Source organism: Haliotis rubra, unplaced genomic scaffold (assembly GCF_003918875.1).
Source record: "Haliotis rubra isolate DU_JTF1 unplaced genomic scaffold, ASM391887v1 Scf1125, whole genome shotgun sequence".
Taxonomy (NCBI): domain Eukaryota; kingdom Metazoa; phylum Mollusca; class Gastropoda; order Lepetellida; family Haliotidae; genus Haliotis; species Haliotis rubra.
Genome location: NW_025765032.1, coordinates 144,062 through 216,150, shown reverse-complemented (window position 1 = coordinate 216,150; position 72,089 = coordinate 144,062). Strand labels below are relative to the sequence as shown.

General features: G+C 41.7%; 1 long non-coding RNA gene across 1 annotated transcript in view; it reads right to left on the bottom strand.

Annotated features, from left to right (window-relative positions):
* LOC124290601 overlaps positions 1 to 1,523 on the bottom strand; it is a 3,292-nt gene extending 1,769 nt beyond the window's left edge. Inside the window, exon 1 of the long non-coding RNA XR_006901983.1 lies at positions 1 to 1,523. This exon is cut by the window's left edge and continues 141 nt beyond it. This is a non-coding gene — a long non-coding RNA (uncharacterized LOC124290601).
* Positions 1,524 to 72,089: the final 70,566 nt, after the last annotated feature.

Sequence of the window (72,089 nt, the reverse complement as noted above, 5' to 3'; positions counted from 1 at the left end):
ATGTTATGACCAAGGTGTATAAAACTCCAATGTTTAAAGCAGCTTGCAAACAAAATACTATACGTATAAACTTTAGAATAATTACGACAACACATGACAATGAAGATATAAAATAACACTTACTTCTAGTTGCGGGAATTTTTTTACGTCAATTTTGAGACGGTCTGTGATGCCATGAAGATGAATTGTAGTGATGTAAGCATATGTCGCTCCTCTCGTATGTTCTAATACACGACCACCCACAGGTCTGCACCTCAGCAAATGTGCGACTGGTTCGCACATTTTGCTAAATAGCGAAATACTGCTTGCCCCCGTAGTGAGAAGACTGAGGAGTAGCGCTAAGGCGATCATGGTTGGTAAACTGTGGTGATTACGAATTCACTACGCTTTTTTATATATTATTCCTAAATGAGTGTTGACCAATGACAATTAATGCACGTTTCGTAAACATCATTTCACCCAATAGTAATTCATACACATTCGCACAAATGATTTCAACCAATAACAATTAAGACACGTTCACATTATCGTGCGAAGCACGTACCTAACGTGACCTAAGATCGGAAATGTCAGGTGCTCATGACATCTGAGTGACTTTTTTGCTGAGACAGGCACCAACCGGGGGCAGTAGACAGTATCACTGCTGTCACTCTTGTAGCGTCAGGGAGGCGGCGGGAAATGTAGACTTGCTTCAATTGAAAGGCTTTAGCATTCTAGTAAAGACTTGGTAGTTGGGAAAAAATACTATGGTTTGGGAGGGTGTGGTGGATGTGAGACTGGTTAAAGGGCTCGCGCGACGGTAGTGAGATAGACTAAATAATACTTAAAGGGGTCACACGACTGGTGTGAGGCAGACCGCCTACTGTTTAAATGGGGCCCACTGGTCAATTGGTGTGAGACATCCTTAAAGGGTACGCTAGCCGACCGAACCCTGCGACAGCTGGGTTCCGAATCAGATACCTAGCTGAAGTTAAAGGGCACGCCCGTCAACTGGTGCGAAACAACCTTAAAAGACCCGCTAGCCAACCTAACCCTGTGACTGCTGGATTCAGCATCGGGTAGCAAGCTGTAGGTGTATGACACACAATCCAAACTAAAATATGAATGTTACACAAAGTTGGTTTTTTTTCATGATGATTAAATAAGAGTATCTAGTTCATACAACAGTAACTTAAGCTTAATTTCAGACACAAATAACTAGCGATACAGTGAGTTCAATATATCTATGTAATGTACACTTCAGCAACCTAGTTCATGCGATAAACGCAAATAACTAGCGATACAGTGAGTTCAATATATCTATGACATATAGTTCACCAACATCGGACATAGATAACTTACTTTCGCAGATAACATATTTACGTGACAAGAGGAACATTTGCTAAAAGTGTACTTACCTCTAAGCATTCAAAATGTATTGAACGCTTTGGTCGAATTGAAATTGTAGCAAACCTAAGTAGATACCTTTAAATTCATTCGGTGTCAAATAAATTCTAGTAAAATTTTCATCTGAAATTTCGATTTCCCAGTTTAATATATTTACATTTAGAGTCACAGAACAATTTTGTAAAGGGCAGAATTGAATTGTCTCGTACAACGAAAAAGGATAATTATAATTTTGATGTGACACAAGTTTTGAGAAAATAAATCCAAACGTATCTCTCAAATTTTCAAACGAAAGATGCGTAGAACAAAAAGATATACTATGACTTGCTTTAACAACGGTGAAATCATGTCCCGAAACAGAAGGTGAAATACCCAGATAAGCCATACCGTTTGATCAATCTGATGTTATAACATCTTATATATATATCGTACCGTCTCATCTTTGAAAAACGAGAATCGTGAGATAGATTTCAACAGAAACCACAAGTCATGGAGGGGCGTATTCTCGCAAGACAAAAGGAAAATGACTACGTTTTCAAAACGTTATGTACATTCACATAAGCAATATCAAATGTTGCTGACATGACAGATATCAAAGCCTTCGTGATGGACAGAGGTCACACTTTGTTAACATAGGTAACATTCTTTTTTGCGAAGACGTGCCCTCTCCACCCATGAACCACAAATTAGATTGAGATATTTTCAATAGAACGCTGGTTTTTGGTAAATACCGTATCGAAGGTGATGCGAGTGTGTGTTAATATTCTGTACATTTGGATAGAGTTTACTGGTTGTGCTATGGAGAATTTCCTGAAAGCCCTGTGCTTAATGAAAGTAAATCAGTCATTTTCCCCAACTGTTGTTCCAATTTTAACGGACAAACAAATAAATATTTTAGAAAACCAAACCATCATAAAGGACTACTGTGACAATTTCAGGACACAACAAAAGGCAATAAGACAAAAAGCAATAAGACAAAGAAGAAGAGCGATAAAGAAATCGAAGAAGGGAAACAAAGAGAAAAGGTGCAAGAAAGTGATTCAATCAAGTGGAGTGCGACAGAGTCAGAAAACTAATTGTGTGGTGCAAGTGGAAGTGCTAACACTTGCAATTCTGAAAAAAATGAACATCGCCTCACTGAAGACAATAGCACGCTGCATATGCAAACCTTGTTATGTTCGACTTTAGGTAAGTTCATTCATTTATTGTGTTCCTTTGAGTAACATGTCTTACGTGCGTGGACAGAGTTTGTGAGCGCACTTAAAGGTGATGACACTTGCTATGGTGCTATGTTATTGATACATTACAATGTCATGACATAGAGCATAAAACCGGAAATATTCGCTCAAAAGCAACTGCGAAGTCAATGTGACAGCAAACCAAATGTGTAACCTCGTCTCTGTCTGCGTTTTTGCCGTTCACTTTTGAGAGCGTGTAGGAACATGTTTCATAATGTTAACCTTTAGCTTCTATCTGAATATTGACAGAAGATTACAAACAGATTTACTTATAAGCTAACAAACTTGTTGGCGTGTTTTTGTTACTAGTGAGAGCTGTGAAACACACGTGTATATAGAACGCTTACGATACTACCGGATCGCTGTTCAAAGGTTAATGTATAACTTGGTTGTTCACCGCATATCGTTTGAACGGTTTCAGTTGATTCAGGATGTATCTGTGTAATGCTATCGTTAAATAGTTGACATACTTTGCGTTAATGAGCTTTGTGGAATGTTGTGGTTAAATAGTTTGTCTAGTTTCAAGAGCGTTAAGAGTCATTCTTGTGGAATGCTATTGTATTCGTTGGAGAAACTTGTGGAATGCTATTGTATGACTGAAATTCTTGAAGGTTAAATAGTTTGAATACTTTCTGGATGAATCCTCTGGAATGTCTGTTATATAAGGTTGAATCCTCAACATATGGAGGATTTTTGAGGATTGCACCTCTGGAATGTCTATTGTATTCGTCAGGAATGCTATTGTATTCGTCTGGAATGTCTTTGTTCTCTTAGGAATGCTATTGTCTGTGCTGAACGGATTACTTTTATACTACTGAGGTACTAAACCAAGGGCACCGAGAACAATGGGGAGCCTGGCGACAGTGTACTTGGGATGCAAGCGAGACATTTCAAAGGCGAGGTCCGCATATTTATCATGCTTATTATTATTATTATCATTATATTATACTATATAATTATTATTATATATTATTATTCCACCGTATTTGTACCATTCCTACAAAAGAGTCTTGTTGTTTCTGCAAAGATCTCAAGGTTCTAGTCGCTATTTATTGTTATCGCGCAGAGATAAACTTGTAATCATCTGATATACAGTCCACGAAACTAATTTTGCTGAATGCGACTTCTAATAATATTGTATCGTATTCCAGTGAACGAGATATCCTCATTGACATGAGACAGTGCATTGACGAAGAGTCTCGCAGGGAGGAGCATTTCGCGGAGACTAGGTGGATTTTTGGTGAGTAAGAAACTAAATATTGTTGTAAAGTGCATAGCATCTGTCTAAATGTGTTGAAGAAAAATACTACGATATTGTTACACGTTAATGATCTCCATTGTGTGTGTGTGTGTTTGTGTGTGTGTGCGTGCGTATGAACACATCGATTACTTATCGTAACATAACATAAACATAACGAGCTAAACACCACTTTCTTCTTCCTCATTACAGAAGAAGAAGAAGAAGAAAATTATTTTATTATAGTGTCACACACATAATTATGTGTCCGGCCAGACTGGCCTATGAGACACTTAGAGCATAAAATACATCATACATAAAATAATATTTTAAAATGTAACATGACATACTGTAGTAAAATAATGGCCCATTATGCTATGTATGTCTAAGGTTTTGTCTAAATAAAAACATTTTCGACACTGTTGCGGCTATGGATTTTATATGATGTTCATTTGACATTAGATATGCAGCTTTATCCACTTGTGATAAGTTACTGAAAGTGTTATCATGTATATATATCTTATCAAAGAGCTCAGTTCTGATCTCATTATAAATGCTGCACTCAACAAGAAAATGCACCTCATCTTCCACGGAGCTACTGCTGCACAGTTTGCATATGCGATCTTTCAGTGGTGTTACAGGTCGTGTGAAGCGTCCGACTTCTACTTCCAGTGGTAAGGAGCCACATCGTAGTTTGCTGAGAATACTTCGTTGTGAACGATTAAGAGTAGATTTGACATAGAGTTCAGGTGATAAGGTATACTTGAATAGCCTGTAAAATCGTAATTTGTTGCCATTTGGATTATTATGATCATTCCATAAGCCGTTGATCCAGTCATTGTGATCTTTCAATAAAAGCCATTCCTTAATGCACATATATTCATTATCTGTAATAGTAAATATGTCTCTTATATCAACTTTAAGGCTAAGTAGAAGTAGCATTACAGATTGCTGAATTTACTAATGGGAGTGCCGTGTCGTGGCCCGCTGCACCCATTCCACCTAGGTCCAAGCGTTATATACCGCTTCTACCGCCCAAACCACCGGACGCGGTTATCATTTAAATATATGGAGGAAGAACAGATCACGCCTCATTTCTTTTATCGAAACCGACGCACCCTGACCGCCGTAGTAATGGCTTATCCTCAAATTCGAATTGCTGTGGAAGGAATAATTTCGTGCGGGAAATCTACGCTGCTTCAGCGCTTGGACGAAACTACAATGTACAACGAAAGCGCATTGTCTGTGTCCGAACCGTTGGAATATTTTACAGAATTTACTGATTTTGCCGCACACCAATTGAACCCTTTAGACGAATTTTATTCGGGAAACGGTGCAGTATCCTTTCAATTCCACGTTATTGACCCTTATATAAAACATTACAAAACCTTCAACAGTTCCCTCTCGACATATTCTCTTGTCATCATGGAGAGGGGGATTACATTCCCGTATCCCGTTTATAAAAACTCTGCAGTCAACGGGAAAACTATCGAACTGGAGCACTGCGTTTCTTATTACCAAAGTTAAGGAAAGTATCCAACAATATCCAGAATGGGTGTGTACCCATGTCTTTTTCATCGATACTCCCGTGGAAGTGTGCTCAGAGAGGAAGACGGAAGAACGTGCTATTCAAGAATTCGAAACTTATCAACGTCTTCTGAGAAGTGAATATTTCGAATTAATTCAGGACTTTAAACGCGACAAGGGTGAAGAACGGGTATACACATCGTCTCAAACCTCGTTGGAAGAACTTGTGGAAGAGTTCTTATTGTGGAGCACTAATCTTCGTTAGAAAACTCAAATGAGGGACTCGCTGCGCGCTCTACGCATATTAGGGACTCGACAGACGACATGGCTGACACTAAATAATATCCGCGTTGTACATGTTCAACCTCGGAATGGTTCATAGCGACATCATATAGGAATAAATAACTATATTACACTCCATCAATTATATAATGGACAGCATGTATCCATATAATATGTAGATATATGATCTCTGTGTGTGTGTGTGTGTGTGTGTTCTGTTCGAATATGTATAACACCTTCACGGTCTTCAACGAGTGTGACTGAACCAATTGAATTTTACAAGTTACTGACTGTGAAGAATGCGAATGCAGTGAACAAAATGGGTTTATAGCGCTTTTAGCAATATTCCAGCTTTATCGCGCACGGAAGTCCCTTTAAGGACCTTACCTCGTGAATACACAACGCCTCAAATCTCGCCGGATAACTTGTGTGAGGAGTTCACAACATGGACGACCCCAAATTTCGGTTAGAGCTCAGGTGCTCCGACCTTATATAATACGACATAATCACCAAAGAGTAGAGTTGGTCTTTACGCCGCAACAGCATTCCAGAGGGACCCGTGACAATAAACATCAGGGCGGACGCCATGTTGTGTAGTTTCATTGCAAATTAACAATGAGGTGGCCTGTTATGTATTCATTCTTTCTACACGATGACCACTACCGATATAACTGATTGATGTGTACAATAAAAAGCTAAGATTAAATAATTGTTGTAAGTATACAAACTCATTGATTGTCTTATAAATGGTTTATTATCTTGATTATTTGGATATACACATTATTAACGACATGAACATTAACATGAACTAATGATGGACAACTTTGTAAAAAATGTAAGTCATTATTATACCGGACGGACACTGTAGGAATACTTTTGACGATGGATGATGGACATGAGATCACTAAATATATAATCAGGATTTAGAGATGTAATTTACTGATCATTAATATATTATCATTATCAGCCTGTGTTATAGTTGTGTACAACGACAAGCTCCATTTACGAGTGTAAATCGATATGTGCGGTAGTTCTTTAACGTATGAAGGTATCAGATTGATGTATGATATAGTTTAGCGTGTACCACGCGATCATCAATTTGTTCCCCTCATACGGTAAAGGACATCGTCGCATGATGACCTCTTCAAATCTGGACTGACAACCCAAGTAAGCGCAACAGATATAGGGTTTTATTTCATGTAATTTATTGATACCCACTTGGGTGTCCCACTTCTTCTGCATCAGATCACGGGTGTAAGTTTAATGCAAGCTTTGTAATCAGAGTAAGGAATAAGAAGTGGTGTCACAGATTTGTTGAGTGCTGCCTTAGCAGCAAGATCAGCCATTGTATTCCCAGAAATGCCAACATGGCTGGGTAACCAACAAAAGACGATGTCGCATTGGCCAGTAGCAAGATCATTATATAATTCGATTATTTCAATTAAAAGTGGATGTTTGCAAGAGAGATTTTTAATAGCCTGAAGACAAGAAAGAGAGTCAGAAAATATTATATATTGTTTACGTTTGGGGTGTCTTTGAATATATTTAAGAGCTGTTAAGATGGCGTTTGCTTCTGCTGTAAATATAGAGCTGTTATCAGGTATTCTAGAAGATATTGTTCTGGATCCAATGACAGTGGCACATGCCACTGTGCCACCACCCTTGGACCAATCTGTAAATAAGGATTTGTATGGATTATAAGTATTCTTTAATTGATTATATTCTTGTTTATACTGTAATTCATTAGTTTCGGATTTTTTAAACTTTGTCAGTGTTAGGTCAACTTGTGGCCTCACTAATTGCCAAGGAGGAGAAGAAAGAAGACGGGAAGGAGATATATTCTCCGACTCAATGCCAGCAGCAGAAATATATTGTTGGATTCTTATCCCAAGAGGTGGAACAAGTGAAGGTTTTTTATTATACAAATCCTGATAAAGAGGATTAAAAACGCAAGTGTTAGCAGGATTGGAATCATTAGAATATAACTTTGTGATATATTGTAGGGACAATTTGATACGGCGAAGTTTTTTAAGATGGTTCATCTGCCTCACATATATATATCAGAAGATGTGACAGAACAGCGAAAACAATTGTCATCTATAGATACATCGCGTCTGTTGGCAGCTAATACTGAAGAAACTATTTCAATTGAGATAATTGAGACTGATCCATGTCTCACTGAACGGGAAGATAATTATATGAATCCGTAAATATTAGTTAAATATTCATCACACCCGGACACTAACTCTTTCCTCCACCTTTTGCTAAATTGTCGTCGAACCGAACACGTACATCATCATCAAGCAAGATGTTTTCCTTTGACCAAGTTCAATGAATTATAGCATTCATCTTTGATACCTGTTGGTTGGGATGGTTATAGGACCCGCTTATTAGAGACGCGTACTTTGGAAATGAAGAAGTGCGAACAGCAATGATCCCCTTTATCCGGATGTAGTGCGGTGGAATGTTTCACTGTACAAAATTTTATTTTATTTAGAAATAAATACATTTGTAGCCATATTGTAGCGCATATATAAATTGTATTATAACAGAATCAAGGATCATTAACTTGTGTGTATTGCAAGACCAAATTAAAATACACATACCAACGCTTTTTAACGCATAGCAACAAGTGTGTTGTGAAGAAAAAGATGTCTTTTAAGATTCCCTCCTGCACGTGTAAGAGACTATAAACAGCAGAGTCTACAAGTATGCACTACACGGACCATCAATAATACAAGAAATTTTGGTGTCGGTACTGAGACTATAGACTTATGTCCTTCTGATACCGTCACACTGTCCATATCAGCAATTGTAAAGTCCATCTTCTCTCAATATATAGGTGTTTCGGATATGTCTCACTTGCGCTCAGTAGAAGATAACTATTTGTCAAATAGGGTCGCGGACTCTCTGTTAGTCACGCACATGCATCAGTCGCAGGCAGGTTTATATATTAACAACATCAATACATTATATTATTAATACGATGTGTAATATTGGGGTAAAAATATCAGGTTATGACGCGCAACGCAATTAACCATAACTGTACGTTTAATCAAGACGTCTGCTTAAAAAAACGCCTTGTGTGAGTAAGAATAGGGTTCCAACTATACTGTAGCGGCATCACCCAACCCTCTCTCCTGTGGGCAAGTCTTAATTCTTTTTACTCCTCGCGACTCCATGAAAAGGAATAGTCCTCGCTTAGTTAGTAAATACACCTCCCTCTGGTTCGCTTTGTACCCACGTTATGTATTATATGAGCCAAATAGTACACTCACCGAGTATTTCGCTCGACTAGCCAACAGACGAACATACGAATGGAGCCAAACGGTCTTCACTTGTAACTTCAAAGCATACCAACGGGTTCTTGTGACTATATATATACATATATATATATGATAATCATCATCATCCCTACAACCATGGCCGAGGATGGAGGACCTAGAACACCTGTTGCTAAGAAAGATTCGTTCCCATCGGCTTCAACCTATGATGAAGATGATGCGGTGATTGAAGCGGAGCTGTGTAAGTCCAAGAAAAAATGCCGCAAACGCGGGGTGGGAGAAGATGAGAAGAAGCCATCCCTCAAACAAAGAAAAAAGGTAAAATGGATCCCTCTCTCGGACGACGAAGAAGGGGGTGACACGCAGATGCTCGTGGGATGTTCAAGTTCCGATGCCGACGAGACATCGTCATTGCACGATATCACCATCGATACCGATGAAATTCAATAGGGGCATTGCCGGAATGAGGCGAAATTGGACGACAGTCTTGCAAATAGGTTCGATCAACGCCGGTCTGAGTCGGCGGTAGTGTGAATAAGTTCAATTCCTGAGATTGAGTTTCACTAAAGAATTTGGGATCGGCGATGAATGCGGCCATTGATAACTAATTCTAATCAAAAATATCACCTAACAGAGCTCTTGCCTTTCTCTTATACAACTTCTTCTTCGACCTTCCTCTACTTCTGTTGGCGATGTTCTTTACTTTTTCGTGTTTAATAACCTTCCTTTTCTTTTTCGACTTAGACGAGTCTCCTACCGTGCGAGAGGTCGACGTTGCACGGACTCCTTTCAGCTTGCGTCGCTGCCTTTTAACATGCATTCCTTTCTCTATCGCGATGCGGGAAATGGTTTCCGTGTTCCGTATGATTTCGGCTTTAGCTTGATCTACCGCCTGTTCACTGGGTGTTACCAATTTTATATCCCTTAAAGAGTCAGACTGCATGACGGGCTTCATGTCTCGTGGGGGTAGATTTATCATGGCGGATATATTGTGCAGAGTGGATATTCTCTGAGCTCCCTCTGAGAGCTGATGATTGCTCGTTTTCCCTTGCGCCAGGTTTTCATAATATTTGCGCCACAACATCGGGTTTGGTATGTAGAGTTTATCCCCCCCATGTTCCGAATAGGTTTCATTTGACATGATTAAACAACGAAGTGATATTGGCGTAGTTGTATAGTCACGGACGAGGCATTCTATAACAATGTGGAGGGTCTTCCAGAGGCATCTGTAATATAGACATCGAATTGTTGAACGGTGTCATTAACGATCCTTAATGGGATGTCGTAAGGATCTGAAATTATCACGTTCCACATACATTCGGTAGTGGATAATACGCGTCGGAGAAGGGGTTGGCGTTGGCCTGCGACTATTATGGGTTCGCATATCAAACAATATATATATACGAAAGGTCATCGGTAGCTTTCTTCTTCCGCTGTTTGCCACGGGTTATGGGAGGAGGTGATAACGCAGGTGATGCAGTTGCGTAAAACTCTCTCAAAGAAACGGACCACTGTCCTTCAAGATGGAATGGTTGTTTTAAATAGGCAGAAAACTGATGGGGTTTGTTACCCGGAAAGTAGTCCATATTGTCATCGCTACTAGTAACAATCCACTCCATCACGTTAAATCTTTCACTTTATCCGTGTTAATCCAAGAGTTGAATTTCTTGGGAAACCCTCTCCATTTCACATACACTTGTTTTATCTTCTCATTGTTCTGCCCATGCTTGGTTCTCCTCTTTTAAATATTTTCTCTGCTCCAGTCGATTTCATACGGGTTTCTGCAATATATCTGGAGCTCTTCCTCATAAAATGTTCCGATTGTAAATCCTCGAGCCAATAGATAGCGAGTTTATCCCTTATCCGACGTTTGGTAATTCGGAAAATCTCTTTGGACCACTTCTGCTCGTATTCCTTTTCAAAGGTACGCTTGATCAATGAAATGTGCACAAAGTCTCCGAATTTGAATTTATATCTTTGGGTTTTTTTATATAATGCAATGACATATTCGTTCTTGTTGCGTTTGGTTTAGGTTGGGTCTTGGAACCCGAATATATCCTTTGAGGTTGATAGTTTTCTAACCAGACCTCGGCTTCGTTGTTGGGCGCTATGGCAGCGGGAGACCTCCCTCTCAATCCTTTGTGAGGTCGATGATTATAGTTGAAAATAAGATCCGGTAAAACATCTAGATACTTGTAGGTATTTTTGTAAGTGAAATATCTGAACATGAGAGTCCTAAGCATGCGAATAAACCGTTCTGCGTAGTTGGCTTTTACGTCAGAATTATGCACAATGAAGTGTTTAACGTGAAAGTTCTTAAATACCTTGTTAACCAACTTGTTTCGAAATTCCGTTCTCTTGTCTGTGCGTAGAAGAAACGGGGGTTTGTCCATGGAGCTCAACACCCTGTCCATTGCCTTTGCTATCTTTTTCGACGATTTGTCTTTCACTGTAGCATACCATACATATTTGGAGAAACAATCGATTAGGATAAGAATGTATTTTATTCCGTCATTGAATTCAGACAGATTTCCAACGTCGCATAGATCCGCGTCCGCTTGAACATTGATTCCACTGACAATGACCTTGTTTCTCTTAAAGTTCTTTGATGGCTGCTGATGAAGAGAATAGGCTTCTTGTTTCTGTAACCATTTTAAAACATCTCGCGATTTCCCGTTTGGGTGATCGTTCACGAGGGCTTGGGCGAATTTCTGTGCTCCGGCAAATGCTCCCGGTTGTCTTGGATCAAAATAGTTGCGTCGGTAAAGTTCTGGCCTGTTAATACTTACATTGAGCGAGTTTTGGTGCGTAAAATAATTTTGATTACTCGCTCTATCCAGCGGTACGTTTTCAATATTGTGTCACGATAATCTCGGCACTCGTATTTAAGTAGGTATAGAGGCAATACATTCCATAGGAACGGGGTTTCAGAAATGAGAATTTTCCAGCGGCGAGTGACTTCAACTTCATCGGTAGAAGATAATAATAGTTCTTGGACGAATTTAGATATTTCATCCCGAGTTAATTGTATATGGATAGCGCTCTGACGGGCTGTATCTATGTAGGCACGGGTTAAAAGTTCCTCCAGACATAGATTGATGCTGTGCGATTCCACTTCATCCACTATTAAATCCATGAATTTGTTGAACTATAGCAAATCCGTAACCAATTTTCTGGAATAGATGAAAAAGTGAACGGAACGCCAGGAATCCGGTAAATCCATGTCCAGATTTCCTCTTCTATATCTAAGGTGATTTAAACACTCCCTCTTTGTGGGAAACCATTCGTCGGACGTGGATATAATTACTTCTTCACCAAAATGGTGCCTTTGAGTTTGAGGTGGAAATGCGATAGTCACCCATTTATATTGTTTCATGATAGATTGCGATGCGGCAGTAGTCGCGGGATGATTGAAAGTGATTGAGCGTTGTGGGCGCTTTTGTGCCTGACACGTAGGCAGCAACTCACTTCGTTTTATCTCTCTCTCACGAGGTGACAGAGGAAAAGAAAGCAAGTCGTCTTATGATCATGAAAGAGAGCTCGCGTGGACGAAGACGCTACATCGGGCGCGGGGTATTTTTGTCGCTTACTTTGATAAAGGAGAGTTTGTTTATTTTATTTGTGTGTGTGTGTGTGTGTGTCGCGCATACTGTGTTTTCAAAGATGAATTTCCAACATCGACAATGTAATGAGATTTATGAGGCCGCAAGACGAAACACCATTTAACACGTCATATGTGTCTGCTCGAGGCATATATAGAATTTAAAACACAACTATTAGTAGTTGTTTTGTTTTTTTCTACTTTTTCTGTTAAGACACTGTTTTGTTGTTTTGTCTTGTTTTTGGTTTCTCAATGATGATTTTTCTTTTTCATTAATATTCAATGTATGCGATTTATGAGTGACAGGACGATAATATTTACCTTAAAAGTTTCTCTTATGAAAATCATATGACCTTTTGACATGTAGTAGTAGTAGTAGTAGTAGTAGTAGTAGTAGTAGTAGTAGTATATCTCTTAAGAACATTTTAGTATCGTTTATTTTATTTTTATTTTTTTTTGTAAACAGATGAGTCGGAAGATGGGTCAAACCAAGGACACCTATTACCAAACGAAACAAGCATCCAATAAGGTCAACGAGGTGAAAACGCAAAACAGATTCCCGTCAGCGAGAAGCCTTGGTAAAATTCACCTTTATGAAGTTTGATAATTATAGGTACATCGGTCTTCGGCATTATGGACAAGATGGAAGATCGTTCCAAAAGGAAAGCGGGATATGTTTTCCTTGTAAAGATTTCTTCACAACACTCAATCAAATCAAGGCCACAATCAAAGAGTAAGAAGAAGAAGAAGAAGAAGAAGACACGATGGATGATGGGCGATATTTTACGTGTACATTATGCAGAGTGAAATTTACCCATCAAGCAGATTTTCAGGCACACAATATTAACCATCATGTTCCTACTGCTATGACGGCTACTACTACTACTACTACTAACTACTACATAAGGGGACATAAGGTGTAACTGCGTTGCTTGTCATAAACATTTTTCTAATCGCACGACCTATAATCATTACATGAAAGATTGTAGTGGTTATACTTCTTATTATTCTTCTCGTATACCGGGACATCGGATACACAGCACTAAGTTGAAAAGCAGGCAAATTCGATGTCACGTTTAGGGCTGAGGCTCTGCCTTGGAGCTTTAGGACCTCACCGGTAGACAGTCCATATGCGGTGGCCAATGAACCTTCCCTTGAACAATGCCGCATTAAACTCTCACTGCAGTATATCACTAAATTACGTTCAAATAAGTCCTATCCTGCATACAATTCTGTTTTCAACCCGCTCTATGAAAACCTGTTTCCTAACCTGCCAAGCCTGGAATCAGGATCAAACCACACATGTCTGCAGTAAAAATTGATCTCAATACCATTGCACCTTACCGACTTCTGTCCTCACCACCGTGGCAAATGGTGCAATTCGTTAGTCACATTTCACAGTTACAATTTATGATACAGATCAACTTCCCTCAGGTAGTTCACTATCAGATGAGCGCTCACGCGGGAGAACAGATCTCCACTTCCACGCTTTCAAGTAGTATATGCTTGATGGTGAAAACCTCATCGCATCGTGAATCCCCATCCGTTTTCAGCAGATAGTCATCGTAGTAAAATTACCTCTACGTAAATCTCTTCATTATATACATCAAATTTTCTCTGTGTTCAAGTACAATGTAATTATTTCAAAAGTAGCAACGTTATGAGATAGTATTCCTGTTCCAACTCTGATTTAAACAGATGACTGAATAACTTGACCGATGTGTAATAGAATTTCTCCTCGATGGGGATCGGAATTTAATCCAATACATATCTATCAGAAGATGTGACAGAACAGCAAAACAATTGTCATCTATAGATACATCGCGTCTGTGGGCAGCTAATACTGAAGAAAATATTTCAGTTGAGATAACAAAACAAACTTTTGGCGGAAGACAGTAGTCTAAACATTACAACATTCCAGACGGATAAATCATCTTGGCAAAGTGGAGTAAAATACATCCTGGACAAAGTGGTTTCAATTGAAAATTGCAGACGTTAGGACAGATAAAAGTTTTGGTATTGTGTGTGACGCCATATTGAAACATATCTTTACCATGGAGAATGATAAAGTGGCTTTTCATAAGTCTTTATTCTGTCACTTCATAACTGAGTTGAGTTGAGTTGAGCTTTACGTCACATCGGCATTTTCTAGCCATATAGTGACGAGAACAAGTTTGCATTAGTAAATATTGTAAGTACATACTCGGAATGAGTTTTATTTCAAAGACATCTTTTTATTTCATTGTCATTCAAAAGCAGGAAAAGTGATAGCATCAAATTTAAAGGCAGGCGGTTTGTTACATTTCATAGTTACAATTTATGGTTGTCACATTTCACAGTTACAATTTATGATACAGATCAACTTCCCTCAGGTAGTTCAGTATCAGATGGGCGCTCACGCGTGAGAACAGATCTTTTAGCTGAACACCCTAAAATCTTGATAGGCATATATAAACTTAACATGGTGAGGTTATTTATACTCTACAGTAAATGCAATTTCTTGTGTGCTTAATGGGTACTTTAAACGGCATGTGCATGCGTGTGAATTATACATAACTTTGATTTTATTATTAATGTATGGTAACGAGACTTTTGTGTTATCGTCCTGCTCGATATAACATGCAGAATATAGTTCACAGATTCCATGTTATTCGCATCCCATTTTATGTGTTATATCAATTTTCATTTTATTTTATAAATGTTTTCTATTTTTATTTGTTTGGGGTTAGTTATAACTCACTCACTCACTATTTTTATGATAATTGCTAAATAAGATAAACTCAAATATTTGATAATCAACGACTAATTTTAAACATTAATTTGGCATATTGTGAACAAAGTAATTTCTTTCGTACCTTGATTGCTTACACTTTAGTTCAAGATGTGTGACACGTTCTCTTGTCTGCTACCTGTGGACGCAAACTGTGAATATTATCAAGGATTATTTACTTGTGTGTATTGCAAGACCAAATTAAAATACACATACCATCGCTTTTTAACGCATAGCAACAAGTGTGCTGCGAAGAAAATGATGTCTTCTAAGATTCCCTCCTGCACGTGTAAGAGACTAAAAATAGTTGAGTGTACAAGTATGCACTACACGGACTATCCATAATACAAGACATTTCTGTGTCGGTACTGAGACTATAGACTTATGTCCTTCTGATACCGTCACACTGCGCAGGTCCAGGTTCTTGGAATATTTTGCAGAAGGAAGATGGATGTTTGATTGGTAATATCGTATGTTTTTAACTCATTATGCATACATAATATTGACCCCTGCTGTTGTGGTGGTCATATATTCATTCATAGGAAACCAGTAATACCAGATTAAATGGTTGCGGATATCTTGTGAAGTATCTCAAGTGACCATGTTTATAATGAAATGGAGAAAAGAGAGAAAACCTGCAGAGCTAGACCATTGTCCAGTGTGGAATTGGTGAAGATATGTATATATATGAAGGAAGTCTTACAAACACTTCTCTTACATTTCTGTTCATAAGCGTGTAAAGTACAAAATCGCCAACATGGACAGAATTCAAACAATAATTCGTCAGATGATTATTCAGATGAAGGAGGCCTTTTAAATTACGAAGGATGAGAGAGTGGACAATTTAAGTAGAACTGTAAAGAAATTGTTCGACGAGGCTAACCCCAAAGGAAAACCCACGAGGAAAACCGCAAAAGTATTAGTGAAGAGATTAGACGTGAAGAGCATGAGCGGATTTCACATTGGAACAGTCATTATTTGTTGTTATTTAAGGTCATTATTTGGGTATCATAACGCATTCAAGGTGTGGTGATGATTTATTGCTGAATACATCATATAAAATTAAATATTTCTATTCCGTAAAGAAGAGTACTCGGTTGAGTAAGTGAGTGAGTTTAGTTTTGCGCCGCACTCAGCAATATTCCAGCTATATGGCGGCGGTCTGAAAATAATCGAGTCTGGACCAGACAATCCAGTGATCAACAGCATGAGCATCGATCTGCGCAATTGGGAACCGATGACATGTGTCAACCAAGTCAGCGAAACTGACCACCCGATCCCGTTAGTCGCCTCTTACGACAAGATAGTCGCCTTTTAATGGCAAGCACATGGGTTGCTGAAGACCTATTCTACCCCGGATCTTCACGGGTCAGTACTCGGTTGAGGAGAACGTTGTGTCTGTACTGCAGTCTCTGTGCAAAGGGAGGAATATCGCGTCTGTTTACTTATGACTGTATGTTTTGTATAATAAAAATATGTATTTCAGAAAATCAAAAACATGAAAAGGTTACATGAGATTTTAACGTAACCTTTGAGAATCGAAGAAGTAGAAAACGAACATTTTCGGGTGTATAATACCCCATCTAAGACATTTCATTTACGAACAGTGCTGTGTCAAAATCCTGCTACAAAGGAATTTGTCTGCCGTGTTATTTTATCGCCACTTTGCAAATCTGATTTGAAGAATGATAAACTTTCCCTAAGTGATTTATCCATGTGCATATGCAGAACCTCCTGTTGTCGTGTTATGAGGTAATTTCATATGTGCTGTTGTCAAATTTGCGAAAGATCACGAGTAAAGCTGACCATCGCCTCCCCAACTCCCGCCTAAGCATTGTTGTAACACCAGTACAGTGTTGAGGGATGGGATACTAACAGGGGAATTATTTTTGTCGGCGTCATTAATGAAGTGTCAAGCTGTTCATAACACTATTTATTAAAAGTTGTAAATGTTCGTTTTCGTTTGAAATATATACACAAAATGTTTTAGAAACATTGTTAAAAGTATGGAAAACAGATCAGGCCGTTTAAATGTCAGTATTACGTTCTTTAACGTCCTGCACATTCTGTTACAAATGACACCTTTTTTGATTCAACTGAATATTTTACAAACTTTGTTCAAAGTATAGAAAACACATCACGCCGTTTAAATGTCAGTATTGCGTTCTTTAACGTCCCATACATTCTGTAACAAATGGCATATGTTTATTCAAATTGTCAATATGGAAATCCACCTGCCACTTAATGTCAATGATTTGCACATGCATGTTGCTCTATCCGTGGAAAGTGAAGGACAGTTAACATGCATTGATGGTTTCACACTGTGCAGTTACCCGTTTGAAATCGCAGCTTACTGAAAGAGGTCAGGTTATACGCCTTTTGGAATCTGGTCAAACTCAGGAGCAAGAGTTTTTACGGTACAAACTAGCTGTATTCGTCCTGTGCTTTACAGGCTTGGTTGATGACAAATTCTAAGCATACTGGCCAGACAGAGGTCAGACGTGTTGGCTTGAATAGAAGTGTCTATTCACAAATATCTTTTAATCACCAAGTTTTCACGTCTGTGTTTGACTGCAAGATCTGGCATCGGGTTAAGTAAATATTTACTGTGTACCTCTATCCATGTGAAGCTGTGGATGGTCAAGCTTCCGAGTTCGGAGCATACTTGTCGAGATACTTGTTTATCATAAAACTTGTATATTAACATCAAACATATCTCCTGGACGTTTTGACAAAGATTTTGTACTATGTAAATGGTGACGTTATGTACTTGAACATTCTAGGCATCACTGCGTGACTGACAGTACCATGTTCAGCTATGTATATTTTTCTGAGGAGTTATGGAATACTTTGAGTCCTATCAGAGTTCTTTATCCTCGCTATATTTGTAACTTATTTGTCTGTCGTGATGAAGGGATTCTTCTTATGGGTGACGGATCCACTATGAAAAGGTGGTTATTAACATTCCAGTGAACGTGACTCACTCAGCTATGTATATTACTGAGGAGTTATGGAATACTTTGAGTCCTAAGAGTTCTTTTCGCAAATTACTTATTTGTCTGTCGTGATGCAAGGATTTTCTTCATGGGCGGATCCAGGAAGTTTCAAAGGGGTCCGATATCCCACCTCACCCCTACACACACCTCACCCCTACACACACACCACAACCCCACAACCCCAACCATACGACAGCTATCAGGGAACAGCACTGTCTTCTATTCTTTTCTCTTTATATCAGACATTCTGCTTGAACTAACAGGCCTGGGCTCACTGTTTGTTATCACTAGCGCCATTACTAATTTTACGCTGGTCATAAAGTGTATTAAGGAAATTCCTTCACACAAAGAGCAATGACGCTGGTGATGACATTCGTGGACATATTGTCACCTTCTCCACCAATCTCGCCTATGAAGAGCAGAACACGTAGCTTGCTCAGCCTCACATCGTCCCTTACTATTCACGGAAATGTTAACCCGGCCCCCGCTGGTCTTGAGCAAACAACAATTTTAATTCTATTGTTATAGGATTAATCTGAGCCAGGTGATTACTATTTCCGAGCAATACCTGCCGGCAAGGATCACCCCGTTGACGGCGATGGTGTGGCGGTACACACGTTAAGACCATGACTGTGCCGATCACCCCGTTGACGGCGATGGTGTGGCGGTACACACGTTAAGACCATGACTGTGCCACGCATTTGGCCACAAACACGGTGTGTTCTCTTTTTGCCTGCACTATAAGTGGATTAGGGTTAACAGTCCAGAGCTTCCACAATTAGTCTGTTCCAGTAAGTGGAGTTCACTCACCACCAAGCTCACTCACTGACCACAGTTCATAATGATTAGTGAACCCAGTCATTAAAAGTAATCAAATATGACATGAGTTTAGTATTCGATGGTTACACGTTTAGAGTGAAATCATCTCACGTTTAACGTAGATCTATGTATTTGCTCTATGAGGTTTTGCAGAATTTAAGCTCTAAAAATAAAAAAAACCTGTTTAGCAAACTATCATTAATAGTGGCACAGTACACTATTTGTTTTGAGGGAGGAGTGCAAACAAGGGGACAGCCAGGTGTGCGAGAAAGGATGAAGACGGCACAGCACAGGCTATTGAATCAACATCTTTGTGGGCACTTGCTTGTCGAATATATTGGTCCGCTTTTGAGCAAAACGGACTGTATAGCCTTAATCCACATTGTTCTAAGGCTGAGTACGGTCCACTGATTTTAAACCATTAATAATAAATGCAGGCAAAAAGAAATCACTCCCAAAACGAGACAGATTGATATGGGCGACAATACACAACCACTGTGTTAATGGCAGGCGGATTTAGATCACGACGACTCAACACACGAGCCTCGCTACTAAATGGTCGCCTCCATCTTGCCTGATGATATACACAGATAACTCCCTCCCCACCACGTAGCCCAGTCATGTTATACTATCCGTCCGAATTCACACTGCAAGTCGAGACGATACGAGAATATACAATGCCAGAATGCATGCTAGACGAGTACTTACAGACACGGATGTGAGGCATAGCCACTGTTTATAGGAAGCCGTGAACGGTACAGAACTTGTCGGAAAAGCCATGAGCAATCGTGGTTGCTGCTTCGATTACTGTTGAATGTACTAGCCATTGTACACTCAGTGTAAAATGCAACCCCGCCGCACTGAGCCCCATCCGTCCTTCCCGACGCTCGCCCCAGACTGACGAGGTAAACAACTGGTGACAATGGTGGGTCTCTGACCACGTGACATGTGTCCTACCCGCACAGACAGCCGCATGTAGCCACCAGGGAAAGATCTCCACCCGTATTCCCACTTATATTCCATTTTCCCAGGCCACCCCTAATCCTAACCCGACAATTTAATGTCTGTATGCACAATGCCGTTTTTAAACTCATTTTTTATGGACTTGGTGCTAGGACATTTTCTTCTTTTTTTTTAACTAAAGTAATGAATATATATGTTTTCAAATTAAAACTCATTTGCACTTTGTACTTGAAATGTGTATGAAATCAGAATTGTTCTCGTCACTATATTGAGCATATCCCTGTGACGTGGAAAGGCGCTATATAAATGGCCTATTATTATTATTATTATTATTATATGGCTGGAATAATGCCGATGTGACGTAAAACTCAACTCAACTCAACTATTTTATGGCTACTAGTCAAATCATGTTGCCTGAATATAAATATATCATTTTCATCATCGTTAAAATTTCGGAGGATACGGGCGGAAGACTTACCCAATTATTAAGTGAGTGAGGGAGTTAAGATTTAAGTCATATTGGCAACATTTCAGCCATATCGTGATAAAAGCAAGTTAGAATTTTGCACCAAATAAGGGTAAATTATGAAATCCTGCTTGCAAAGGAGAGTAAAAACAACTAGAATATCACAGATATGAACATAAGACTATTATGTAAATCTAAAATATTTGATTACAGAAGATAATGCAATATAAAAAACAGTGTCACGTTTCATGCTCTTATATGAAAGTTATTTGGGGTGTATGTTGGTCGTGGTGGATGTCAACCTTAATCTGGGAACATATCTCCCAAACACACCATTTCATACACGTGGTAAACATGCATTTGGTAATCAAAATTTGCTATATAAAGTATTGTTGAGTTGAATTTAACACAGTTTAATTTCATACTGTCAAGGGAGAGCTAAGGAGAAGGCCTTTTCAGTGAGTATGGTTTTGGTTTCTTTAACAAAGTAAGATAAGTAGATTTATCACTTTGTGTTCAAGATTATAAAATATTTGTCCTTTTTAACACTGTTTCTCGCAGAAACTTTGGGTAGCATTTTTTAGTTATCATTTTAAGAATGTTGTTGTGTTAGATGTGTTGACACGGCATGTTATGGTTGTCACCACGTGGCTAGCGAGTGGGTATTATATTATTTCAGACTTAGGGGGAATAGCTACCACTTCTGGTTTCGTATTCAAGAGTTCAGCAAGACATGTAAGGCACTACACTATTCTGGATGACGGCAATAAACAGTGAGTTTAGTTTTACGCCGCACTCAATATTCCAGCTCTGGACTTAAAACGTTTATAAATTCACACTTGATCCCGTCACTATATGGCTGGAATAATGTAATAAAAGTATTTAGCCTAAAAGTTTTACTTACCATTTGTAGTAATATGTGCTGAAGGTCTACTTTTTTATTAGTGACACAAAGGATATAGATTGCCAACAGCTGAAGGTAGATCACCATACTAGGGACCATGAGGACTTATAGTACATTTACTTCCTGCATGGACCCCAAGCTTTAACCACTAGGCTACCCCACCACCCGAGGTGGATTGTGAAGTGACTAGATTGAAGTGGAGAGGTGCTAGTGGGGTAAAGCAGCGAGTGAGTCGGTTGTGCAGGAGGAACCGATTGGACCGGTGAGGTATAAGTGGAGTGGGTGTTAGTTTACCTTATCATATACTCCTTCAGTTACCTTCATACGTATGTAACAGGATGCAAATCTTGCCTTTACCTCCTGATACAGTCATCTCTGGAGAAACATTGTGTGACTCTCTCCTCGCCCATTCCTGTCGCCATTTTAAGGAGAGTACACTCTTTGCTGGAATTACAGTGGTGAGTTTGTAAGATATTGACCAATCCCCACCAACCTATTAGACTCGCTATCTCATTTCTTCTAAATTATGACAACGTTTAAGAATAAATAGGAATGGCAGTTGCATTTAGTTCTGTTAACCAGAGCAATACCAAAGGTGAAATATATGAATATACAATTAACTTTGAGGCTGTTGTACTTTCCTATGTTTAGCCTGTACATGACTGAGCTTCCCCGACCCTTTGATTTTTGTTTAAATGAGAGTGCTTAGTTTGCTGACCTAATGCTTTGACGGAAGGGAAGATTTTAGAACATTTCTACAGGTAATTGTTTGACTAGAAGATGGAGTTGTATTCGGGCTTCGGACTGAATGACTCTTGCTAGGGGCTGGGTTTCTACAAGCAGAAATATGTTGTCTGTATGCTGAAGAGTTTGGAGTGAGTGAGTTAAAATTTAACGTCACATCGGCAATATCGCAGCCATATCGTGACGAAAACAATTTATACAATAAAAAGTGAAATGTGGGAAGAGTTTGGAAGAACAGCGTGGCTAGTATGACACGTCAAGCTATCTCTATCGTTTAAATGATTTTAAAACATTTGAAACAAAATTCACATTGAAACTGTTGGGAGAAGGGTCCACTGTTCTTTTGATGGCGAACTAAATTCCGTTTTGTGATGTAATTTTGTTGCAAAGCTCACAGGTGAATACTGAACAAGTAAATGGAGACGACATGGTTTGAAATTTTAGAAATAAGCAAAACGGAATAACAACACAATAAGTCTCTTGGGATACTGAAAAGCAATACATCCATGTTTGTACCAATCTTAATTCATATATGACATAATATTGAAATAATATTGATAGTACCCAATGAGACATAACACATGAATAAATATAACTTGTGAATGAAATAAATATAATTCCAAACAAACTCTTAAAAATTAACTTATATCATAATGTTGATAGTAATCAATTAGACATAAACATGAATAAAAGTAACCTGTTACTGAAATAATATATAATTTAAGATTGTGTCTAACATAATGTAGGTTGCTTTTCCCGAACATTCAATATGTAAAACCTTTACTTTACAATATAGTAAATTTAATCATCACCATCGCTGCATTTCCTTATAAAATACGAACGATTGACTACATGTTTATAAGGTACTTAGATGAACTTCAGTCTGTTGGGTTTACTTTCTTGTATAACGCTCTTTATCTGGAGAGTGGGTTTCTTTTATGTAATGAAGGCTGAAATAAACTTCATAATGTATGAATAATTTAATATCGGCACAACCACAAAGACGTGTACCTTTAAAGCGAAATACTTATTTGGACAACGAATCTCAAATACCTCTCCGCGAAGCGATGTGTGTTTGGGCGAATACTCCCAACAACCATGAACACACTTGATTATGTCTTCAGACGTGGTCTCGTCGCTATGTGGCTGATATAATGCTGATGCTGTGTGAAATGTAACTCACTCATCCACTCACTCACTCATTAATTGTAATCATGTAATGTGTAAGACACATTTCCTGTTTTCAATTGTATTATATTTTTTTTCAGTTTATTTAAGAAACTCCTTTCAACTTTGTTCTTGAAATAAAGGTCTTGGCAGTAGGGCAACTAATGCGGTTAATGCATTAATAAACATTGTGAGTAAAGTTGAGTTGAGTTGAGTTGGGCTTTACGTCACATCGGCATTAAGTGAAGAGTCAGAAAGAAAAATGTGACGTCCTGAACTCGTCATTATACTTTACAGATTTTCATGAGATATGGGGGTAGAAGAGAGTCGTGGTGTGGCAGTGGAAAGGGTTGAGGGTGGGGGTGGGGTTAGATATGGGGTAGAAGGGAGAGTCGTGGTGTTGCAGTGGAAAGGGTTGAGGGCAGGGGGTGGAGTTAGATATGGGGGTAGAAGTAGAGTCGTGGTGTTGCAGTGGAAAGGGTTGAGGGCAGGGGTGGAGTTAGATATGGGGGTAGAAGTAGAGTCGTGGTGTTGCAGTGGAAAGGGTTGAGGGTGGGGTGGGGTTAGATATGGGGGTAGAAGTAGAGTCGTGGTGTTGCAGTGGAAAGAGGGTTGAGGGCTGGGGTGGGGTTAGATATGGGGGTAGAAGTAGAGTCGTGGTGTTGCAGTGGAAAGGGTTGAGGGTCGGGGGTGGAGTTAGATATGGGGGTAGAAGTAGAGTCGTGGGTGTTGCAGTGGAAAGGGTTGAGGGCAGGGGTGGGGTTAGATATGGGGTAGAAGTAGAGTCGTGGTGTTGCAGTGGAAAGGGGTTGAGGGCAGGGGTGGGAGTTAGATATGGGGGAGTAGAAGTAGAGTCGTGGTGTTGCAGTGGAAAGGGTTGAGGGCGGGGGTGGAGTTAGATATGGGGGTAGAAGTAGAGTCGTGGTGTTGTAGTGGAAAAGGTTGAGGGCGGGGGTGGAGTTAGATATGGGGGTAGAAGTAGAGTCGTGGTGTTGCAGTGGAAAGGGGTTGAGGGCGGGGGGTGGAGGTTAGATATATGGGGTAGAAGTAGAGTCGTGGTGTTGCAGTGGAAAGGGTTGAGGGTTGGGGTGGAGTTAGATATAGGGGTAGAAGTAGAGTCGTGTGGTGTTGCAGTGGGAAAGGGTTGAGGGCAGGGGTGGGAGTTAGATATAGGGGTAGAAGTAGAAGTCGTGGGTGTTGCAGTAGAAAGGGTTGAGGGCAGGGGTGGAGTTAGATATGGGGGTAGAAGTAGAGAGTCGTGGTGTTGCAGAGGAAAGGGTTGAGGGGCAGGGGTGGGGGTGGGGTTAGATATAGGGGTAGAAATAGAGTCGCGGTGTTGCAGTAGAAAGGGTTGAGGGTGGGGGTGGGGTTAGATATAGGGGGTAGAAGTAGAGTCGTGGTGTTGCAGTAGAAAGGGTTGAGGGTGGGGGTGGGGTTAGATATGGGGGTAGAGGGAGAGTCGTGGTGTTGCAGTGGAAAGGGTTGAGGGTGGGGGGTGGGGTTAGATATAGAGGTAGAGGGAGAATCGTGATGTTGCAGTGGAAAGAGGGTTGAGGGTGGGGGTGGGGGTAAGATATAGGGAGTAGAGGGAGAGTCGTGGTTTTGTGTGGGTGTCATGTTGTGTTAGGGTTAAAGGTACAGGAGTCGTGATACATGTAGCGATAGGGGGTAGATGTTAGGTCGTGTTGTGGTCCTAGGAAGGGGTGGGGGGTTAGGTGGTGAGCTGGGGTAGGGTTCATCAGATTTGTACACACATGTACTAGGGTGGGGAATCAACAATTTTGTACACGAAAATATTAAAACACAATACTTAAATATTATGGGCAGGGGAGGGGGGGGTCATTGATTTTGTACATGACGATTCAAGGGGAGATCACTTACTTTGTACGTAAATGTTAAAGGGGAAGGGGCATTCACATTGTACATGCTTCTGCATAAAATCATCATTGCGTTGCGCTGGGGGTCGCGTCAGGAATATTGCGGTGGGGGTGTTGTGGAGCTAGATATGGCGGTAGGGTCGTGTTGCGGTTGGGCAAGAGATCAGGTGGGGTTGGGTGAGTGAGTTTAGTTTACGCCTCGCTCAGCAATATTCCATTCTATATGGCGGCGGTCTGTAAGTAATCGAGTTTGGACCAGACAATCCCGTGATCAACAGCATGAGCATCGATCTACGCAACTGTGATACGATGACATATGTCAACCAAGTCAGCGAGCCTGGTTACCGAAGATCAATTCTAACCCGGATCTGCACAATCAGGAGTGGGGTTGAAGGGAGGGATCGTGTTGAAGTTGGGGTGTGTTTCATTGGTCATGTTGTGTAAGGAAAGGAAAGGGTAGGGGAGGGCGGATTGCGGTTAGGGGTGGGGCTGTGGTAGAGGTACAGAGTCGTTTTGCTGTGGGTCCGTGTTAGCGTGGACGTATGGGTGGTGTTGCAGTAGGCTGGTGGGTGGAGGGAGGGTCGTATAGCGCTAGGTGTTTGGGGTCGTGTTGCAGTAGGCTGCTGGTGGAGGGAGGGGTCGTATAGCGCTAGGTGTTTGGGGTCGTGTTGCAGTAGGCTGCTGGTGGAGGGAGGGGTCGTATAGCGCTAGGTGTTTGGGGTGTGGTGTTGCAGAAGGGGTGAGTTTGGGCGTTGAGGTATTTGTCGTGTTGCTGTGAGGTTTGGATTGAGAATAGGAGTTATATAGTGAACTTGAGGAAAAATGGGGTGTATGATGTAGTAGTCGTGTTGTGGCACTTGTGTAGTAGTCGTATCGGGTGAGGTGAAGTGAAATTGGGTTTATCGTCGTGCTTGAGAATATTTCGCTCATATGACGACGTGCATGCATGTATGTGTATGTGCGGCTGCTTGTACTAGCCAGCAGACTGAAGCTGGTTTTATAGTGCCAGCCCACTGAGATACCATGCCGCAGTTAAGCATAATTACCCTCTCAGACACATTATACTGACTCCAGAGCTGACCAGTCCTTATTTGTTGTACCCATTAATGCTGAGCGCTTGCAGGCTGGGACCAAGCAACAAGCACCATCGTTTGAAGTCTTTGCTATGACGCGGTCGGGGATCGAACTCGCGACCTTCCGTTCTCCGGGCGGACGCTCTAAGCACTACACAACGAAGGCGGTCCAGCAGGGTTAGGGTAATATGGGATGGCCCACCATGGTTAGGTGTCGTGTTGTGGAGTATCGGGACTAGGGGTTGTGTTATGTACAATTGTGGCTGGGGTCGTTTTGGGGTTGGGTTACAGGTCGTGTTGTGTTCTGGGTGGGGTTACAGGTCATATGTGTGTTTGGGGTGGGGTTACAGGTCGTGTTGTGTTTGGATGGGGTTACAGGTCGTGTTGTGTGTTTGGGTGGGGTTACAGGTCGTGTTGTATTTGAGTGGGGTTACAGGTCGTTTTGTGTTTGGGTGGGGTAACAGGTCGTGTTGTGTTTGGATGGGGTTGCAAGTTGTGTTTGGGTGGGGTTTACAGAGTTGTGTTTGGGTGGGGAGTTCAAGTTGTGTTTGTGTGGGGTTACAAGTTGTGTTTGGGTGGGGTTACAGGTCGTGTTGTGTTTGGGTGGGGGTTACAGGTCGTGTTGTGTTTGGATGGGGTTACAGTTGTGTTTGGGGTGGGGTTACAGGTCGTGTTGTGTTTGGATGGGGTTACAGGTCGTGTTGTGTTTGGGTGGGGTTACAGGTCGTTTTGTGTTTGGGTGGGGTTACAAGTTGTGTTTCGGTGGGGTTTGCAAGTTGTGTTTTCAGTGGGAGTTACAAGTTGTGTTTGGATGGGGTTACAAATTGTGTTTGGGTGGGGTTACAAGTTGTGTTTGGGTGGGGCTACAAGTTGTGTTTGGGTGGGGTTACAAGTTGTGTGTTTGGGTGGGGTTACAAGTTGTGTTTGGGTGGGGTTGCAAGTTGTGTTTGGGTGGGGTTACAAGTTGTGTTTGGGTGGGGTTACAGGTCGTGTCGTGTTTGGATGGGGTTACAGGAGTTGTGTTTGGGGTGGGGTTACAGGTCGTGTTGTGTTTGGATGGGGTTACAGGTCGTGTGTTGTGTTTGGGTGGGGTTACAGGTCGTGTTGTGTTTGAGTGGGGGTTACAAGGTCGTTTTGTGTTTGGGTGGGGTTACAGGTCGTGTTGTGTTTGGATGGGGTTACAAGTTGTGTTTGGGTGGGGTTACAAGTTGTGATTTGGGTGGGGGTTACAAGTTGTGTTTGTGTGGGGGTTACAAGTTGTGTTTGGGGTGGGGTTACAGGTCGTGTTGTGTTTGGGTGGGGTTACAGGTCGTGTTGTGTTTGGATGGGGTTGCAAGTTGTGTTCGGGTGGGGTTACAGGTCGTGTTGTGTTTGGGTGGGGTTACAGGTCGTGTTGCCGTGTTTGGATGGGTTGCGTGTTGTGTTTGGGTGGGGTTACAAGTTGTGTTCGGGTGGGGTTACAAGTTGTGTTTGGGAATGGGGTTACAGGTCGTGTTGTGTTTGGGTGGGGTTACAGGTCGTGTTGTGTTTGGGTGGGGTTACTGGGTCGTGTTGTGTTTGGGTGGGGTTACAGGTCGTGTTGTCTTTGGATGGGGTTGCAAGTTTGGGTGGGGTTACAAGTTGTGTTCGGGTGGGGTTACAAGTTGTGTTTGGGGTGGGGTTACAGGTCGTGTTGTGTTTGGGTGGGGTTACAGGTCGTGTTGTGTTTGGGGTGGGGTTACTGGTCGTGTTGTGTTTGGGGTGTGGGGTTACAGGTCGTGTTGTCTTTGGATGGGGTTGCAAGTTGTGTTTGGGGTGGGGTTACAGGTCGTGTTGTGTTTGGGTGGGGTTACAGGTCGTGTTGTGTTTGGGTGGGAGTTACAGGTCGTGTTGTGTTTGGATGGGGTTTGAGGTCGTGTTCAAATTTATTATGGGGGTGGATGTAGGGGACGTGTTGTGTTTTGGGTGTGTGGTTACAGGACGTGGTGTGTTTGGGGTGGGGGTTAAAACTAGGAGGTAGGGGCCAGGTAGGGACATCCGAGGTTTGGAGATAGGGGACCCAAGAGCATGACCATTATGGTCGTGTTTGGTAGTTCGGGGTTGTGGACGGGAGACAAAAGTCAGCACTGAAGTTTAAGACAACAGCAGCCATGTTTGTTGATGATGACTGACTGAGTGGGTATGGTTTTACGCCCTTTTTAGCAATATACCAGCAATATCACGGCGGGGGACATCAGAAATGAGCTTCACAAATTGTACCCATGAGGGGGAATCGAACCCGAGCCTTCGGCGTGACGAGCAAACGCTTTAACCACTAGGCTACCCCACCGCCCTTTTTAATGATGAAGAAAACTAAACGTGCATTCTCAAGTAAGTGAGTGAGTGTGGTTTTACGCCGTTTTAAGCAATATTCAAGCAATATCACGGCTGGGAACACCAGAAATGGCCTTTACACATAGTGCCCATATGGGGAATCGAACCCGGGTCTTCGGCGTGACGCGCGAACGCTTTAACTACAAGGCTACCCCACAGCCCCGCGTGCTCAAGTATGTTTATGGGGAGGGGCAGCCTTATCTTGGCCCAGCAGCTCAACTACTTTACGCTTTGAACCGATGGAACTGTTTTTTCAAATTCTTGATAACTGGATAATTTAATTTGTTTTTCGCAAAACATTTCAGTGTAAACATTATAAAAAGTAATATGTATGAAAAGTTTATTTTAGCACAGTTGAATTTCTTCATATTTAAGGCAATCAGATAAACCTTTGACAAGAAAAAATAGGTGAACATATACCCTTGCCTTTGGCTCCATATTTATTTTAACCCCTGATCCTGTTAATGCAAAATGATGGTGACTGATAAAAGACTGGTTTAGGGCCCTACGAAATTATGAAGAGCCATGTACCATGCCCCGTAAATATCAGCTCGCAATTACGGCTGGAATAATACCGATGTGACGTAAAGCCTAACTCAACTCAGCTCGCGACGAGCATGTGCACGTGCAATAGCGGCAGAGAATGTATTCCACGTGCATCACAAACCAAAATACAGGATACAAAGCGTTCTGGTTTCTTTTCAAACACTTTCATCAAGAGATTGGAACGTTGTTTGTGACGAAAGTTACTCTCCATTCCTACAAAATAATGGAACGTGACTTTTGTTGGAGGAAATATCGATCACGTTACTCTAAATTCATTCCAGTTGACAAAATAATGGTACAATGTCGGTAGCTCAAAAGCTTGCATTTGTCTGTCAACGACTCATTAAAGATGTTGCGTTGATGAGGACGAAGGCATAGCTTCATACAGGACAAACAAATAAGAGCAGGATGAGTTTGATCAACCCCAGTTTTCCTACGAGCGGCATTACTGTGGTCGATGAGCTGGAATACCAGACTCGTACCCTTCCCTTCACTCTCCTCATTCACTGTCTACATGTGAGCATACCTAGTATATATATATATACAGTTTTTGACAACAATGGTCAGGCGACGACTCATCAATGGACAGACAGAAAACAATAAAAGTACTTCCTTGACCAGTTGATGTGATGGCAGACACGGCCAAGGGGATTACCAATGGAGGTTATAAATGTCGGACTCTTATACAATAATTAATGGGCTGACAAGTCAATTTACAATGCAGTAGTGATAAGGATGTACAGTAGTGATTAAAAATACAGCTTAGCGTCATTTATATATTACAATAAAGTCTCACATGTCTTGAGTACATAGGTTTGGACTTTTTAAATATTTGGACGATGGCTGTCCTGAATTCACTCACTTTTTCATAACCCGTAAACTTTAACTGTTGCTTCTTAAAAATTTAGGCTTTGAGACTGTGTTCTGTATTGTACATAGTATTTGTTGTACACCTTTCTTTCAAATTCAAATGCTGACAATAAATGGACTCGAACACACACACACACACACACACACAATTGTTTTCTATTGCAAATAATATTGTTGCGTATTTTATAAGCAGCTCCTCTATCTTTGCACATAATGCCGATTCGACACTCGTGGGTTGCATGGCTGGAATTACCGACCAGTGTAAATCCGGGTTATAAGAGACGACTAACGGGATCGAATGGTCAGGCTCGCTGACTGGGTGGCACATGTCATTGTATCCCAATTGCTTAGATTGATGCCCGCATGATGTTAATCACTGGATTGTCCTGGTCCAGACTCGTTTATTTAAAACCACATTAAGGGAATATTGCTGAAGCAATATAAACCACAAGCGGATATCGTCATGGCGTTTTTGGGAGATAACCATTAATTAGGGTAGCATGAAACGTTTCTTACTGGTTTTAGGGTTAAATAGGCCGGATGAGTAATTCACATTTATTTCTTTAAAAACAAATGTTTGTTTTTCCGCGTCAAGAGGCATATAATTTTGTACACTCGAGGGAAACTGGTCTGTAAGATAAATTGTAACTATGTATTGTGTGTGAGTACTGACGCTACGACAGGATGGCTACTTTTAAGGAATGCCCGAACAGCTGGTTCAGAAGGGTAGACAGCCAGCCCGGAGAGGGTTTTATTACACCGGTGTTTCAGACAAGGTTGCGCGTGCCTGGTGTTGATTACGATTGTGGAAATGGTGTGCCGAGGATGACATTGACTTTGAACATAACAGGTTTATCCCATCGTGCTCATCCCCGAAAATTACGTGTCCCTTCAAATTCGACGACAGTGATTTCAGGACTATCGTGCTGCCGGTAAATTCATTGTATATCTAGTCCTCGTCGTATTGCTTAAAATGTGGTGTATATTCTCGTCGTTATTGTATTGCTTAAAATGTGTATAGAATATATTCTCGTTGTTGTTGTACTGTTGCTTTAAAATTGTGTATATGAACATAAGTTCGATAGTATCCAGATTTGCGAATGAAATGTCTGAAAGTCTCTGTTGTATTTTACGTGTTGCTTCGTACGGTCTAGTAGAGAACTCTGGAATACACGGTGTGTTTGGTAGACTTATAACTTTACACAGAGTAGGGTCAGTGCATGACCGCCACCGAGAGGTTATACTGGACACTTTGGAAGGGTGGCATCAGCGCCACCGTGACACCATGAGTGGACGCTTTTCCCTACGTAATAAGGCCCAGGACAGACACTGTGACGTCGGGCGCTTTTCCTACGTCATATGATAGTCACCTTCATCGTGACGTCATGGTGGTGGTGAGTCTTTTCCGACGTCATAGGGCGGTCATCGCCATCGTAACGTCATGGTGGCGGTGAGTCGTTTCCGACGTCATAGGGTGCTCATCGCATGACCACCTCCCATGACGTCATGGTGTTGGACCAGATCCTTCAAGGGCATATTACGTCACCTGGGAAAAGCGCTTGCCCCATACTACTAGGAAGGGTTTTGTTGCGGTAGGGTGGGGTGAAGGGAAGAGGTTGTTTTCGGTGAGGATGGGGGGTGACGGAAGGGGATAGACTGAAAAGGTTTTGCTGCGGTGAGGTGGAGGGAAGGGGTTGTGTTACAGTAGTGATGGGGTGAAGGTAAGGGTTGTGTTTTGCGGTAGGGGTGGGTGTGAAAGTAGGGATTGTGCTACCGTAGGAATAGGGGTGAGGTCGTAGTCGTGTTAGGGCAGTGGTGGGGTGAAGAAAGTTGTTGTGATGCGGTGGGCATGGCGGTAGGTTTTGCGTTGCAGTTGGGTGGAAGTAAAAAGTTCGTTTGCGCTGAGGGTGCATGTAGTTGTCGTGTAATGATAGGGTTTGGGGAGAAGGAAAGTCTTTTGTTACGGTTGTGTTTGGATTGGGATGATTGTTGTCGTGTTGAGGTAGGGGCAGAGGAGAGGAGGAAGAACCCGTGTTGCTTTTGGGTAATGGATTAAGGATTCGTTTTGCACTAGCAGTTCGGGGGGGTGTGGGGCGTCGTTTTGGTGGTGCAATGGTATAGGTGGGGGTCGTGTTGCGTTTGGAGAGGAGGTCAGGGTCGTGTTGCGTTTGGAGTGGAGGTCGGCGTCGTGTTTCTGTTGAGGGGATTGGACATAGTAAACCATGGTGCGGTAGGGTGTATGTAAGGTAGAAGCCTTGTTGATGTTGTGGTAGGGGTAGAGAAGTGGGGTTGATGGAGGAGATGTGGATGGAATGGGGTGGGGTTGGAGGGGAAAATCTTGTGCGAAGGATGGGGTTTGGATTGTAAGAAGGCGTGGTGTTGCTGTGTTGCTGTGGGGGTGGGGGGGGTCGGGGTCGGGGTCGGAGAAGTAGGGTCCATGTTGCAGTTGAGTTAGATTCGTGTTTCGGTTGGGGGTATGGGTCGTGTTGGGATAGGGATAGGGGAGTAGGGGTAGGAATGTAGGTAGGGTGTGGTGTTGCAGTGGGGGTGGGAGGTTGGGGTGGTGTTGCAATAGGGTGAGGATGGAGGTGAGTGGTCGTGTTGCAGTAGGGTGGGAATGGAGGTGGGGGTGGTGTTGCAGTAGGGTGGAAATGGAGGTAGGGGGTGGTGTTGCAGTAGGGTGGAAATGGAGGTAGGGGTGTGGTGTTGCAGTGGGGTGGGAAATGGAGGGGGGGGTTGTGGGTGTCGCAGTAGGGGTGGGTCGAATGGAGGTGGGAGGTGGGAGGTGTTGCAGTAGGGGTGGTGTTGCAGTAGGGTAGGGTAGGGTAGGGTGGAGGTAGGGGTCGTGTTGCAGTAGGGTAAGGTAAGGTGGAGGTATGGGTCGTGTTGCAGTAGGGGTGGGGTGTTGCAGTAGGGGGTGGGTGTTACAGTAGGAGTAAGGTAGGGTGGAGGTAGGGGGTCGTGGTGTTGCAGTAGGGGTGGTGTTGCAGTAGGGTAGGGAAAGGGTGGAGATAGGGGTGGTGTTGCAGTAGGGTAAAAGGTGGAGGTGGGGTTGGTGTTGCAGTAGGGTAGGGTTGAGGTAGGGGTGGTGTTGCAGTAGGGTAGGAATGGAGGTAGGGGTGGTTGCAGTAGGGTGGGAATGGAGGTAGGGGAATGGAGGTAGGGGTGGTGTTGCAGTAGGGTGGGAATGGAGGTAGGGGGTGATGTTGCAGTAGGGTGGGAATGGAGGTAGGGGTCGTGTTGCAGTAGGGGTAGGAATGGAGGTAGGAGGTAGGAATGGAGGTAGGGGTGGTGTTGCAGTAAGTAGGAATGGAGGTAGGGGGTCGTGTTGCAGTAGGAGTAGGAATGGAGGAGTCAGGGTCGTGTTGCAGTAGGGTAGGAATGGAGTAGTGGAGTGGTGTTGCAGTAGGGTAGGGGTGGTGTTGCAGAAGGGTAGGAATGGAGAGTAGGGGTCGTGTTGCAGTAGGGGTGGTGTTGCAGTAGTAGGGTAGGGTAGGGGTGGGAGGTAGGGGTCGTGTTGCAGTAGGGTAGGAATAGGGTGGGAGGTAGGGGTCGTGTTGCGGTAGGGGGTAGGGTTAGGAATTAGGAGGTAGGGGTGTGGTGTTGCAGTAGGGTAGGGAAGGGTGGAGGTAGGGTCGTGTTGCAGTAGGGTAGGAATGGAGGTAGGGGTCGTGTTGCAGTAGGAATGGAGGTAGGGGTCGTGTTGCAGAAGGGTTTTAGGAATGGAGGTCAGGAGTCGTGTTGCAGTAGGGGTTTTAGGAATGGCAGTCAGGGTCGTGTTGCAGTAGGGTGGAATGGAGGTAGGGGTCGTGTTGCAGTAGGGTAGGGAAATGGAGGTCAGGGTCGTGTTGCAGTAAGGTAGGGAATGGAGGTAGGGGTCGTGTTGCAGTAGGAGTAGGGGTGGAGGTAGTGGTTGTGTCGAGGTGGAGGCACAGGTGGTGTTGCGGTGGAGGAAGGGGTATAGGTAGAAGATGTTTGACTAGGGTTAGGAGTGTAGTTAGGGGTGGTGTTGATGTCGATTTGCAGTTTGGGGTGAATTGGGATATAGGTCCTGTTGTGGTGGAAGTAAGGGTCGTGTACTGTCGGCTTATATTGGAGGAAAGCTGTATAGAGGTAAGTGAGTTTGATCAAGTTTTGTTTGACTGAACTGGGTGAGTTGGTCACGGCTTTGCGAGCATTCTGAAGGTCGTTGTTTTGATCTTTGCTCGTCTAACGAATCGTTGTTTTTTTATGTTTTAAGAAGCCGACAATGCCGAAGCCGAAGTGAGTTTTCGCTTTTAAAAAGATAGGGACCAAGAGCGTGTCTGCTGTGGTCAGGTGGTATCGTTTGATAGCTCGGGGTGAGGGGCAGAGTTTGTTTGTTTGTTTGTTTGTTTGTTTGTTTGTTGTTTAACGCTGCACTCAGTAATATCCCAACTATAGTTTGACATGAAATGCATGTGGACCCGTTTTTTGTAAATATCTCTTCATTCAATGACCCAATCGACCTCAAACTGTGCAAGTGGATGTTTTGTCAGATAACCTAATCACATTGTAAATCACCGATTTACATGCGCAGAATGCAGAGCGGTCACTTAGTCTGTACATAGGTGGGTTGTTTATTATTGTTTGTTTTGTTTTGTTTTTTTTTTGTTTGGGTTTTTGGGGGTGGGGATGGGTCTATTTTTGAGGGGGCATTCACTTTGTTTTAAAAATCATCACATCACCCCCACCCCAGTAGCTATATATTATGAACGTTCTCTTTTTAAAAATGGGATTGTTTGTTCCTTTCAAAATTTAAATATTCAGAGACTAAGCGTCAGTCTAGTACCATTATGAGACAGCGATAATGTTTTTACAGTGTATTTACAATAATCAGTTGCTAGATTGGTGTGTCGGAGTCGGAATGCGAGAATGTGGGATTAACGAGAGTAATTATCACTGTTTTAAATGGTTCCGTAAGTTTTTCGTCGGATTGACGTGATTGTCGGATTAATGAGTGTCGGATAAACGAGAGCTGACTGTATACATATCACGTGATCAAGGACCCGCACTGTCTGAGGCGAGGGTCGGGAAGGACGGGTGGGTTTACTGTGGTGGGCCTGCTTACATGTGTATGTAGTTTACATGAATGTGTGTACAATGGCTAGTACACGCAACAGGTACCGAAGCAGCAACCACGAATGCTCATTGTTTTTCTGACACGTTCTGTACTGTTCACGGCTTTCTACAAACAGTCGCTCCGCCTCACACCCGTGACTGTCGACTCAACAGGCAGCCATGTTGAATATTCCCGTATCGTCTAGATTTTGCAGTGTGCATTCGCGTGGTAGAACAAGAGGGTAATTAAATGTACTTTACACGACTGTAATGTATCGTATGGACTGGTCTACGTGGCGGGAAGGGAGTTATCTGTGTATATCACCAGGTAAGATGGAGGCGATCATTTAGTAGCGCGGCTCGTGTGTTGTGTCGTCGTGACCTAAATCCGCCTGCCATCAAGCCACTGATACTCGTCATGTGTCCCGACATTGGACCGAGAACGTGGCATATCCAGTGTAGGCAGGTCTGGCCGTGTGTACAAATGTTCACTGTTTCCCGTTCTCTACCGTTCACGGCTCTCTATAAACAGTCGCTCCGCCTCACACTCGTGCCTGTTACTCGGCAAACAGATAGACATGTTGTATGTTCTCGTATCGTCTAGATTTGCAGTGAGAATTCGCGTGGTATAATACGACTGTTATTATCTTATGGACTGGGCTACGTGGTGGGAGTGCTGACCTGGGTGCCGTTGTTCAAAACAACCTTAGCGCTAAGACTACTTTAAGTCTATGTTAAGGTATGGGGGCCTTAGTATGGTGATCTACCTTCAGTTGTTGGCGATCTATACCCCGTATTTTATATTGTATTGTCTTCTTTATTTGGAATATTTTAACTTTGCGCTAGTTTTACATTTATAACTGTGATTCTCTAGTCTTTTTACTGTCCATCGTCGACAGGTTTTAATCTTCAAAATGTTTCTACTTTTCATTGTATGGCTTGTTTTCGTTACGATATGGCTGCAATATTGCCGATGTGACGTTAAATATTAACTCACTCACTCACTATGTTAAGGTTTGGAAGTTACGGTCACCTTAGCACTAAGATCGGTTTGACAACGGCACCCTGGTACATAGTAACCTTAATGTCCTGACCTGGCACATTGTTACCATAATGTCCTGACCTGGCACATAGTAACCTTAATGTCCTGACCTGGCACATTGTTACCATAATGTCCTGACCTGGCACATTGTTACCATAATGTCCTGACCTGGCACATTGTTACCATAATGTCCTGACCTGGCACATTGTTACCATAATGTCCTGACCTGGCACATTGTTACCATAATGTCCTGACCTGGCACATTGTTACCATAATGTGCTGACCTGGCACATTGTTACCATAATGTCCTGACCTGGCACATAGTAACCTTAATGTCCTGACCTGGCACATTGTTACCATAATGTCCTGACCTGGCACATTGTTACCATAATGTCCTGACCTGGCACATTGTTACCATAATGTCCTGACCTGGCACATTGTTACCATAATGTGCTGACCTGGCACATTGACACCATAATGTGCTGACCTGGCACCTTGACAACATAATGTCCTGACCTGGCACATTGTTACCTTAATGTCCTGACCTGGCACATTGTTACCATAATGTCCTGACCTGGCACATTGTTACCATAATGTCCTGACCTGGCACATTGTTACCATAATGTCCTGACCTGGCACATTGTCACCATAATGTCCTGACCTGGCACATTGTTACCATAATGTCCTGACCTGGCACATTGTTACCATAATGTGCTGACCTGGCACATAGTAACCATAATGTGCTGACCTGGCACATTGTTACCATAATGTCCTGACCTGGCACATTGACACCATAATGTGCTGACCTGGCACCTTGACACCATAATGTGCTGACACTGGCACATTGTTACCATAATGTGCTGACCTGGCACCTTGACACCATAATGCGCTGACCATCAAGCCAGTGTTTATATATTGTCTCCCGTTACGTCATTTATCATACATAACTTATTATCCCTCAGTTCTCAACAGATAAAACGTCCAGATATGAGTCGTATTATGCAGAATAAAATTTTCTAAAACGCTTCTATAAAATGAATAAATAAAAATTGCCTATCTGCAATTGTGGAAATTTATCCAGCATTACCAGGACATTATCTGAGTGACCCCGCAATGTAATGAGCTGGACCCTCGGATAGGTAGCCCCGTTAGTAGGTACTAACAGACCGCCGTTATTCGGCTGGCAAATAAGAATGGAACCGAATTGTTGACATTTTCTAACAAAGGTACATGTAGTGTCAACTGTTGCAAAGATTGCTAGACAAATGATGAGGGCGATCATTGAAACTATTTGGGCAACCTGTTTGCCGTGGGTTGCGTCCCTGTGTCGGCAGAGGAAGGGAGTCTGAGGATGACGGAACTGGTAATAGTGTTCCTTAATCCAACACACCACTTCGACCCTAACTTTCCCTAGACGGGTAATAGAATAGGAGCGATTATATCAATCTGCTGGCCACGCCATGCCCTGTGCATATACTATAACTGATTACAAGAGACGCTGTGATGAACGCATGATGCATATATGCTGTCAAATCCCGATGAGTCTAGAAGGTACATCATAGTTCATGCATATATGTATGTCATACATCTTAAAATCAATGAACAAACGAATTCACCACGACCAGAACTAATTCAACATAGTTCATTTCATAAATGTCAACGAAAATATCTCGGTATGAAGACCTCGGTAGTGCAGCAGAGTAACCCAGAGCGGTGGTAAACAAGTCCCAGGCACAGGCCGAAAGAACAGGAATCAGCTGGCAGTCAACGAAGAGGATTTCATCATAATAATTAAGTCAAAGGAAACAGGGCATCACAAGTACATATTTACAATATATACAACACGTATAGATAATTAGAGCGGAGGAGAACAATGGCGTTCTATGACTCGTGGTGAGTCGCCGAGACAGGTCTGCCTTGCCACTGAATACCGGGCGCATTTTATGCTGCATTTCTAGGACAACGGTCACAACCTCTTGACGGAGCAGTTCTGTATATTCCTATTGTTCTCATCGTAAACACTTTGTTTGTCTCAACTGACGGAAGTCATATCGACAAATTATTGGCTGGTCTGAGTTTCTAGTATACCTCATGATATGTTCAACACTGGGTTCGGAAGTTTATCAGCCATGTATTTAGTGGACAAGTCAGCACATCAGTATCATAACAGGATGTTTGTCCAGGCTCTGAGTGAACGTTGATCTCTTCACTCATGTAATGAGTGGAGCTTATCACCCATGTATTCAGTGGACAGGTCATCACGCTTCTAGCGTAAACATGACTATGTTACAGTAGCCCTAGAGGACTTCCAGTGCACAGTATCCAGTCTTCGTGACTCACTGTTATCTTTGTGGAGAAAAAGCACAATTCAATGAGGGACATATCGATCAGGATCATTTGACAGGTCGTGTCTGGGGTTTGTGTAAAAGTTATTTTCTGTATTTGTTTCTGTCATACACATTTCAGTTTCTGTCATACACATTTCAGTTTCTGTCATACACATTTCAGTTATCTGTCCCGGCTCCCGCCGGACCCTGGTGGCCACTCCTACATGTAATTAACTTTCGAGTTGATTGAGTGAGGGAGTTAATATTTAACGCCACATCGGCAATATTTCAGCCATATCGTGACGAGAACATTTGATACTGAAATGAAATATATGTATATTATACAAACCTGCCGACAAAGGACAGTAAAACAACTAGAATATCACAGATATACATGTAAAACTAGTAATAGTCTAAAACATTTAACCATAGGGGACAATACAATATAAAATACGGGCTATAGATCACCAACAACTGAAAGTAGGTCACCATACTAGGGTCCATGGGGACTTACAGTACCTTTGCTACCTGCATGGACCCTAGGTGGATTTACACCATCCCTTCAGCCACTTTTGAGTTGAATACCTCGTGCACCTGTTTCAAGAGTGGAGTGGAGTGGAGCGGAGCGTCACATCGGCATTATTCCAGCCATATAGTGACGAGAACAAGTTTGCATTAATAAACATTGTAAGTACATACTCGGAATGAGTTTTATTTAAAAAACATATCAAATTTAAAGGCAGGCAATTTGTTAGTCACTTTTCACAGTTACAATTTATGATAGTTACATTTCACAGTTACAATTTATGGTACAGATCAACTTCCCTCAGGTAGTTCACTATCAGATGAGCGCCCACGCGGGAGACGATAAGTCCACGCATTCAAGCAGAATACTGAAGTGTAAGAAATGATGTAAAAATGAAAACATTTGCAATTTCTTAGCAGCTACATTCTGGTTGTCTGACGTGACACTGTTTGCTTCATTCACCTGCTTCAGTGAACATCTCGTCATCAGCTTCAGTGAAAGTATCTTCACTGCAGCTAAAAACTCTATCGTGTTAAAAGTACGATGGTTTCTAGGGTAATGGGAGGGTATGTGTACCCTCTCAAATGAGAGTAGGTGCCCCCCACCCTGTCGACATGTCATGATGTTGCATTTTATGTTGCATTTGGTGTTGGGGAGCGTGATGTGGCATATTATACCAGCAACACCTATCACTACTACAGCCAGCATTGTCGTCATCTTGGGTCAAGTGATCAAAATTATTGTAACCATAGGATTTTATATCGCGTCCCTCCACGAGGTTCCCGTGCACGAGGGCATCATCCTTGAGTAAGTATTCGGAAAACAAATGCTGCATAACCTGCAATTTTTTTATCAACTGACAATTGTCAGACTTATTTCAGTAACGGATTGTACAGTACACAGTGCTTGCAACATCACCTATGGAATAATGAATATGGTGACTTGTAATACTAGGCCAGTAGAATTGTCAAAAAACCTGGACATTTGCGATAACAAGCAAGTTTTATGTTCAAACGGCTCCAACATTAATGCATACTCACCATAAAAAAAAACAACCGAAATCAACCCTGGGGAAATTGTCATTTTGAGGCAAAAATCTTTAAAACGAGAGAAAATTGTTAAAACTTTCAAAAAAAATGTATTTATTTAATTCATCATTAAGATCATTGAATTTGGTTACTTAATTAGCATGCTGTATTATAAGATTGAACCAGATAATGAAACTACCTATTAAGATTTATTTTTGTGAGAAAAGGCTAAAAAATGAAAGAAAATCGTTGAAGATTTTCTTGAGGAGCTATTGCCTTATACATTGCATATTTTTTTCATAATTTTACTATTGAAGCATTATTTTAAATTTTTCATGCAATTTAAAAAATATTTTTCTGAAACTGGGAATTTTTCGGGGGATTAAAAGTAGTATAGGGGCCTGTATAGGGTCAAAATCTATTTTTAGAATAGGCCCCTGGTAACAGGCTATATTTAGACTTTGGCTATGGGCTTTATAGGGTCAAATCTATTTTTAGAATAGGTCTTTTATAGGGTCAAAATCTATTTTTAGACAATGAGTTATTGTATCAGGTCTATATTTAGACCATGACTCATGTTGTACATGGGTTTTCCCCACATTTTATTTTTAGACTCGACTGTGTAATATAAGGCCTCCAAACAGTCCTCCACATCATTCTGACTTCAGTCGGACAACGTACGGATCTTATGTTCTTGACTCTACTGGTTCAGGTAGCTGTTTACCTCGAAGATGGAAACCGTTCACCGTGATATCCTTAGGAAGAACCGCTCTGATCTCGTGGAAGGTATACAACGTGTAGAAAAGATGGTCGACAAACTGATGCAGTTTGGTGTGTTTACTTGTCTAATGAAAGCTGAGATTATTGAGAAACCACGGACGTCTTTGATCGGGTCAGAGAATTGTTAGATATGCTTCCTAAACAGTTGTGTTTGAGATGGCTTGATGTAAAAGATCATCCAGGATAATGAGTCCATGTTGTTGAGGAAAACTGTTCAATGTCTGATTCCGTGGGTAATCCCTGTTGGAACACAATCTTTGGCACTGTTCTTTCCATGTCGTCAAACAGAGACTGATAAACACCATAACAGTACAGAACTTTTTTGGGTGGGTCCTTCACATACATGCCATTCACATGTTGCAACAGTCTATACACCCACTGCGTCTTTCCTGCCCATGTTGGTCCAGACACACAAATGCGGGAACAGGGTTCAAAAGGTGTTAAACTCTGTGTTTCCCACCAAGGTTTAGTCGGATCGATCACAGCTTCAGGACTCGAAGTAAAAGCTGACTTGGGTGTACTGGGTTGAACTTCAGTCATTCTGTTCTTCTTTTGGAGCCAAGGTTTCTTTCCATCAGAATCTATCTTTGTGTACTTGTGATAAATGAGTGGACAGCTTTGAAAGTTGTTACGCAGTACAGCCAGGCACATGACAATATTTCTTGACACGACCCATGTTTTGACACCTCAGTGGTTCTAGTTCAACTGATACAAAACAACTTAGAGGGACACGTATATAGCTTGGGAGGACACAGAGGGACCCTTCAGGGACCCAGAGGGACACTTCAGGAACACAGAGGGACACATACAGCTTGAAGATTAGCTCATAAGACCCAGTGAAGTAATGGATTGAGTGGTTGATTTGTTAAAACCACAACCCCTACAAACCATTACTATTCAATTACAATTCACGGGTCCTCCGGCCCGGTCTCTGACGATATGACATTGGTTGGCTGGCTGGCTGATTGGATGGTTTACTGATGGTTGGATAACTGTTTTTTTGTTTGATGTTGGGAAGTATTGGTTAGTTGATGATGGGAGGAATATGTTAGTATCCATAAAGCAAAGTATCCAAGTTGGACTGAATGACCCGTTTGTTATAAACCATCTGCTACTTTTTCTTCTCTTCTCTATTGTAGATTTTCCGTTTCCTTTTCTCTCGTGAGACCTTGGAAGGATTGGTAACTATGATGGTTTTGTCTTTCTGAGGTGAAAGTACAATGTCCCGAATGGCTTTAAAATTGATGAGTTGGGTGTTCTTGAAATTCAAAGAAAAACCCCGGACTTAACACACTTGTTTCCCCTTTTTAGTTTCATAACTATAATTCTTGGGCCCTGCAGACACAAACTCTTCAATGTAGTCAATGTTGTCCAGTTCATTGGTAAGATCACCAAGATAATCTCCGAGAGGTGGCTTGTAATCATTGGGTTAGGCTACATAGATCACAGAATCAGTGTCATAATACAACACTTGTTAATCCAACTTTTCTAGGACATTATATAACTTCTTCCAAATGCAACTATTATCAGTATTTTAAATCAGCATTAAATGTTGAATGTGATTTAATGTTTAACCTTTCTACACATTTAAGAGCTGTTTTAGCACAATTTAGGTGTAGTAATTTTAAAATAGCTGTAGAAACTGGGCGTTATAACAACACTGATTATAATCAAAGATTTTGTATATCATGCAAATCTGAAGGTTTTACCTGTATTGAAGATGAATTCCATGTACTGTTCATTTGTGAATCCTATTCACACCTAAGAGAGAGGTTTATTACAAAATGTGTTTAAAAGCCTTATACTGTATATTCTTTAGCAAATCTTTTCACGAATACTAATGTAGACACTGTAAAATATGTTGCCTTGTATCTATTTTATATTAAAAGGATTATTATAAACACACATGAAAGCACATTGTGCCCCTGGCTACACTGAAATTTCCTTTGAATGTATTTTGGGCCTATGGCCTTTTACTGCAAATAAACTCTGTCTCTGTCTGTCTATATAACTTCAGTCTTGCCCAAGCAGTGGTGAATGTGGCCAAGAAGATGTTGGTCTTGTTATCTTCGGGACAAAGATATATTTATGGTTATATTCCAACTGTAAAATCCGATCTCTCAGTATGTGAAAATCTGTCACTTCCTTGGTAGGATCTGTTAACATCTGGAAGAACTTTACTGCTTCTGTGTCATGGATAATTCTGATTGTTTCATGTTCAAACGCTGTCCAAATTTTCCCCAGAAACTGTTCAAGCACAATTTAGCCAGGGATCGTAGTCCTGTTTTTTTTCTGTGTGATCCTTGTCCAGTTGTATACCTTCCTTCTCTCTGTAGTCTGCTATGTATTTCTCCTTGTCTTCCATTTCACACCATGCTGGCCATCCACTGGCTTGTTGTTTTAACTTCAAGAAGGTGTTGATGCAATCCGTAAACAATCTATACTGTCCTGTCTCAGGGTTGTACTGAGCTGTTTCTGACCAGTGGTAAATCTCATACACCTTGATCACTCGGTATCCTTTATCAATGGCTTTCACTATTTCAGGTGTACACCAAGTTCCTAGGATGGCTCTCTGCTCATCTGAATGTTCACAAGGGGTCTGTTGCTCCTTGTCAGCACAGGTACATCATAAAGGAAACTTTAGCTTGCCTTCAGATCGATAGGGGAGTACTGGATGATAGAGTTTTCTAGGTGGTAATATCTTCACCTTGGCAATTCCAAAATAGTGATCCAAAGACTGGAAATTTATGTGAATGATTTGGGGATGTCCAATAGGGTACTGGCAATATTTGTTGACCCATGGGTAGAAACTTGTAAAGTCCACGTAATGAATTTCTTCACTTTCTTTCACCTCGTAGTGAAGTCTACTGGCATTGGTCCTGTCGCCAAAAAAGGAGTCACGTGGCTCTAAGCGATCCTGTATGTCCAGTGTACTGACACAAACCTTCATGTCTGGTTTATCCTTTAATTGTTGGTAGAACTCGTGTTCCCAGATGGCAACCACGTTTTAGCCTGTCTGTTTCAACACCCATGACTTCTTACAGGTGAGAGCATAAAGCTCTTCCACAGACTGTTTGGTCCTGGGGAATATTGTAGATGATCTGTCATGTGGAAAGCATGTCTTACAACCATGGTAGCAACAACCATGGAATTCCAGTACTGTGTTTGTTTTTGGACAATAACCATCCACTCGGTAGTTGGTTCCAGGTACCTTATGTTCACCTCCATTCAGGGCATGTTGTAGGTCGATATTTTCTGAATCCATGACCCGTTCTAACCATTGAACGGAAACTTTACTATATTGTCCATGTCCAACATACCCCTGACATGGTACTTGGAACTGTTTCTGCTTCATGGACAATGATACCCCTCTTTTGAAGCTGTCTCTCGAGCTTGACATCATATGACCCATCTTCTTCTTCGGAGGGTCTGGAAGACATCCAGTTTGTGATAGTTTGTCAATCAGTCAGTCTGACATGTTCGTGACGTTTCAGAAACTTGGTTTTAAATATGTTCATGCACAAAGAGGCTATAGTGTTAGAGTTTGCAAAGGGATCAACACCCTCAATAAGTAACCCTTCTTCAGTTCTGTCAGTCCAAAAAGCCAGTTTTCATTGGAAGAAAGTTGAGACTGTCTATGATTCTAATGTTGAGGCCTTTCTCAAAACTGCATATACATAATTTTAGAACCAGTGTAAATGATTTTGCTTGGATACATGGATTGATCTATCATATACTCGAAAAGAAAGTATCCATCATAGGCTTTGCTATTGTGAGCAATGGCTGTGAAGTCTTTATGATTACCACTGAAGAGCCATCTTGAAAATTCAATGTGAGCTCCATCTCCATTGAAAATCACTTGACGAAATCCACAACTTTCTTCACAAGGAGGTTTGTTAAATTGTTTTGTTTTCTTGTCCCTTGTATTACAGGCAGGACATCTAGATCCGCAGTGATGACATTTGGATTCCTCATCGACCGACTCTGTTTTGCAAACAGGACATCCTGACTGAGCCACCAAGTAGTTGGGAACATGTTGACATTTACCACACCAGGATTGGTGACAATGCTGACAAGTAGATGACTGATGGGGACAGTCATCAGCAGGACAGGTAGGACAGGGTCCTTGTGGCGAATAACCTTCTTCACACATCAACTGTTCATCCTGTCTGCATTCAAAGTCGTAAAAGATAAATTTACTCTTGGTCTCGTCGACTTCATTAGGTTTCTGGTAACGAAGATGATCTTGTTCCACTTCTTGACATCCAGGACATTTCCATTCTCCACATCGGTGTAGTTTGGGGTCCCTTTCACTTCGAAATAATACTTTCTTACACAGGGTACATTTCAAGAAACGCTCACATTTAGAGGGGTTGGGGGGTGTATGTGCCTTTCTTTACATTTCTTTTTCCAGTTTGGTGGCGCTGGAAACATTCAGGTGATCTACAGGTCATATGGCAATGTCGACAAGTCAATGGAGTATTTGTTTCAGGACACTTTTGGCTATGGCATACAATGCAGGTCTCAGAGCAGGAATGATGTAATTTGTCATTGTAAGGTTTCAAGCACCGCTCACAAGAATACGAGGCAGAGAAAAATCCTGTAATGTTGACAATAGCATGGAAGTGAGATTGTGGTTTTTCGATCAGGTTGATCACCAACCCTGATAAACTGGTTCCCTCTTTCAGCACTGACCACTAGAATCTGACATCCTAGTACTTTCTCAAAAGCTGGAATATCATTCAAATGACAAGGACGATCTGTAGGGATACCGGCCAATCTACATAACTTCACGGCTAACTTTCCTTGATCATGGCGTGACTTTTTTTCTTAAATTTTCATAAAAATGTTTGGGGCATTCTCGATACTGTAGGTCCAAGTCTATCAAAGACATTTGAGTATGACCAATGAGTTTCTTCCATTCATCTTGACCGATTTGATTAGCTTTGGCCCAGCACACAATAATGGCTCTGACCATACATAGGCTATCCTCGTTGACAATCTGTACTATGGACCGTTTCAGTTGAATAGAGTTGCTTGAACTGTGAGTTGTGTTATGGTCTTGTTGGATCGACCACCTCGAGGTATACGTATGATTCCTATGTCCACATGTTTAACACTTTCTCAATGTGTTTCATGATCAGTTCTGCATTTAGCTGGGACAGAGGTTGCAGTGGTACAATAATAGCCTTATTTAAGGCTTGATGATGGATAATGATTCTCCCCAAATCTCTTTCCTGAACATCATCAGGGGTGGCTTGCTGTAGAACCTCTTCAAACATATCCTGAAGCTCAGTGTACAAAGTCCTGAGACTTTGATCTTGCCATTCGTCGTTAAATTTGATCTCATAGGTTGTATTTATAGCTCCAGTCTTGGCAAAGGTCTTGGTGTTCTTTGTAAAAGTATAGGGTTGGGTTGTAGGAGACCCAGCATAAGGGAGGGGGGACCCTACACCACCATACTGGTTAATAATACGTTGTCTTTTTGGAGGATTGGAGTCAGTAGACAGATCTGCAGGACGCTTAGGGCAGGTATTCTTATGTCGACAAACTTCTGTTGTTCTCCTAAATGTATTTCCGCAGAAGGAACATGGTAAACCTTTCTGTCGCTGATCATTGGTTTTGTTTAATGTCGGATCAATACTCCCCAAGGAGGGACTGTCATTAGAGCTGAGATCATATAAAGAAGACATTTCCTCCATTTCCTAAGGGGTAAATTGAAAATCTTTTACCAGCTGGTCTTCAGGTGTTGTTATTGTTGATGCTGCAACTGACTGATTTTCCGTCTGCCTACAGAGTAAGCATATAGACCTCATGCCTACTCGCTCATCGTTTGACAGCCCATGTTCTTCTGCCCACTTGATCAAACTGACATAGTCATCAAAAGAATCTATTTCGGCCTGGAGATCCATCTGAAATATAACGAGTATTCACCCTTAACCATACTTTACATTATTGTGTCATTCTAATACTTTTCAAACATATTGTGACAACATGACAATTAAATAATCTATTACTATGCTGATATAACCTTATGCTAATACATCATTCAGAAATGTTCACGTGTGAATCGTTTTGGTCTACAAAGCCGTTTTGGATATGTAACCGTTTTGAGTCTGAACCGTTTTGGCCGAGTTTGACAGAACCGGTTTGACAGTACCGTTTTTAGACTGAGCCGGTGGGAAGGGGCGTAACTTTAGTCTACTGAAGCCAACTTCCTTTGTATGATGTCAGAAATGGAGGGAAAGTAATTTTCATGGAAATGTTTCAATTTCAATGCAAATGTGCGGAAATTATGCGATGGATTATTCTATATCGTGATGGGAATGTTCAGTATTCTGATGGGATCGTAAAGTGGACGTATTTTATTCGTGAGAAAAACTCAGGTTCATACCGCTCATGGGAGAAAACATGTTATTTACAGGGACATGTCTATTCACTGTCTATGTATGAACTGATGATTATAATTTTAATCCCATCGTCATCTATATTTATATGAGTACAGTATAGTACAAGATGACAGACCAAGATGTGTAGGCCTTGGATGGAATAGTGTTTATGAACTATATTTATACATAAAACCAAATGACACGGTGATTTTACCATAATTCATCACACACTGTATAATCACATAATGAATATTATAATCAAGGTTTTGACCCGTGTTTGGGAACTTGATTATACCCTTAATAAGAAGAAGAGGAACGATTACAGTCAAGCAGTTTACTGTCAGTGGTGTTGTGTGTTACAGAATTGGATACTATTGATAAACAGAAATACATGGCATATGGATTGACAATAATATGAATACATGAAATATATACAAACAACTTCAATATGTAATGTCAATATTTGTATTACGTAAGGGGAAGCTAGGTAGATAGGGGATATAGCTGCAGGTAGAGCTAAGAACACGTTCATGTTTAGAGAGAGAGAGCATTCGACATGTAAGTGAAAATGAATACTATGCTTGGTTTAATACCTCTAAACTATGATGCGTAATTCATTACATGATGATATATATATACACAACATATACATATAAATTAAGGAATATACATATCTTAAACCACACAACGTATCGTGCATGATCATTCATAACAGAAATAGTTAATACGTATAACCCATATACAAACAAGGGATAATTACGCATAACAGTGCACGTGTCTAAGTGGGTATATATTAGAAGGTGAGCAACCAATAAAATCATAAACTGTCTAGATTATTCTATACATATATAAGACAACAGTATCAAATAACAAGGTGTAAATGTTTCTTACCTTAATAAGAAGAAGAGGAACGATTACAGTCAAGCAGTTTACTGTCAGTGGTGTTGTGTACTGACCAGTGAAGATGCTTGGCCTTTATAGTAATCGCCCTCGTATGGTTTGACTTTGAGTGATACCTTACTGAATGAATTGTACATTGTCTTGAATGTTAATCGTGACCGATGATACGTCGCTGCTGTATTGTTACGTAACTATATCGTGCACGGCGATGCAACTGCGGCCGCCATACAGTGGACCGTCAGCGTGCGCGATGGCTTTGATGGATGTGTCCATCTTACATCACTATAGCCTGCTAGGTAGCTGTCAGTGTTCAATCTGCCACATACACATGTACTGCTAGATGTGCTTGTAGATATATTCTAACAGAAATGTTATGAATTCTTCGATTCCATTTAGGTTTAGTTAATAATTATATCAGAAAACCTCAAATATTTATAGGCAATAATGGAAGTATAATGAGTGTATTTTACACTGGTATATTAGCAACACTAGTACATCTGTATCGTCTTATATGACAAACACTGGATCACGAGTAGGGGCAAGCTTTAAGGCCTCTCGTACAATAACAACATCTGCATCTCCTTCATAACCAGCATGTACAACTTGAATACCAACATCTGCCAAGTAACTGGATATCAGACTGATAACTTGTTGTTTGTTTTTGTTAGCAAGGAAACTGGCATGTATGTGAATCTGATGGCACTGGTGTTCTATCTTCAATAACTACACCAGCAGTGGTGGCTCTCGTGATTCTACGTTGTTTTTGCTCTGGACCCTTTGTACTGAGTTCCTGGTAACTGTCAAAGACAACTAGAAGTGGGTGTCCATCTGTTGATTTCTGTTCAATGAGGTGAGTGTAGGCCAGACAAACACCATGTAAGTTTCCAACTTTTGGCCACTTTAGGTGTTGCAGGGCTGCACATCCATCTATGACTGAAAGTCCAGGAGCAGTCTCCCTACAGACTATTGCTGGTAAGTCTAGGTTTATGATATGCCTGGCAAGTTGCGATTTCTCAGATTTTTGCATGCTACCATCATCGTTAAAGAGTGAAGGGGATACAGATGCAAGTTCATATTTAAAGACAGATGCTGGAGGTGGCCCTGACACATAGGCAACAGCAAGGAGGCGTTGGTACAGTTCTGATTCTTAAATAAAATTTCCCCATTTTTGTGTATTGCTTCCAGGTCTTCTTCCGAGACTGTGCCGAACAGAAAACTCAATGCTTTCCCCACAAATGGCAATACGGATCGCTTAGATCTACCTCTACTTAAAGTCTGAATGTCCTGGAACATTTCCTTCAGCTTTACCTGTGTAGCTTTTAGTGATGAAATATCACTGCTTAAACCACTGAATAATACAAAAATATCTTTCTTCGTAGGATTATAGTTGCGACTTATTATACTACTTGTAACTCTTTCAACACCCTCTATATCTGTTTCTAGCTTGTCAATAAGCCGTTCATAGAGTTCTAGGTCTATGACAAACGTCACCAGCCAATGTGACCTCATAATAGAAATGTCCCTTACTTTCTGGAATACTACTTTTTAACGGATTAGCAATGAATTAACCATGGTTAACCCTAGGAGAAAGGAGATTACCGTTGCTGTCATGTTCCTGTGAACAGAGATAACAACCCTGCTGCTAACATGTCATCTATTGCTTTATCTACTATATTTCTTTTGTTCAAGGGAGTCCTGTAAGGTTTCAGTTTAATTGGGGCATGGTCACCTGTGTCTAATTTCATCTTAACTGTGTCAGTATGACTCAAGTCCATGTCCGTCAGTGCAAACAAGTCCTTGTTCCGGTTGAGCAGTTTTGTGATATCTTCCCTGTGTTCGCCAGGTACATTAATTTCTGCCTCAGCTGTCTCATTAAGTAGTCCTGTCGCTTTGGGTTTCATCCCATCTATCATATCTTTCAAACCTACAGTACTTGCCTCATGCACGGCTTATATTTTCCCCATGATACATCCCTTGTTTAGCCGGAAGGTCTTATTTGTGTTATTTACTATCATTACCGGGATTTCTCCTTTCTTATTCAGTTTGCCGACAGAATTCCCTAGCATTAAACCTGGCCCAGAATTGATGTAGTCTGCCCCATTTCTTTAATTTCATACAAAGTGGTGGTATCGAAATATGTCTTTTTCCTAGCACGAGCCTTGACTACATTAACTGTTTGATGACCCACTTGGTTGTGAGTCTGATTACCGACGCTACTTGTATATCCTCATCTAAGGGAACATAGGCTTCACCTACTTTTAGTCACCCCAGGTCGAAATAGAGCTTTACCCCATTTTCTGTTAGCCACTCATGACCTAGAATTACATTGCGATTGATGCCTCTGACAACACAGAACGTATGTTCCATGGTTTGCTTTCCTATCTTGAACGGTACTTTCATACATCCTTCCACAGCCAATGGGCTACCGTCTACTGATTGTAAGGAGATGTTTTCTGAGGTTGTTGTTGGTGTCCCCCGCAATACCTCTTGTACCCTGGGATGAATTAATGATACCTCTGCCCCCGAATCCATTAAAGCCCTATATCTACGTTTTCCTATTGATATTACACATGAATTTGGATTCCCCGCCAAATTGATAGTGAAGGTTTTTCCCTCTGTAGTCTCCGCCTGTACCCATCCAGGAGGAGACACACCTAGTTTAAAGGTCGGCGATCTCTCCGTCCTGCATTTATATCCTGTCCCCTATTTGGGCATTGTGATTTGAAATGGCCCGGGCAGTTGCAATACCATCACAGCCGGGTATCCTGTGTTCTGTTGTCGGAGCTAACGGCATTGATTGTTCCCCGCTTACATTCTCTCGACCTATGTCCCACTATCCCGCATTTGAAACATTTCTTTGGAGCTCGGCAATGGTCAATCTCCATAGGCTCATGTGTAGTCCTGTTTATCCTGTCAAACCTGCTACTTGTTCCTAGCCTGAAGTCGAATCGTTTCCTTAAATTCTGCTCTTTCATTGCAGTAGTAACGGCCTCAGCAAAACTATTCGGGTTATCCCTCATAATTTTCATCTTTAAATAGGATCCTTTGTCGAAGGCTTGAGGCACAACTATCAGTTGGCGTTCAACTGCACTATTACTCCCTGGCCCTTGTTCTACATAAGCCTCTTCCGCTAAGACTAATAGCCTTTCGGCGAACACCTGAACAGTTTCATCTTGGTGTTGCCTTAGTTTTTGTAGAAGCCCGAATGCATACTGAGGGTCTGTCACCTCGGCGAAACGTGACGTTAGTACATTCTTAACCACCGCCCATGTACTGCCTGGGTTATCCTGTATATAGCTCTGTTGAAAATCGCTTACTGGTCCCTGACTACTCTGAAAAGCCACTAATCTTATCCTATCCACTAGAATGCCCGCTAAGCTAACATACTTATCTAGGGACTTTATCCACTCTTTAAATTTCTTAGGATCTCCTTCAAATGGCTGGACATATTGCGATAAACCCTGTGAAGTTATCGCCTGTGCCAGTTGTGCCATTTGTGATTCTACCGTTGCTGACAATGGCCCTATACCGGCCATTATGGTTTCCGGTAGCTTTCCTAATTGTACTGCTATATGGTTTAAAAGTGCTTCTACACCTTCTGCCATTTTTCGTACGACTTTTTTTAAACGCCCTAGACAAAATAAAATTCCTCAGACTGCCTTTTTTTTACTGTCACAACAACCTATTTCCTCAACCTTGTTATCAATAATACTTATCAACAGTAATGTTCCTACTGTAACAGATACCTAACAACTACCAGCAATAATGCACACAGTCAGAAATGGTCCCCGAGGAGAGAGATGGTAACAGAGAGAAAACCAAGAGTCACTTCCCTCGTACTTGATGTCTTTTCCTGAATCCGGGTCACGGCACCAAAAGAAGAGTCCCTTATGTGTAACACAACACGCTTCGCTGATTCAGGAAGGTACTTTTATTAAGTGTAGAGTACAGCTAACTGGATTGGCTCTGGTTCTGGCTCTGGCTCTGGCTGGGTTCCCTTTCAGCTGTGTGCTGCTGGAGGAGTTGTAGGTTGTGTGTCAGTCGACCTGCTGTCTCGTCGTTTCTTGCTCTTCCCCCTCTGAAAAAAACTCGTCTTTTTAAAGTCAGTGGATTGTGACCTCCTTTTTACCCTCGGTCACGCGGTCTTGACCTATCACGATTAATCTCCGGCACTGGAATGAGGACACTTCCCCAATAGCCCCCGGCTATCGCACCTGGTTATTTGGCACTTGACATATAACCCCTGTCTAAAGTGTCTGGTCATTGTCTTTCAACTACTGTTTTGGGCGATGTACTGTGACAGTGACCCATAATTTACTATGTAAGCTACGTCTTTTAACTGAGGGTCATAGATCGTAACTGTCCGAATAATCACGCTGTTTCCTGCATACGTGACCATCCTCATGGTAGCTTGACCCTCGTAACAGTTTTTCACTGTATACCTGTGTTAGACAGCAACATATGAACTGCTGGTGTAAGTCCACCATCGATCTGTCCCGCACACTCGCCTGCTCGGTCAACACTGTCTGTGTCTGAATTGTGCATTCCACAGTCGCCACGGTCTGTGTCCACATATTGGACATGGGTCTTGGTAGTGTCAGTTCGTACCTTGAGTCGACAGGCACAGGTCTGGGTTGGTTGAGTTCCTTCGTCGGGCCAATAGGTGGTAGTGGTGGTGAAGAGCGAGGTCTGGACATTGATCTTAGTTCGACTTTTTCACTAGAGCGACGTCCACGACGCAGTGTCGAGCGACAGTGTAGACTGTGGACCCAGCCTCAGATGGCACACCTCGACCACACTCTCACACCTCTGACAATTGTCAGTACCACCAGTGACAACAGTGCTGTGATCAATGCTGTGAAACAATAACATAAGCGTGAAAATAGAACTTTATATGAAATAGAATACATAAATCAGCGAAAGCGTAAAAGAACTTCCGTGAACATTGTGATAACATATATTTCTTAAATTATCAAAGATACTTACTCATAGTGTGATAATATATACAGTAACGAGCAGAAACCATTCAAAAATTTATTTACTGATAAATTCAGTTATATACTAGCGACATAAAGAAACTGTGCATTGTCAAAATATTATCCCAGTTGATAAGTACGATAAGAATGTCAAGGGTATATATAAATTTTAATTGAGGGATCATGAGACCATAACAAGTCGGGAGAATTTCAGTTGAAAAGTCAATCACAATGACGTCACGAGTCCACAAGCGGGACAGGGGTCAAACGAGCATGTCACGAGCTCAATAACGGGTATATCCACCATCGGCATTGAGAACAGTAGTGCATCGACGACGCATAGAGCCTATCAAACTCGCAAGGAAGGCTTGTTGGATGTCACACCAGATTCTCTCAAGTTCTGTTGCAAGGTCAAGGACGTTATCTGGCGGATGAGGAAGACCGCGTAGACGTCGATCCATCTCGTCCCAAACATGCTCTATCTGGGAGAGATCCGGTGAATTTGCAGGCCAAGGCAGTAAGTCAACGTTGTGGTATTGCAAGAAATCCATAGCAACCCTTGCCGTATGAGGGCGGGCATTGTCCTGTTGGAATGTTAACACAGGGACATGACGTTGCAGAAAAGGTATTGCCACAGGTCGAAGAATCTGATCCCTGTAGCCCACACCAGTTAAGTTGCTGTTATTCCACCCCAAATCATCACGGAACCACCACCAAAGCGATTCCTCTCCAAGACACAGGCCTGTGCATAACGTTCTCCCACGCGTCTATAGGCACGTTGACGTCCATCACTATTGGAAATGTTAAACCTGGACTCATCTGTAAAAACAACATTTCTCCATCACAACAAGGGTCTGCGGACATGATTCCGGCACAACATTCGGGGTGCTTGTCGATGACGTTGTGTCAGGATAGGCCGTATGGCGGGACGTCGTGGTCTGATCCCGTGATGACGTAAACGTTGTCGAACTGTGTTTGGATGGATACGGCGAAGTCCTGGGATGGTTCGGGCAGTCATCTTTGCAGTCTGAAACCTGTGGCGAAGATGGGTCACCCTTATCCACCTGTCCTGTCTTGGTGTTGTTGCACGTGGACGTCCAGAACGTGGCCGATAGATGGCGTAATTTGTGTTCTGGTAGCGTCTCACCAGTGCAGAAATGGTGTTCCGGTGGCAGTGGAAATGTGCAGCTACTTGTCGTTGAGACATTCAACCACGGACCATCCCAATGGCCTCATGACATTGTGCAGATCGCAAGGGCAGGGGTTGAGCTTTCCAAAGTGACAGTATTGTGTGGCATTCATTTGCTCTGTTTCTCTTTCCCGGAATGCACGTGCAACAACGTATTGCACGTCTCAAGGACGAACCCACTGACGTCACGGAACGTGGCACTTGCATGCATGTTGGATACATGTCACTAAAGTATTGATCAATAAAATAGAATGATGTTGTTGGTAGATATCGTGGAGACAATCGATTGAAAAAGAAGGACATCTGTATATATCAGCATAAAAATAAAAACACTATCTACTTGTGCTATAGATGAGTACCTATATGACATAAGTGGATTATTTTACAGGAGAAACCTACTGAAATGAAAACTTTTCTAAGTTTATTATGCGTTTATTGAAAAAAACTATAACATCAATGCTTGTCACGTCCTCACTCACGTGTTGTCAACATGGGTAGAGGAACAACAATGTCCGTATCAGTTGTGAAGGTAATAAAGAGGGTATATTCTTTCTTTTCGTGGGAAAAGAAATTGGGGAAGAATATGATAAATTTGAATCGGGTATTGCCAAGAACAGCCCGAGCTATGGGACTATCTGTGAGTCAAGTCTCAGGCATCATCAATAAACAGACGACGAAATTTAGGTAGTGGAGGGACCGTCTCAAAAGAACGGAGATGTGGAAAGAAAGTGGTTGACAGTTTTAATAGGGGCATAATCAGGCGCGCAGTTCAAAAGCTTTATCGTAGCCGCATCCCTCCCACTGTCAAACGTATCCAACATGAAATTAGGGATACTATTTGTGTTTCAATCAGCAATTTAACACGTTTTTTGAAGGGCATGGGGTTCCAATATACCAAACAAGGAGAAAATAGACATTTGTTCAGAGAAGAAAGGACTATGGTCAATCAGAGATGTGCCTACCTGAGACAGATACGTGAGTACAGAGAACTGGGCTTTGACATTGTGTATACTGATGAAACGTGGGTGAACAAAGATCATTCGACAGATAGAATGTGGCTGCCATGTGACATGTCCTCTGCACCTCAGATACCGTCAGGTAAAGGGAAAAGACCCATCATATTACACACGGGTAGGAGAGACTGTGGACGGATTCCAGGATGGGATCTTGTTTTCGAGTCTAACAGCAGTGAGGGTGACTATCACAAGGAAATGAATTCTCAAGTCTTCATGGAATGGCTGGAACATCAACTGTTACCAGAGTTACATAACCCAAGCGTCATTGTTTTAGATAACGCTTGTTACCATAATGTGAAGGTGGAATCAACAGTTGCCCCAACCATGGCCAGCAAAAATTGTGTGATGCAATCCTGGTTGAAAAATCATGATGTTTCTTTTGATGCCAAAGACACAAAACCAAAACTTCTTGAACAAATAAAAGTAAACAAACCTAAACCACAGTATCAAACCCATGCTCTAGCTGGATCTCAGGTTCTGAGAACTCCAGTGAGACACTGTGAACTCAACCCCATTGAACTAATATGGGCGAATTGCAAGAACTTCGTGGCGAAAAAGAACAGCACTTTCAAACTTTCAGATGTGAAACGATTGGTACAGCAAGCTTTTGAAAGGATTGACAGTGAAACATGGACAAATGCCGAAAACCATGTCATCAAGTTTGAAAATGAATACTGTGAGGTTGATGGGGTTGCTCAAAGTGCTGGCCAACCAGTGATTGTCCATCTTGATGACAGTAGCTCAAACGAGTTATGAGACGACCCTCCACTTAAAGCATGTGCATTTCATTCACGTTTTGATTGACAGACGCAATTGACATGTTATAGCCTGTTCCATACTGTTTGCTGCATCAGGTATTTTGCTTCAATGTAACATATAATTATCGGGTAAAGTCCTAATTTTATATGACTGAGTAAAGTTTTAGAGCCCAATTAAGATAGTGAATTATTGTTAAATTTCATATTTCATGAATTCAACTACGAAGACGATAATGTTATTGATTTATTCAAGATAATCATCCATCTAATATTTTGATTTCTACTTTAATCTCTGAGTTTCAATCCTTATGTGTCTACACAGGTTTGATAAATTTAGACTTTAAATTTTTGTATAAACAGTTTCTTTATGTGCCTAGTATAGTAGCAGAATATCCTTTAGAAACTGGTGTAGTTGCTGTAAATGCACAGCATACGAAATATGCATTATTGAAACCCTCCGAGGTCCAGGCATGCACAAAACCCTTTACAGGTCATTGCCATATCCAGAGTCCCATCTACCTAATCAATCTAAGCCATCTATGTGTAGTTGCTCTATTTATGAAACATGGAGCGAAAGTCCAAAAGACCTGTCGTAGAGAAATCAGACCAAACGCAATTCTACCTATGGCAGAATACCTTGCTGCAGGGCGTTGGTTAGTGATGACTCACTAGGTGGGTGCGAAAGCCTCCCTCGGGAGCCGAAACTCCGTGGGATCAGGCGCCTGCACAGGGACAGCCACCTGGGGCAGTACTTCAGCAATCCTATCGCAAACCTGCCGCAGGGACGACCCAAAGGAGTACGGGACGCCAACCTCCGACTCCTCTCTCCCCTCATCCTCCTCCATGTCAACCTCGGCACTATCCCTGTCTGCCGTACTCTCATAATCAAGAGAGACCACCGAGGGTACCACAGAGACCGAACACGAAGGCTTAAAAGGTCAAGAGGAGCCAGAAGTGTCGGGTCGCCCTGCCGGGTGGAACTGGGGCGCCCTGCCGGGGGAACCGGGGCGCCGAGGTGCCCTAGAGGAACCTGCCCCTACAGGTTTCCCGGGGCAACCCAGACTGACCACTAGGCGCCGAGGTGTCCCCGAGCTGGTTGGCGCCATTGCCTGAGCCGAAGCCAGGATCAAGCTGCATGGGAGGAGGCACGTTCTCCGAGCCAGAGCTTGGGCTGGAGCTAGCTCACCCACCGCCCGAAGCAAATTGCTGTACAACAGCGTATCAACCCGTCTCAACTTAATAGTCTTAGGGGTAAAAATAACACATGCTGCACAGCCCTTCTCCTTATGATCGGCCTCTGTCAGGCATAGCAAGCACACCTCGTAGGTGATCCTCACGGGTATATGGGCGAGGCACGAAACACAGGATTTAAACTGCAACAAGTGATAAAAACCGTGCAGTAACCTACCCGTACATACATATGATAAAAACACCCATGGGCGACCACAACTAATGCGATAATGTAAGCATTAAGGTGATAATAACAAGTAAGACACACTGCAACATAACTAACAATTACGACTGATAGCGTAAATATAGAAAATGATAGGGGGCGAAAACAAACGCCCCACATGTAATAACATACAAATAAAACACTATAACCACACTAAACATTTCAAACCACAAGGGAAGACAATGAAAATATGAGGATAGCGAAGGTACCTGTCCGCCATCTTAACACGCACCTGGCAAGCCGACAACGACAGATACCAAGTTACAACAAAAAGATGAATGAAAATATTCAGAACAAATCTCCAAATCGCCCATGCAGGGAAATAAGAGAGCCATACATACAGTAGCTGTTTCTGAAACACTCATTGTCGCTTAGGGAAATTCAACGTTCTTGTCGAAGTGGACCCACGTCTAGCCGGTGAAACGACAGCATGGAAAGTGAGTTACGAGGTTATAGTCTAGAGTTACCTGCTCTTGGCTGTAGGGGCCGTAGGGCCCTGTAGGGGTGCTCTCACAAAACAAAACGTAGTTTTTGTTTTGTAAATATTTTATTCAAATATTCTTACAACTGTCGTAGGGATTTTAAATGGACATTTAAATGCTTATAAGTACCCCAAGGAGGAATATATGAAAAAGAATCGTGGTCTATGTTAACGATATTGCTGATAAATTAGATTGTGTAACAAGACTTGTCGCTGATTATACCTCGCTTGGAATATCATCGAAAAGTACTAAAGAAATCGAAACTTTTCTGAATGCCAGTTCAGACATATTATATAGCTGGAGCAAAAACTCGTGTCACATAATCCTGAAAAACAACAACAACAGAAGCAGTGTTTTCCATTATTGATGAAACTCAAGGATTGAAGTTATTTTTTAACGGAAAGCAAATCAATTTGGTAAACAATCATAAACATTTCAGAATAACATTTGAAGCAAAAGGCAAACGGTCTTGTCACACTAATCAGATTATCAAGTCGTGCTCCAAAATGATATCATCAGTGCGGAAATTGAAATACTAAACAGAAATACAATCAATACTATACATCAGATATTTATTAGACCACACTTTGAATATGCTTGTGAATTATGGGATGACTGTACCGTACAACAGAAAGAAAACTTAGAGAAACTCCAGTTAGAAGCGTCCCTAGTATGGTGATCTACCTTCAGTTGTTGGCGATCTATAGCCTGTGTTTATATTGTATTATCCAAATAGTGCTATCAGTTTTAACTTTCCACACTCATTTTAGTTGTAATTGTGATATTCTACTTGTTTTACTGTCCTTCGTCGACAGGTTTTTATAATATACATATATTCCACTTCAAAATCAAATATGTTCTCGTCACGATATGGCTGCAGTATTGCCGATGTGACGTAAAATAATAACTCACTCACTCACCCCAGTTAGAAGCTGTCAGAATACTTACCTAGGGTCTACCTAGATATACTTCACGGCAAATTCTATATTATGAGACAGGATGGGAAAGGCTGGATGAACGAAGAAAAGGAAGAAAACTTTGTCTATTCTACAAAATTCAAAATAATTTAGCCCCTGTCTACTTAAAAGATATTACCCCAGATAGTGTGGGATCAAGATCTAATTATAACCTTAGTAATGCTAAATATATTATCCTACCTTCTGCAAGGTTAAGACTTTCGCACGATGCATTTTTTCCATCAACTGTAAGAATGTGGAATATTTCTGATACCGAAAGAAATCGACCTTCATTACAAAGTTTCAAGTCTTACTTGTTGGCAGTTTTTTTTATATTATACACATATTCCATTTCAATCTCAAATGTTCTCGTCACGATATGGCTGAAATATTGCCGATGTGACGTTAAATAATAACTCACTCACTCACTCACTCAAGTCTTACTTAAAGTGCGAGCAACCTGTAGCTCCACCATATCACTCGTTTTGAATTAGAGAATTTAATATTAAACACACAAAGTTGATATATGACTAGTCAGATACAAACTATTATCTGTATCGTTTCAACATGAAAGATTCTGCTTCTTGTTACTGTGGCAATGCTTGTGAAAATGTACATAACTGCCTATTAGAATGTAAACTGTACAGCATTCAAGGAGAGATATTAATGCTAAATTTAAAAAGTGTTGTAAAACGTGACTCTCCAATCACATTTTCATTGATGTTATTTGTAATTCCTGATATGACCATTCAACAGAATGAATACGTTTTTACGGGGAAATATTCAATAGATTATGCTTAAAGATTTTGGGAATTGAGTAAATTGGGTTTGAATAGAGGTGGGGTGGGGGACGGGGATGGGGGTCATTCGCATTGTATTGAAAAAATCATCACATCACCCCAACCCCCTTAGCCATAAATTATGAGCGATCTCTTAAGTGGGTTTGTTTAAATGACAATGTAATCAATATATGTCTTTGAAATAAAACTCATTCCGAGTTTGTACCTACAACTACCTGAGGAAGTTGATCTTTACCATAAATTGTAACTGTGAAATGTGACTAACAAATTGCCTGCCTTTTAATTTGATATGTTTTTGAAATAAAACTCATTCCGAGTATGTACTTACAATGTTTACTGATGCAAACTTGTTCTCGTCACTATATGGCTGGAATAATGCCGATGTGACGTAAAGCCCAACTCAACTCAACTCAATGACTAGGCGTTAGTCTAGTGCTGGCATGACTCGGCGATATAAATACATGTCACGTGATCAGAGACCGGCATAGTTGCTTATCTTATCAGTCTGAGGCGAGCGTCGGGAAGGACGGTTGGGTTTACTGTGGTGGGCCTGCTTACATGTGTATGTAGTTTACATGCATGAGTGTACAATGGCTTGTACATTCAACAGGTATCGAAGCAGCAACCACGCATGCTCATTGTGTTTCCGACACGTTCTGTACCGTTCACGGCTTTCTACAAACAGTCGCTCCGCCTCACACCCGTGACTGTAAGTACTCGTCAGGACAGGCAGCCATGTCGCATATTCTCGTATCGTCGAGACTCGCAGTGTGAATTCGCGTGGTATAACACGGATGTAATGTACCGTACACGACTGTAATGTATGGTATGGACCGGGCTACGCAGTGGGGAGGGGGTTATCTGTGTGTATCAGCAGGTAAGATGGCGGCGATCATTTAGTAGCGGGGCTCGTGTGTTGAGTCGTCGTGACCTAAATATCCCCGCTTTCATGCCAGTGTGCTTGGTGGTGTATTGTTGCCTGTGTCAACCTGTTAAGGCGCGTTTCGTCATTTGTCCCGACACTGGACCGAGGACGTGGCATACCCAGTGTAGGGAGGTCTGACCTGGTGTACAAATGTTCAGTTTTCCCAATATGTTCTCTACCGTTCACGGCTCTCTATGAATAGCTTATCCGCCTCAAACCCGTGCCTGCAAACCCTCAACAAACAGGCTGTCATGGTGTATATTCTCGTATCGTCTAGACACGCAGTGTCCAACCGCATGGTATAACACAACTGTAATGTATGGTACACAACTGTAATGTGTCTGTACTGTATCGTACGTGACTGTGATGTATCGTACACGACTGTGATGTATCGTACACAACTGTAATGTATCGTACGTGACTGTGATGTATCGTACGTGACTGTGATGTATCGTACGTGACTGTGATGTATCGTACGTGACTGTGATGTATCGTACGTGACTGTGATGTATCGTACACGACTGTACTGTATGGTACACAACTGTACTGTATGGTACACAACTGTAATGTATGGTACACAACTGTAATGTATCGTACGTGACTGTGATGTATCGTACACAACTGTACTGTATGGTACACAACTGTGATGTATCGTACGTGACTGTGATGTATCGTACGTGACTGTGATGTATCGTACGTGACTGTGATGTATCGTACGTGACTGTGATGTATCGTACGTGACATACACAACTGTAATGTATGGTACACAACTGTAATGTGTCTGTACTGTATCGTACACGACTGTACTGTATCGTACACAACTGTAATGCATCGTACGTGACTGTGATGTATCGTACACGACTGTGATGTATCATACACGACTGTGATGTATCATACACGACTGTGATGTATGGTACACGACTGTAATGTATCGTACACGTATATATAATAATGAATACGGTAACTTGCAATACTTACATTTGAGCACAAATGATGATAATCCTTAAGAAATTGAGCTTTCTCCAGCGCCGCCTCCCCCTCGATCAAAAGTTGAATACTTTCTTTTATCTCGGACAGATCCAAAGTCGAAATAGTTCGACACTGTCGAGTTTGAATTGTCAAACTCCTTTGGTATGTGTTGTTATGTCGTAGGAACATAGTATCACTCAATGTGGTGAGAGGGGCATCCCCTGAAATACACGAGTAATCCAGCCGCCATTGACGACTTGAGTTGTGTGTTAATTACCGCGAGGTATTTTCTTCAAGTTACTACATCTGTCAAAGGTAAATCGTGTATTGTCCACTGTCAAAGTTAACAGATTTATATACGTTGGAACGAAAGACATGTTAACCCAGCGATCTTGCTCTTTCAAAAAGTTAATCAAAATCCACTTCAATGTATTGGTGATATTATAACTCAAAACTTGGTCGTTCTGTGGATCGTTGTCGCCGATTCCAAATCGAAATTTAGTGCTTGATTCGTCAAAGATCAGGGTAACACCAATTTCATGAGAAAAAGAAACTTTGTAAAAATGTCTACTGAGAGATTCAATTTACACTAAATGTATATTATGTTCGTAGGCTGATCGGGATGCAAACAAGTTCTAAAACATTTCTAAAAAAAATATTGTTGTGAAAGTGTATAGGATAGTTTCTAAGTCGTGGTTCAAATGCACTTGGTCATCTTATGAAGCTGACGCGAATATTGTCTATAGTTCACACCCCAGTTAAAAACACAGCGCAAAAACACAGCGCCCCAGGGAAGAAAAGGAGAAGGTGTTTTTTCCTGTGCACACCTATATCTCCTACACACATTTTTTGGTCCGTGACAACTTTTCGATGAAAGCTAGGTTGTTGCATTATATTACATACCGGGTAGGGTTATACCACGCTTTGATCTATAGAATTTGACACTAACTTTTTTACACGTAGTAGTGACGCCTTTGGTTCACCCTTATCTCATAATATGCTGACCTGGTACATAGTTACCTTAATGTGCTGACCTGGTACATAGTTACCATAATGTGCTGACCTGGCACATAGTTACCTTAATGTGCTGACCTGGTACATAGTTACCTTAATGTGCTGACCTGGTACATAGTTACCTCAATGTGCTGACCTGGTACATAGTTACCTCAATGTGCTGACCTGGTACATAGTTACCTTAATGTGCTGACCTGGCATATAGTCACCTAAATGTGCTGACCTGGCACATAGTTACCTTAATGTGCTGACCTGGTACATAGTTACCTCAATGTGCTGACCTGGTACATAGTTACCTCAATGTGCTGACCTGGTACATAGTTACCTTAATGTGCTGACCTGGTACATAGTTACCTTAATGTGCTGACCTGGCACATAGTTACCATAATGTGCTGACCTGGTACATAGTTACCTTAATGTGCTGACCTGGTACATAGTTACCTTAATGTGCTGACCTGGTACATAGTTACCTTAATGTGCTGACCTGGTACATAGTTACCTCAATGTGCTGACCTGGCACATAGTTACCTTAATGTGCTGACCTGGTACATAGTTACCTTAATGTGCTGACCTGGTACATAGTTACCTTAATGTGCTGACCTGGTACATAGTTACCTTAATGTGCTGACCTGGTACATAGTTACCTTAATGTGCTGACCTGGTACATAGTTACCTCAATGTGCTGACCTGGCACATAGTTACCTCAATGTGCTGACCTGGCACATTGTTACCTTAATGTCCTGACCTGGCACATAGTTACCTTAATGTGCTGACCTGGCACATAGTTACCTTAATGTGCTGACCTGGTGCATAGTTACCTTAATGTGCTGACCTGGTACATAGTTACCTTAATGTGCTGACCTGGTACATAGTTACCGTAATGTGCTGACCTGGTGCATAGTTACCGTAATGTGCTGACCTGGTCCATAGTTACCTTAATGTGGTGACCTGGTCCATAGTTACCATAATGTGCTGACCTGGTACATAGTTACCTTAATGTGCTGACATGGTACATAGTGACCTTAATGTGCTGACCTGGTACATAGTTACCTTAATGTGCTGACCTGGCACATAGTTACCTTAATGTGCTGACCTGGTACATAGTTACCTTAATGTGCTGACCTGGTACATAGTTACCTTAATGTGCTGACATGGTACATAGTTACCTTAATGTGCTGACATGGTACATAGTGACCTTAATGTGCTGACCTGGTACATAGTTACCTTAATGTGCTGACCTGGTCCATAGTTACCTTAATGTGCTGACCTGGTCCATAGTTACCTTAATGTGCTGACATGGTACATAGTTACCTTAATGTGCTGACCTGGTACATAGTTACCTTAATGTGCTGACCTGGTACATAGTTACCTTAATGTGCTGACCTGGCACATAGTTACCTTAATGTGCTGACCTGGTGCATAGTTACCTTAATGTGCTGACCTGGTACATAGTTACCTTAATGTGCTGACCTGGTACATAGTTACCTTAATGTGCTGACCTGGTACATAGTTACCTTAATGTGCTGACATGGTACATAGTGACCTTAATGTGCTGACCTGGTACATAGTTACCTTAATGTGCTGACCTGGTCCATAGTTACCTTAATGTGCTGACCTGGTACATAGTTACCTTAATGTGCTGACCTGGTACATAGTTACCTTAATGTGCTGACCTGGTCCATAGTTACCTTAATGTGCTGACCTGGCACATAGTTACCATAATGTGCTGACCTGGTACATAGTTACCTTAATGTGCTGACCTGGTACATAGTTACCTTAATGTGCTGACCTGGTACATAGTTACCTTAATGTGGTGACCTGGTCCATAGTTACCTTAATGTGCTGACCTGGTACATAGTTACCTTAATGTGCTGACCTGGTACATAGTTACCTTAATGTGCTGACCTGGTACATAGTTACCTCAATGTGCTGACCTGGTACATAGTTACCTTAATGTGCTGACCTGGTACATAGTTACCTTAATGTGCTGACCTGGTACATAGTTACCTTAATGTGCTGACCTGGCACATAGTTACCATAATGTGCTGACCTGGTACATAGTTACCTTAATGTGCTGACCTGGTACATAGTTACCTTAATGTGCTGACCTGGTACATAGTTACCTTAATGTGCTAACCTGGCACATAGTTACCATAATGTGCTCACCTGGCACATATCTACAATAATGTGCTGAACTGGCTCAATGTTATCAAAATGTGCTGACCTGGCACATTGTCACCATAAGGTGCTGACCTGGTAGAGGTGGGGTGGGGTTCCAGCCCTGTGGCCAGCAGCTGTTGGCGGTGTAGTTACATTTTGCAGCGGAGGTGACACGGCAGGTGCTACTGATCCCGATAGTTGTGTCGCTCCATTTAGTGTCTTATTTTACCCAAAATGCTGCTAGATCGGGTTCGCGTGTATCGGCAAGATGAAACTGCAATTCGAACTCCACTTTACTGATGTACTCTTAGCACCACCCATCAGGAGCTTGAGCACGTCTTCAGTCATGGTGATTGATTTCTTCTGCCCACGGCTGTTCCAATTCGTTAAGTGCACATCAAATACACCATTCAAAATAGTTCATAGTTAAAAAATGGCGGTCTCCAAACTGCACCATTGTGGTGTCAGCAGGTATTTTTCTTCTTCGTCGTAGTTGTTGAACACTGGTGTCAGGAAAAACAAAAGGTGGTGATAGATCAAGACTTTGCACTGATATTTATAGTTGAGTTTTAATCACGTGACTTTCTCATCGTGAGAATGCACAAAAATGTAATGACAGTCAAGTTTGGTTTCCCACGTAAACCTATCCTTTGAAGTCAAGACGTGTACCATAGACATCTAGACACCCTTTCAAGTCTTCAAGTAGTTTCATAAGTCTAAATTTTACCTAGTCATACTTACTCTCAGATTCTTCAAACAAACCTTGTATGACCTATGGCGAACTTAACATCAACGTCGCTCTCACCAAACCAAACTGCAATGTCATGATATTCTACTACATAGGAAATCTAGAAGCCACCTCTTACGATCACGTTTTAGACACATCTTTTATTTAATGTGAAGAATCTTCAGAATGCTATTGAACTATGATATTATTTCTTTGCAAAAAAGACCTATAGGTTACACCCAGTCTTAAATTGTTTACGAGAGCAGCATCTGTCACTGATGATATAGCGAAATTTCACTTCAACATACTGAATCATCCTCATGCAGTTGTTATGAATATATGCTAAGGATGAAAAAATGAACATTTTTTTTCAAAACCTTAAAATTTAAACTCGCTCGCCCATGGGCGAGAATGTTTAGTTTCGCTCAGAATTCATGTTTTGGAGGTTGTAAATGAATGAGTGTATGTTTGTTAGCATCACGACACACATTTCAACTCATTTTGACTTAATTCGGCTAATTTAGAGCGATATTAAAAATTCTCGCCAATGGACGAAAAAGCAGATAGTCAGCAGATAGTCATGAGTAAACCGACTGTGGCCAATCCTTAAATCCAGTCAAGTAGAAAAACAACACATTTAGCTGACCTCGTTATGTTCTTGTACACAATAAACAGCTTATAGACAGACAACTTATACGTCCGCCTAAATCACTACAATTGCATTTGACAGTTTAAATAAATGTCACACCAACAAGTTTACGCAATGCCACCACACACTAAACATGGGAAGAAGAGATTCCCTCCACTCAACAACCATCTTTTCTTAAACAATCTCTCTCGATGAAGGCGAGTCTCCCCTCCCCACATCCAGCATAACGCCATAGTGGAAGACGGCCTGTGTCATTGTGTTACTGTGACACTTTTCCCCATTCCCCTTGCTGCCACACCCTGATACAGAGACTCCCTCAGTGTGTGCCACAGCTCACTACACTGACACACCAGAAGCGGCGCTGGTAACAGACATACCCCTCACTGTCCACCTGGCTCTCCTCTCCCACACACACCTCCAGGACAAGCCACCACCCACCCCAGAGTGTGTCTCCCAGTATCGTGTTGTGTATGGGACAGGGGTGACAGTAGAGGGGGGTGGAGGTACATGTACCCCGTTATCTGTGTTTTGTGGTGGGCCGCGAGTTGACTAGCTCACCGTCTGTAGTGACGTGGCACCAGTCTGCGTTGGCTCGAGCAGCGTCCAGTTGTAGTTTAGGACCTGGAAATATCCGTTTTGTTTACAGTTTAACAAATTTCCCGACATTTTATTGTCAACCTCGTTTCAATGTTTACAAAACAGCACACTGAATATCGGCTGTCATTTTTGTCTGTGTGTGAATTGTGTCATAATTATGCTTTAAATAGAAATGATAACGCTATAAAAACATTTGTGAGGGGATTCTAAATGTTTTTTTATAATTTTTACGCTGATTGACAATGAAATAAAAACTCCTTAAAACGTTTCGTCAGAAATTGTTTGTTGAGCTTGTTTGCTGTCAGTAGTCAGAAAATAGACAATTGCCGCCTGAAAACACACATGTATAAACTTCATATCATGATAAAACTATCACTGTTAGTATTCTACACTCTTCTTATACGATTTACTTAACAATACGACTGACAATGTAGTTGTTTGACGATATTTTTACATCGGAGTGTTCAACAGACAGTGTCAACACACATTCACTACATTTAAAAAATCATAAACTAACGAATTACAATATAAACAAGAATATAACAAATTAAAAAGTAGATATTAATCCCTATTTACAGATGGGTCCAAAGATGGTGGCGCAGTGGCTTGTGCCACTGTCATTGGGTCCAAAACAATATCTACCAGATTACCTGATGACAGTTCAGTTTTCACAGCAGATGCAAATGCAATACTAACAGCTCTTAAATATATTAATAGACACCCTCTATATAAACAATATATAATATTTTCTGACTCTCTTTCTTGTCTTTCGGCTACTAAATATCTTTCTTGCAAACATCCACTTTTAATAAAAATTATAGAATTATATAATGATCTTGCCGATACGACATCGTCTTTTGTTGGTTACTCAGCCAAGTTGATATTTCTGGGAACACAATGGCCGATCTTGCTGCCAAGGCAGCACTCAACAAAACTGTGACACTACTTCTAATCCCATACTCTGATTTCAAAGCTAGCATTAGAACTTACATCCGTGATCTGATGTAAAAGAAGTACATATATATAAATTACATGGCACCCGTGAAGAGCCACCTCCTGGTGGTGGGTGATGGGTAGCGCTCTTCAACCCCCCGTGTGGACCCGGGGGTATATTTGGTCCAGCAACCTGTGTCGGTGGAGGACGGTGGTTGGGGGCACTGGTTCCAGGAACAGTGTTCCTTTGCCCAACACACCACTTCGCCCCTTACTTCACCTAGACGGGTGGTTGAATGGGCCCGATTCAATCAATCGGCTGGTCATTCCGAGCCCTTGAGCAGTCAATTTCACAGTTCTATCATTTTTTTGGCTTGGTTCTATTTGGACACACTATTGACATGTTTGTATATATATATATATATATATATAATCTGATACATGGATTTTTCAAATTTGCGAAAATTTGCGATGGCTCATGGGCCAAACCGGTAGGCCTTACTACTGGTATATGTCATCCCTATATCCCTAGTATCCGTCAATTGGACGTCCACAGGCAAAAGGATCTGCCTTTATTGGCACTCGGTGGCGGGTGCGGAGTAGGGATTGTGAATCTTAATCATACAACCAAGGCTTTTCAAACCCCCCCTACAAAAATCAAAACGTACACTAGAAGTTTATTATGAGGACGATGATGTGAGTCATTTTACAAACCCAGTGGAGTATTGGCCACGATTCTTGGTTATGGCAACACCTGATAAGACACCAATCAAACTGAACCCTTTTGCGGTTGCTAAAGGTATTTATGGAATCGCAGGCGATGTTAAAACTATCAAACGTCTGAGGACTGGATCGATGCTAATTGAATGTGCCAGGCGACAGCAAGCCACAAACCTAATGTCAGTAGGGGAACTTGTTGGAATATCTGTGTCAGTATCTAATCACAGATCCTTGAACACCAGCAAAGGCATCATAAGAGATCGTGATTGACTCTTTGATGACATATCAGAGCTGGATATAGTTTCATAAATGCATGATCAAGGGGTTACAATTGTGAAATGATTTACAAGGCGACAAGGCACTGAAACGTTCAATACAAACACATACCTATTTTCCTTTTCATCTCCAACGGCACCAAAATCAGTTAAAGCAGGGTATTGCAACATGCATGTTGAAATGAAAATACCTAATCCATTGAGATGCTTTAAATGTCAGAAGTTTGGTCATGGATCTAATTCTTGCAAAAACAAAATCACGTGTGCACACTGTAGCCAGACTTCCCATGTTACAGAAGATTGTAAAAGTGATATTAAAAAGTGCCAGACTTGTTCTGGAGCACGCTCATCATCGAGTAAAGCCTGCCTAGTATGGACAAAAGAAGTGGAAATAAGTAAAATAAAATGTATAAAAAATATTTCTTACACCGATGCAAAGAAACTGGTATCTACTACAGACCAGACTGAACCGTATGCTTCTGTTACCAAAACTCCAAGGGTTTCCTCAGCAACAGTTCAGTGTCAAACAGATTTGACATGGATTTATTCTATTAATCCTGAACCACACTATCCATCTGATTCTTTTACTAAGACTGCGGATCCATTGCCAGCTGAACAGATTTCTGATTCTTCACAAACTGCTTCTATGACACCACCTCAAAGATCAGGATCACAAAATGACTCCTCAACAAAATCACAATCTAGGAAAGAAAGAAATGGTTTAGCAAGGCAAAAATTGACTCATTGTCTCGCAACAAACAGACTGAGGGGATATCAAAAGGATCAAATGATCCTATAAAACGTCATAACAAGTTTAGATCACTGGAAGAGATGGACGTTTCGGAAAGCATCCATCGCAGGACAACAAGTTTATCGCTTAAAAGAAATGGGCGAACCAGATCTCCAGTCAATCCGCCAAGGAGATTAATAGTTCTCAACCTTTGATTCAGTGGAATTGTAGAGGATTTAAAACAAATTTTAATGATTTACAATTACTGGTCCAAGACTACAAACTCAGCTTTCTGTTTGCAGGAAACATATTTAAAGCAGACAGATTCAATTCAATTACGTCAGTACAACTCATATTGTTTTTTATCCTCCTGGCGATAGGGCCACTGGAGGTTCTTCTATCTTGGTGAGGGAAGGAGTGATCCACAGACGTGTCAAACTGAAGAGCAATCTTCAGGCTGTTGCCGTCCGAGTTACATTAAATGGTGTTTACATTGTGCTCTTTGTATGTTCCGCCTTCTTTTGTTTTTCAGCAGTCTGATCTCCAGTCATTATATGATCCATTACCTAAACCATGTGTCATCATGGGTGATCTGAATGACCACAATCAGCTCTTGGGTGGTCTACACACAAACTCTAAGGGCAAGGTCCTAGAGGATTTTATTACCAATAATGATTTATGTATTTCTAATGATGATTCACATACATATTTACACCCTGCAACAGGCACATATTCCTCACTTGATTTGTCGCTGACAGAATCAGGACTCTTGAATTCGAATGGTCAGTTCATCTTTGTGGAAGTGTGTAACAGAGTTGCACGGGCAGAACAAGAACACAAGCACAGCAAAGGAAGGTGATCAGGTTTTATTCAGAGCTGCAGGAAGGCGTGGCAGACAGCAGGGCTCGAGGGGGGTCAGGAACATCAGCAGAGCGTAGAGCACAGGGCGGCTGGCTGGCTAGATGCTGCTCCTAGAGGGAGATGTACTCCTTGAGGCGGTCGAGGCGAGTCTCTCCTGACCACTGCACAGTGGGTCCTTATAAGCAGATTTCTGTCCGTCCATCATGCCACCAGTGGACAGGGGGATGTGCCATTGTCCCTTGTTAAGTCTGAGTTACTGCTGTTTTCGAACCGTCTATGCTACCTCCAGTGGACAGGCGAGTCATTACTATGAGATATTACCCTGTTTGTGGCAGGGCGGCATTGTACAGTTGGTCAGCCTGGGGTCACAGTTGTCTGGAGCTCAGCTCGTTAATCCGTGATACTGTCCAGCGTGACCATATGCCAGTTTCATACACAGAGCGCGACAGCTAGCAGTGCTGAGAGAGGTAAGTTAATTATTTATTTGTTCTTGGCCGAAAATTCCAGGTTGTTTTATAGCGTTGTTTGTTTGTTATAGTTTCTCGGTCCACTGAGAATAATATGGTGATATTATTCTATGCACACCCAATAGTGTAACACTCGCCCCACACTTTTAAAAATCATTGGGAACCAATTATTTAGGCGTGAAATGTTCGTCTAGAGGATGTCCCATGCGTTGTGATTTCAGTTCCTGGTTTAATAGTCCAATTTCTGTTCACCCAAAATATACGATATATAGTTCCCATTACCAACATAGTATCATGTATAGTCAGAGCCGTGACCTGGGTTATCGGGCTCGTCGTGGAGGCAACACCAGGCGTTAATGCTCATGGACGTTACTAGTAAAAACACACCAACATAACACACACATACACTGGTATTGTTGTTTTGTTATACAAGGAGCAGGTCGACATATTGCCTCCTCTTCCAGGATCCGTTGACAGGGGGAAGGGTCCCAGTTATAATGATGACACAGTTACACACATGCTGAATATTTACACACAAAACTGAGTCCGAGGATTCCAAGACGTGTGAACCACGCATCACTTGGCTCAGTTGTGATTGGCCTACCACAGCTCGTAGGGCACTGTTACCGATAACAACAGTAACACACAGTGGAGGAATTATTTACATTTCAAAAGATAGGTCCATTAGACTTTAGGGCCATTCTAAATTTATGATACGTATATTTAACATATGCGTTACATTGCTTATCTGTCTGTCCACAGAGCGTAATTTTCCGAGAATTTCATTTATCTTATTCCTGTTTCCAGCTATTTCTACCCGGGAGGTATTTAGAATAGTGAGACTTTCGTCTACTACATGAGATAAGCGTTCTTGGTTATTTGCTAAGTTTTGAACATTTCGTTTTATGCCAGACAAATCGGCTTCTGAAACCGTACCAAATAAAAAACTTAAAGCTCTTCCCACAAAAGGTAACACTGATCGTTTGGGTCTGGTCAGTCGCTGATATTCGTTAAAATTGTTACCTAATGCTGTCAGGGTATTGTTGAGACTAACTGCATCTGCGTCTAATTTAGTAAACAAGTGAATTATTTTTGGTGCCTTGACACCCAAATGTTTCTGAATCAAATCACGTAGAACAAAGGTCACAGTTCCAATGTCATTACGACATTTTTTCATGAAGGCATAGTATGGTTCTAAGTCAATTACCAAAGTAAGTGTCCACTTTGATCGTGTAGTCGTGATATCATTAAGCTTTTGG